The sequence below is a fragment of the Phacochoerus africanus genome, chromosome 11 (assembly GCF_016906955.1).
Source record: "Phacochoerus africanus isolate WHEZ1 chromosome 11, ROS_Pafr_v1, whole genome shotgun sequence".
In the NCBI taxonomy this organism is placed as follows: Eukaryota; Metazoa; Chordata; class Mammalia; order Artiodactyla; family Suidae; genus Phacochoerus; species Phacochoerus africanus.
This window is the reverse complement of record NC_062554.1, coordinates 85,274,057-85,346,145: the sequence shown is the minus strand read 5'-3', so window position 1 is coordinate 85,346,145 and position 72,089 is coordinate 85,274,057. Positions and strand designations below refer to the sequence as shown.

General features: G+C 39.4%; 2 protein-coding genes across 3 annotated transcripts in view; one reads left to right on the top strand and one right to left on the bottom strand.

Moving 5' to 3' along the window:
• Nucleotides 1-6,788, top strand: part of AGR2 (anterior gradient 2, protein disulphide isomerase family member) — an 11,739-nt gene extending 4,951 nt beyond the window's left edge. For both annotated transcript variants that reach the window (XM_047753511.1, XM_047753510.1), the window contains exons 5-8: nt 298-371; nt 2,428-2,491; nt 5,074-5,157; nt 6,489-6,788. In XM_047753511.1, the coding sequence (XP_047609467.1) occupies nt 298-371; nt 2,428-2,491; nt 5,074-5,157; nt 6,489-6,538 (272 nt within the window). In that variant the 3' untranslated portion in view covers nt 6,539-6,788. The remainder of the gene's footprint in view (nt 1-297; nt 372-2,427; nt 2,492-5,073; nt 5,158-6,488) is intronic.
• An 8,504-nt stretch (nt 6,789-15,292) lies between these two features.
• TSPAN13 (tetraspanin 13) lies at nt 15,293-52,609 on the bottom strand. Its single transcript, XM_047752977.1, has 6 exons — nt 52,282-52,609; nt 27,392-27,559; nt 26,617-26,697; nt 25,696-25,809; nt 24,312-24,425; nt 15,293-16,373 (listed from the first exon to the last, which is right to left on the bottom strand). The coding sequence occupies exons 1-6, from the start codon at nt 52,342-52,344 to the stop codon at nt 16,299-16,301; spliced, it is 615 nt and encodes a 204-aa protein (XP_047608933.1). The 5' UTR covers nt 52,345-52,609; the 3' UTR covers nt 15,293-16,298.
• Nucleotides 52,610-72,089: the final 19,480 nt, after the last annotated feature.

Genomic DNA, 72,089 nt, shown 5'->3' with positions numbered 1-72,089 from the left:
ATATATACACACTACTATATATAAAATAGATAACCCACAAGGACTTACTGTATAGCACAGGACTTACTGTATATCTATAACCTATAGTGGAAAAGAATCTGAAAAAGAATATATACATGTATATGTATTTATATATAACTGAATCACTTTGCTGTACACTTGAACTAATACAACATTGGAAGTCAACTATACCTGAATAAAAAAATTAAAAAAGAAATACGGTTCAGCTTATAACAGGGAACAATGGTTTTAACCAGTGATGAGGTAAATGCTTAATAGTTCTTCTTTATATTGTAGCTTTAAAGAAAGCATTTGCTGAAAATAAGGAAATCCAGAAATTGGCAGAGCAGTTCATCCTCCTCAATCTAGTTGTGAGTTTATTCTTCACTGTCACTGCTGCCTCTCTGTCACTTAGTATTTGAAATGGAATGACTCATTTTTCCTGTACATCTTAGCTGTACTGCATTACCTGGGATCTGTTCCAAATAGCTCATCTCATAGATTGAGGGCAAGAAAAGCTTTTCTTTCATTAATAACCTCTCTTGCCTCTCTACATTTTTCTTTAGTCGTTAATCATTTGAAGTTATCTGAGTAACACTCTCCTGTGGCCAGGATCTTCTCTGTTTCTGCAGCAGTTGGAAGGTTTTTGTCATTGACAAATTCCTTGCTTGCAGTCCTGGCTGCTCTCCACCCACTCTTGATCCATGTCCCCTCTCTCCCGGGAAGAGACAACTCTCCACTGTCCAAATCTAATCATTCAACTTGTGCTGAAGCCTTGTTTTCTCCTTAGTTGACCACTACCACCCCTTCTGATGGTCAGACTTTCTGACTATAATTTCTGCTATTCGATATACAAACAGGATCCACTTTCCTTCCAAAAGCAAACCATCAATAAACAGTTCAAAAGATGACTCTCCCCACACTTAAGTCCTCCCTCTCCTCCTGCCAGGGCAAGAGGCTGGCTCTTCAAGGAGCATGCGATTCGACTCCTAGCCTTTCTCATAGCTTCCTGTCCGAGACACCTCTTTCTCCTTCTGCCCCTCAATATTAATAGAGTGACTTTGTCAATCTCAACCTGAAGTACTTCTCTTGCTATATATTATATTCTCTATGGATAATTTTCTCTACACCTGCCTTTCATCATTGCCTTCATTCCCACATCTTCTTCCCCAAACGCGCAGCTTTCAACCTGTGTAAACAACCATATCCCAGATATCTTCTAATTAGCTTAAACTCCACATGTTCAAAGCCAAATTTCTCAGCTTGGTCCAGGCTTGTCAAAAAGCTCGTTTTTTTCTCTATTCCCTATTTCATTAAGACTGTTATTCTAGATGTGACCCTCCTACTCACCTCAGGCAGTCAAGAAGCCCTGTGATTCTAACTTTGCAAGATTCTTGCTATTCGTCACTTCCCTATAAATCAAGGACCACTGTTTCTGGGTACGATTTTCTCACTTTGCCTAGCTTATTGCAGTATTAATAAGTGCCTCTCTGCCTACAAAATAAATTCTATCTCATCTCACATGGTTGTCAGAATAACCACTCTAAAAACCAAATTGGAATCCTGGTACTCCTAACATCCTTCTGGTGGTTCTTATCTATTTATGGACAAACAGAAAGGCCATAGCATGGTGGGCAGGGCCATGAGCGGGCCCCTGAAGTAGCTTCTTTCACCACAACCTCAGGCATCCCTATACTTTAGTTCCATCCAAACACCTTGTTATAGAAAGTGCTAGGCCTTTTCTCTGCCCTTGTGTAACCCTTCCTCCTCCCCTGCCTGGAGTGATCTCCCTTCTGTGTAACTGACTCTTAATCATTTTTTAAAGATTCGTCTTTACCCACCTTAAAAAGTCCTAGGGGAACCTGCATATGGGGTTAAATATCCTGACCTGGGCATCCAGGACACCTGTATATCCTCCATCAGAACATTTCACCCACTGGACCCTCAATATTCCTTCTCCTACTTTCTCTCAAGAGACTGTACTTTCATTAAAGACAAGGGCTATATCTTGCTAAATAGAGAAAGTTCTAATTTAAAAAAAATGACAAATGAAAAGATGAATTCTCAAGATAATCCTGTTTGTATAATTTCTCCAAAAATGACTTCCATTTTTTTCATTAATTTCCTCCTGCCTCATCCAAGACACCTTCCCCAAACACTGTCTGCCTTCCAAAGACTCCCTTATTAAAATTTTCTGCTCCTTGTCACATAGATCAGCTTTTTACCTCATGTTCTGCCTCACATTCTGCTCTATTTTATTCCTTCATGCATGTAATAATGCACCTATGCTACAAACACCCTGTTCAGAGATGCGCCTTATAGTGTCTGAAGGTGCCTAGCCCAGGAATGGACACATTTCTATTTTAACAAGTTTGAAAATAATCAATGACTAAACAAAGAACTGTTTGCTTTTTTTTTTAATCTTAGTATGAAACAACTGACAAACACCTGTCTCCTGATGGCCAGTACGTCCCCAGGATTCTGTTTGTCGGTAAGTAAAAGTGACAATGAGATCAAACACACACTGAACATTACACAAGTGTGGCTCCACTTCTCCCTCTGTCCTCCGCCACCCACACCTGCTGCTCCACCTCAGCCAAGGCCACAAAGCTCCACTGAGAGCTTAACATTACTTTCAGTTTCACAACACATTTCCTTTAGAAAATGAGAGCCTCTACCTATTTCTATACATGACATTTTTTTCTCAGCTGGTAATTTGACCTTCTCATCTTTTGCCACAAGTACCCCTGAAAAGAAAGCACCCTGTTAACTGTCATTTAAATATTTATTTTTAGTCTGGCAAACTTGTGATTTGTGTTGGATTTGTCTGGCACTTTTGATAATTATTTTAAGGCAAGTAATGAATATGGGCTGAAAGAAAAAAAAAAAATCAAAGGAGCCCTGCTCCTTCCTGCCATTGGTACTTTTCAGGTGCCATTCCCTCTCTGGAAAGCTTTTCCTGCTTGCCCCCCAGTACCCCCGTATCACCTGGCCAATCACTCTCATTCACTGACCTGCACAAACTCCCATGATGTTCTCTTATGGCACCATGTTCCCCTCAATGGTCACTCTTTCCTCAGTTATAATTTTGCAGTTATTGGGTGATTGTTTAATAAATACTGACCCCCCCCGCCAAGGTAGCAGAGACTAGATCTATTTCTGCTCACCGTCATCTTTTCAGCATGGCCCCAATAAATATTTATTAAATGACTGAACAAATGAACTGAGTTGGGCTTTGACCAAAGGGAGAGCGATAAAAGGACAATTCATAATTACATTTGCCACGTAGCAGAGTTCAGTCTGCTCAAATGGTTCACCCATGTTAATTCATCCAAGTTCACACTAATGCATAAAACAAAGGAGAGAAAAAGTGAAGGAAAGGAGGAATGCTGAACCAGAGCTCATCTTACAGGTTTTATTTTGTTAGGATCTAGAAAATTTAGAAACTTAAAACTTGAAAGAGCCCTTATCAGTCATCCAGTCACACCTTGTTTGGGTATTCTTTTCACAGCATTCCTGTCTAAGGGCCTTTTAAACTCCATCCAACTTCTTTGGGCGGAAGAACCAAGTCCCAGGCAGCTTGCTCTTCTGGCTCAGTAGTTTCCAAGTGGTCTGCACATTAGAATTTCCTGGAAGATCTTAAAAATCCAGTTCCTCAGACTTCACCTCAAACCAATCAAATCAGAATCTCAGGGGTCAGGATCAGAGGGGTGGGAAGGATGCAGGAGGCAGTCTTTGAAAGTTCTGCATGTGATTCCAGCATGCAGCCAAGCCTGTGAGCAATGGTTGGGAGTTTAAAACTTTTCTTATGTTCACACATTAGGAAGATGAGATCTTGTGCGTGTACCCTCTACACCAAGCAGAAGTACAGTAGGTCTTAAATCTTTCTTGAACAAACCAGCCGCTTTTTTTAAATTTATGTCTGCTGGTCCTAATCCAACATTCTGAAATGACAGGGATTGTCCATCAAGTACCAGTGACAGACTTGGCATCATGCGACCAGGTCTCTTGTGTTCTCTTCATCAAATTCTCAGGACATGGACCACAGGCTCCTTCAGTCATTTCTCATGAGGCAAGGTTGCTAGGGCTGTGTATCCTAATACCTCCTTTCTGAGTGCACCTTATTTATACCTTTTTATCCTCATTAATTGACAATTTAAATATACAACATGGAAAAAAAAAGACTTAAACTCTAGAGGAATATATGTACAAGGGAAGACTCCCGAATCTCTATTTTAAGATGCAGCTAGTTAATGATAAAAGTAAAAAAAAAAGAAAACAACAACAAAAACAAACAAACAGAGAGGAAACTACACACTTATTTTACCTTGACTGGTCTTAAAGGCTTGCATTCTTTCATTCATTTAAAAAAAAAAAAATTGGGAAGCTAGCATTTGACTTGAGTTTCAAATTACCTAGGTTAGTCTTGGTAATGTATTTTGATTACAACATAATCATTTCAAATGTTTAAAATAATTCTTTGGTAAAGAATGCCAACCCTTGGAGTTCCTATCGTGCCACAGTGGAAACGAATCCAACTAGAAACCATGAGGTCACAGGTTCGATCTCCAGCCTCATTCAGTGGGTTAAGGATCTAATGTCATTAGCTGTGGTGTAGGTCACAGATGTGGCTCGGATCCTGCATTGCTGTGGCTGTGGTGTAGGCCAGCAGCTACAGCTCTGATTTGACCCCTAGTCTGGCAACCTCCATATGCAGCAGGTGCAGCCCTAAGAAGCCAAAAAAAAAAAAAAAAGCCAATCTTGTCACCAATGCCCCCCCCCAAACCAAAAACAAATAAAAAAACACCCCTCCAACAATGTATATTAGGCTGTCTTCAGGTTGCTGTAGATAGGCCAGCAGGATTCATAACCTCGTCCACAAAGAGCACGGCATGGCTGTTGAATGGTGTTGGGTACTGGCTACGGAGCCAGGTTGCAGGCTGGATGAAGTAGAAGCCCATCCAGCAGGACGTGTGTTCCTTTCATGGGATGTGGACAAACATGTAGGCTTTGTCATGCAATAGAGGTTACTGTGAAACACAGTACTTCATTCCCTTGGCTTTTTCATTGTAGACCCATCCCTGACAGTTAGAGCTGACATCACTGGAAGATACTCAAATCGTCTCTATGCGTACGAACCTTCCGATACAGCTCTGCGTAAGTGTTGTCTCCTTGGAACATCTGTTGTGCTGGGAAAGAGTCCACGGGGGGGAGGGGGGAAAAAGCTGTTCTCAGAAACTACAGAGAGTCAGTCTGACCCTGACTAGCCTTATGTCCTCGGCAAACCACATTCATTTTGACCTCATTTTTTAAAAATCTCCAGTAAAGATGCATTATTTAGATGAAGTATCTTTTCCTCTAGTAGGATCCAAGGACCATATTACCTGCTTTTCAGGTTTCTCTTGGACACACTTAATTCCTTCTACCAGAGCACCAAGTGCAGTAGTAATCATACCATTAAAATAGTAATAGGAGAAATCTGCATGCTTTGTTAAATGTTTTTTTTCCCCAAATGATGAAAGTGATGCAATTTAGTCTAGCTTGATAAAGTTGAATTCAAGTTCACCTTTAAAGATCAGTAGGAGACATGATTCCAAATAGTTGCCAAGATACCCAATTCCCCTGGGGTTGCCATAAAATGGGGAGAAAAAAAGTTAGAGACTTAAGGCAGATGAAATACCTCAATGGGAAGACTGTACCTAGTTGTGACATCTAATTAACCCTTCTGCGAAGGAAATTAAGTTTTGTCCTAAGAACCAGTTCGCTCAATAACTAGTGGCTACATAGACCTGCACTACATTAGCCACACATAGCTGTTTAATATTCAATGCAATTTATTTGAAATTTAAAAATTCAGGAGTTACTAGGAACCATAAGGTTGCAGGTTCGACCCCTGGCCTTGCTCAGTGGCTTAAGGATCCAGTGTTGCCATGAGCTGTGGTGTACGTGGCAGACACAGCTCAGATCTGGCATTGCTGTGGCTGTGGTGAAGGCCAGTAGCTGTAGCTCCAATTAGACCCCTGGCCTGGGAACCTCCATATGCCGCAGGTGCAGCCCTAAAAAGCAAAAAACGAATAAATAAAAATAAATTAAAAAATTCAGATCCTCAGACATACAAACTCACTTTAAGTATTCACTGAATAGGCACTGAATATTTTTTATCACAGAAATTTCTATTGGGTGGTACTGACCTAGAAGATAGGGTGAGAAGGATTGTGTGGTTGTGTCTGGACAGGAGGAAGGATTGTCCTGGCCCATCAGCACCTAAAGGTGCTGGGAGGACCAGGGGAAGCACATTCCAAATGTACTAGCCATTCCTGAGATAACAATATATAACTACTGCTGTAGCTCTGATTTGACCCTTAGCCTGGGAACTTCCATATGCCACAGGTGCAGCCATAAAAAGCAAAAAAAAAAAAAAAATATATATATATATATATATAGTGTCTAGTAGTGCATTTGACCCTCATAATTTTTGCCCACATTAGTGCTTGACAACATGAAGAAAGCTCTCAAGTTGCTGAAGACTGAATTGTAGAGGGAAAAACAAAACCTGCAAGCTCCTCCCTCTGTGTTAGGCCTTGAGACCTGGAATCACAGAAGTTCTGAGAAGACTGTGGAGAAGGCAGAAGCACTGGTGAACATACTCATTAGTCTTTGGTTTCATGTTACAACAGCTCTTTTTTAAAATTTGGTTTTAAGTATACATGTGTGAACACTACCTAACTGTATACTACCATAGTGAGCCATGATTTTTTACAAAATAAATCCTTTTAGGGGTGTTCAAACTGCGTTTTTTTTTCCCCCCAACCTGGTCTTTCACAGAAAAGCTATTTGGTTCATTCGCCGAATAGGATTTTTAGACACACAAATATTCAAAAAGGGGACAAGACAAACCTAGTTCAAGCAATGACAACCAAAGATAGTCAGTTATCATCTCATCTCACTACAGTTTCTCACCAGGGAACTAAAAGCAGATAAGAGTTTGAACAACAGAAGTATCAAGTGATATCTTCTAGTGTGAAAGAATATCCAGAAGGACATCCCAGGAAAATCAGTACCTAATTGAAGCCCACCCCTCCTCACTCTTGGGAGAAATTCCTAGATACATGCTGGAATTTAACAATTAAATTTTAGTTAGATTTTCCTTTCAGGGAAAGCCTCTGGCAAATAGCTTTCTCCCTCAGAAGACTAATTTTGGGAAAAAGTCATTCAAAGAACATCAGTGAACACACTCCAATGAAATCCTGAGAATTAGGAGTTCCCATTGTGGCTTAATGGGTTAAGGACATGACGTATTCTCTGTGAGGATGTGGATTGGATCTCTGGCCTCACTCAGTGGGTTGAGGATCCAGATTTGCTGCAGGCCATGGCATGGCCACAGATGCAGCTTGGATCTGGTGTTGCTGTGGCTGTGGCGTAGGCGGCAGTTACAGCTCTGAAATGACCTCTAGCCCAGGAACTTCCATATGCCGCAGGTACGGCTGGAAAAAGAAAAAAAAAAAAAAATCCTGAGAATTAGCCTCCTAACATACTTGGTTTCTTCAGGTTTGGGAGTACTGGCCTGGAATAACTTCCTTTGACTTGTTCCCATTTTCGTCACCCGAGGGTGGCTGGCTGGGAGAAGAGCAAAGGGCAGTGATATGTCTCTGGGGTAGAGGTCACTACTTATCTTTGGAAAGTTGAGAGAAGAGATGACAACAGATAGGGGAGCAGCTTCAGCTACTTTTAACTCTTTACTGTGCCTGACAAAAGTTAGAACTGTGTCTTAATTTCTTCACTACCTATTTAAGCTACATGCATTGTTATATATAATGCCTTTATCACCGCACCTCCACTGCCTTCTTCGGCCTCTGAATGGCTGTAGTGGCTTGTGTAATGCTTTGCATACTGAATATCTATTGCTTGTCTGTTATAACTTCTTTGGTTGTTTGTTTGGCTAGGGCCTTTTCTGAAGAGATTCTTTGCCATTATTAACTTTTCCAGTGAATACTGTTTAAAATATTTCTCTCTGACACAGTCAGTACTGTCCAAGAGCTCAGCACTAATAGGTTCGAAGCCTATGCTGTTGATCTAACAACGTACAAATCCTTAGCAAAAATATCACCAGTGGGACTGAGTGCTCTTCTCATAAGTAGGTAACCTACTTGTGCTTAAAAAGGTAAATTATTCCATTTAGAAAGCTAGAGTTTCACTTATATACACAATATGGGAAATGTGTACATACACAGGTTAGAAAAAGAAGCTGTGAACATAAAAATAGTTGTTTTAAGGTTATGGAAATATAACAATGGCTGTTCTTTCTATCAAACCATTTAATGTCACCTCACAATCTTTCCTTTGTGTTTAAATCAATCTTAGTGAAAACCTATCTTGGGAAAGAAGTGGAAGAATGCTTTAACACCAGAGTATTATTTCAAACAGCTGAATAAAAACGATGGTATCCTAGTGGAAATGTAAAATGGTGCAGCTACTATGGAAAAAGTATGACCATTCTTCAAAAAATAAATATGGAATTACCATACAATCTGTTAATTCCACTTCAAAGTACGTACCCCCAAAAGATAGCTGTTGCTCACATTCACAGCAGCGTTGTTCACAATAGCTGAGAAGTGGAAGCAAACCAAACATCCATAGATGGATGAATAGAAAATATATATACAATGGAATATGCAGCCTTTAAAGGAAGGACATTCTGACACAAGCTGTAACATGGATGAACCTTAAGAACATTATTATTAAGTGAAATAAACCGGCCACAAAAGGACAAATATTTGCATGATTTCACTAATATCAGTTATTTAGAGTAGTAAAATTTATAGAAACAAAGTAAGAGGGTGACTGCCAGCAGCTAAAGGGAGGGAGAAATGGGGAGTTATTATTTAATTGATACAGAGTTTCACTTTGGGACAATGAAAAAGTTCTAGAAATGGACAGTGGTGATGGGTGTGCAACAGTGTGAGTATATTAATGACACTGAATTTTACACTTAAGATGGTTAAAATGATAAATTTTATGGTATGTATATTTTACCACTCTAAATCTTTATCATCAGTTTTATCTGATGCCCCACAGCTTGCTGCAGGGTGGGGAGGGGACTAACTTTTTAAAAAAGTAACAAAATCATCTCACAAGGAACTATACTATCTTGTAACAACCTATAATGGAAAAAAATCTGAAGCATATATACACATACAGACACATATATATGTATAACTGAATCACTATGTGGTACACTTGAAACTAACACAACATTGTAAATTAATTATACCTCAATAAAAACAAATAAATAAATAACAAAATTTGGTAAACATCTAGTGAGATACACAAAGAAAAAAGAGAAAATAGGAGTTCCCATCACGGCTCAGTGGTTAACGAATCCGACTAGGAACTAGGTTGTGGGTTCATTTCCTGGCCTTGCATGGTGGGTTAAGGATCCGACGTTGCCGTGAGCTGTGGTGTGGGTTGAAGATGCGGCTCGGATCCCCCATTGCTGTGGCTGTGGCGTAGGCCGGCAGCTATAGCTCCAATTAGACCCCTAGCCTGGGAACTTCCATATGCTGCAGGTGCAGCCCTAGAAAAGAAAAAAAAGACAAACAAAAAAAGAAAAAAAAAAGAGAAAATATATAAATTCCTTATATCAGGAATGGAAGAGAGGAACACAAGTCCTAAGAGACATTGGGTGAATGTGTGACTGTGTAAATATGCCAAATTCATTCAACCACATGCTTAAAATGGGTAATCTGTCAGCCAGTTAAACCTCAATAAGCTATAAAAGAATTTTTTAAATTCATTTGTAAAGGTCACTTATGTAGATGATCAACATCCCTGACTAAAACTTTGTTACCTGTTTAGAACTGCAGTCTTCTTCAAAGGACCATCTATATACAACCAAGCATCTCTGCTTTGGTTTTTTGTTTGTTTGATGCATTTGGTAATCCTAAGTAGCTACTGCAATCATCGGTGAGAATGGGAGCTGGGGGAGAATAGAAAGAGCTTGAAGGCAGCAACAAAGCCTTCCAGTGCCCCACCAATGAAGCAGACTTCAAAGTCCAAATGAAGTCAGCCTATCTTATCCAAAGGCCACCTGTCAAGTTGTGACCTCAATGATCTGGAGAAAGCAAGATGCTGAAAGTAAGCATGAGTTGTTTCACTCTCTAAGAGAGGTCAAAGTCCATTCTTCAACACGCATTTTAACTCACAGGCAACTCCCTCAAGCCCATCTTTAGAAATGAACTCCCAAAGCTGAGGTTCCTAACGGGAGGAGATGAGGAGCAGCCTGGCACGTAGTTGGAGGTTCTGCTTTTCCCCTTTCCCACAGCCTCAAGAAGCATTTCAATGACAACTGTGATCATGACATTCCAGAAAAACTTCAACTTGAGAAGCCCTGGTCTTTTTCTTTTTTCTCTCATTTTCTCTCCCTTTCCCTCTGTGGTCAGGTAGAGGTGTGGGGTGAAGGGCACTGCTGACTACTCCTTTAAAATTTTAGACAACTTTCTTCAAAAACCCACCTTGTAACTGCATCTGGCAGAGAGAGGCTGGTGTAAAACATCACTGCTAGCCCCAGACACACCAGGTACAGAAACACTTTACACGAATCCCTTCACTTATCCAGAAACCTGGGCAACTTGGTCTTTAACTTTATTATCACCTCTAATAAAACAACTGACATGTGAATGATCTTATTTGTACCATCACGATGCCTATAAGTGTTTTTTCCTGGAGTTCCCATCATGGCGCAGCAGAAATGAATCCGACTAGGAACCATAAGGTTGCAGGTTCAATCCCTGGCCTCGCTCAGTGGGTTAAGGATCTGGCATTGCCGTGAACTGTCGCAGCTCGGGTCCTGTGTTGTCGTGGCTGTGATGTAGGCCGGTGGCTACAGCTCCAGATTCGACTCCTAGCCTGGGAACCTCCATATGCCACAGGAGTGGCCCTAAAAAAACAAAAAGACAAAAAAAAAGTATTCTTTCCCTGGAAAATACTATGTGAAAATATGTTTCTAACTTTCTCAGTACCAGCTAGACAATGAAATAATTTCATATATTTAGGTAGTACATTTTCAAAAGGATGAATAACCTAAATAGGGTTAAACAAAGTGGGAGGAGGTTTGGCTGAAGGAGACTAAGAAGTAAAAGCCACTCTGCTGGTTTCTTTCTCCTCTCTCAAAGGGTCCATTCAGCAATGTCTTGCTGAGGTTAAACATGCGTAACTGGTTTTCACACCAAACTCACTGTCACTTAGATACCATAGTAGCTAAGATGAATTTATGCTACATGAGCTCAGATTTCTAGAATTTATAGCCTAACATTTTTTTTCCTTTGTATTAGCATTATAGTTTCCAAAATTTCACCTTTTAACATCAAGGCTGGGTGGGCAAATGTTCTAATAAACATTTCTCTAAATGAAGTCTATAAACAGAGAATAAGAGATGTTTTAGAGTTTTTGTTTTTTAATGAATGCAAGGTTTAGAAGGAAGGAGCTCTTGGATCTTGAGTTTGCCTTCGAGTCATCTGTTGTAATCTGAGGACAGACTCTAATGTGAAGCTCACCCCTCTCTGAGGCCACCAAATGAGTCTGTGGCAACATTTATATGCACACAGGCAGTGGCTCTCCTGCCGTCTTGGGATCAGCCTGCCCTCCCCACAGGCTCACCAGCAGCCATTCAAAGTCCAGAACAGACCTATTCAGAGTTCAGGAGCCCTCAAGACTTATGCTTCCCAGGCTCTGGTTTGTAATTGGGTTGACCTAAGTGAGGGCATTGCAATTAGAGTACAAACCAAGGCTATGGGTTGGTTCTCTCTGCAACAGCCCTCCCCACATGTAGTCATTTGTACCAGGTATTATATTAGGAGATTCCAGAGGCTCATGGAAACTGCAAAACAAAACAAAGCAAACAAGGAAAACTCAAAAGGCCTTAAAGGAAGACCGATTCCACAAATCTCACTTCCTTCATGTGTCACAGTCTCATCTTAAGGTACAAGTGGGAACATTTTTAGAGTTGCCCAGAGCTTGATATGACACTGAAGGAGGCCACCCTAGAATATGCCTCTTGGGTATAAAGATTGTTGTAAACTGATACAATAATCATCAGAGAAACAACAGGTACAGAAGAAGCTCAGAAAACAGAGAAGTTTAGTTTTTACTACAGTAAATTTACATCAATATTGCCATTTGTAAGGGTATCTCCTTCCCTGCACCAGGAAGGGAAGGATGCTTCCAAATCCTAAGAAACCCTAATGAATGGTGTTGGCTTAAAACTGTGTAACATACCTCACCCTTGTTCACTGTGCTTTTCCTGGTAACCTCCCCTAAATGGCCTTCTGACCCTCCCACCCATACCACTCCCGCCTCCCCCCAACCCCCCCCCCTACAACTTTCTTTTGCCTTTAGCTGAAGATGGTATTTAAGATGATGGCTTGAGCCATCTAGAGGAGTTAATCCATTTTTCTGGGTATCCATGTTTATAAATGTCTATTGTTTCTCCTATTATCTGTCATTTATAACATGAGGTCTAATCTAAGAACCCAGAGGAATAGAAGAAAAATTATCTTTCCTCCCCTACAACAGCATGGGAACTGCATCAGGGGGATTTCAGTTTTCTTGAAAGCTGAGCCAGTCTTCCAGAGGCATGTAAGTGACAAACCCCCAAAATGCTCTAAAATTCTATACACCAAACATTTACCCTCTTTCTTGGTCTAAAAGCCACCAAAACAATCACCAATAAAATACCATGTACTACATAAAATATAAGACAAAAAAATCAGGAATTTTTAGCAACAGCAGAGAACTTATAAGCTCACCAATGTATATGGAAAAGTTGCAGGATACAAAATTAATACACAGAAATCTCTTGCATTCCCAAACACTAACAACAAAATATTAGAAAGAGAAATTAGGGAAACAATCTCATTTACCATCACATCAAAAAGAATAAAATACTTAGGAATAAACCAGGCTAAATAGAAAAATGACCTGTATTCTGAAAACTATAAGACACTGATGAAAGAAATCAAAGATGACACAAACAAATGGAAAGATACACCATTTTCTTGTATTGGAAGAATCAATATTATCAAAAGGACTAAACTACCCAAGGCAATCTATAGATTCAACACAATCTGTATCAAATTACCAATGGCATTCTTCACAAAACTAGAACAAAAAAAAATTTTAATATTTTTGGAAACACAAAAGACCTCAAAAAGCCATAGCAATCTTGAGAAAGAAAAACCAAGCTGAAGGAATCAGGCTCCCAGACATCAGACTATACTACAAAGTGCAGTCATCGAAACAGTATGAAACTAGCCAAAAACAGAACTATAGATCAATGGAACAGAATAGAAAGAACAGAAATAAGCCCACACACCTACGGTCAACTAATCTTCGACAAAGGAGGCAAGACTATACAGTGGAGAAAAGACAAGTCTCTTTTCCCAGCAGTGCTGGGAAAACTGAACAGCTACATCAAAGAACAAAATTAGAACATTCTCTGACACCATACACAGAAATCAACTCAAAATGGAGTAATGACCTAAATGTAAGGCTGGATGCTATAGCACTCCTAGAGGAAAACCTAGGCAGAATACTCTTCCACAAAAAATTGCAGCAATATATTTTCGGATCTACCTCCTAGAGTAACAACAAATAAATAAAAACAAAAATAAACAAATGGGACCTACTTAAACCTAAACGCTCTTGCACAGCAAAGGAAACCATTAAAAAAATAAAAAGTCCACAGAATGAAAGAAAATCCTTAAAACAAAGCAATTGACAAAGGATGGATCTCCAAAATATATAAATATCTCATGAAGCTTTCTATCAAAAAACATGCAACCCAATCAAAAAATGGTCAGAAAATCTAAACAGACATTTCTCCAAAGAAGACAGACAGATGGTAGAAAAACACATGAACAGATGTTCAACATCCCTAATTATTAGAGAAAGGAAAATTAAAACTACAACGAGGTATCACCTCACACCAGTCAGAATGGCCATCATCAAAATTCTACAATAAATGCTGGAGAGGGTGTGCAGAAAAGCGAACCTCCACACTGTTCGTGTGAATGTAAAGTGGGCATCCATCTGGAGAAAACCCTTATTTTATTTTTTTTTATTTTTTTTTTTTTTGTCTTTTTGCTATTTCTTTGGGCCGCTCCCGCGGCATATGGAGGTTCCCAGGCCAGGGGTCAAATCAGAGCTGTAGCCACCGGCCTACGCCAGAGCCACAGCAACGCGGGATCCGAGCCGCGTCTGCAACCTACACCACAGCTCAGGGCAACGCCAGATCGTTAACCCACTGAGCAAGGGCAGGGACTGAACCCGCAACCTCATGGTTCCTAGTCGGATTCGTTAACCACTGCGCCACGACGGGAACTCCGAAAATCCTTATTTTAAAAGACACATGCACCCCAGTGTTCACTGCAGCATTCTTTACAATAGCCAGGACATGAAAGCAACCTAAATGTCCATCAGCAGAGGAATAGATTAAGAACATGTGATACATATATACAATGGAGTATTATTCCGCCATAAAAAAGAACAAAACAATGCCATTTGCAGCAACATGGACAGACCGAGAGATTATCATACTATGTGAAGTCAGAGGAATACAAATACCATATGATATCACTTATATGTGGAATCTAATAAAAGATGACATGAAAGGACTTATAGAACAGAAACAAGCTCAGAGACTCTGAAATCAAACTTAGATTTACCATAGGGGAAACTATTCAGGGGTCAAGGTGGGGGACAAATTAAGAGGATGGGAAAAACACACACTACTGCATATAAAAATAGACAATTAACAAGGACCTACTGTATCACACAGCAAAATCTACTCAATAGCATGTAATAACCAAATGGGAAAGAATGGATTTATGTATGTAGAACTGATTCATTTTACTGTACACCTGAAACAACATTATAAATCAAACTATACTCCAATAATTTTTTTAAAAGCAGATAAATAAAAGCCTAAATTGAAACCTAAAAAAAGAACTTACATATTATTCCCAAATAAATATGAACGACTTCTCTTTTAAAAAAGTTTTCTCTATGGAGTAAATATCAGACACTGAAACACACCAAGAAAAGATTCTGAGGATGACTATGACTACAAGTAGATGTCAGTGCTGGAAGTTAATTCCACGACTGGATTACCCACTAAAATAGCAATACTCAGCTCTGGGTCAAAGAGAACCCAATTCAAAAAGAAGAACTCCACTTCACTGAATTCATTTATCAATTCTTCCACTACTTTGTTTTAATTCAAACATTCATACACAAATAAAGGTTTCCATATTTTAATTTTTAACATAATATACAGAACCACAATACTATTTCAATTCAAATAATGGGCAATCATATTCAAATAGTCTTTGATTTGACAAGCTGCTGTTACAATACTGAGAAATTTCATGAAAAGGATATTTAACAATTTCTGAGATAATGAAGTATCTTTCTGCTACATGGGCCAATGCATTAATAGTAACCCGTTTAAAAATGCAGCCTTTTGGACTATAAATTATTATAAAAGAACATCAAGATTATATAGATATACTTCCTGAATTTCTCAAATTCATTCCATTTTGAAGGCTGAAGGCAAATGTTACACATTACAACATCCATGAGGCCTTTTCTCCTTTGCACTTACCTGTAAAAATCAGCAACTAAACCACACTTTCCTGTAGACATAGCTATTTCTAGAATACATGAGTATAACCAGAAAAACTACTAGAACTAAATCATCACTTTTACATTAACACTTTTCACCACAATGACATCTCTCCTAAAGAGACCAAAAAAAAAAAAAAAAAATTGGGGGAATTGAGGTTTCCCTTACTGAACTTAATATAACAGAATCATACTTTCCAGCTTTAATACACTTCAGCTCTTTTTCCAGTAGGAACTATCGACACAGCACAATGCCACATACAATTAATCATTCCAGTGAGATGTACATTTAGATTCACAATATAATCAACACAATAGTGCCATACAAAGTTTCTCTGCAGGTAAAAACGCTAAGAAAGGCAACAGTGGACAGTGCCAGACACTGTTAATATAGGAGATTACAGGTACCACTGAGGTACAGAGGAGACCACAAGTTTCAGATTTTTCTCAGCAATGGACAAATGATAAACATTTAGAGAAACATAAAGTAAAAATATATAATTCCACTGTCAATAACATAGTTTTTCAGATACTGTTTCCTTTAACAGGCAAATTAGCTTAACGTAAAGTTAGAGGAAGTGTACAAGATGAGAATATGAAACATTGTTCTTGTTTTCTCATCAAAGGAATGCGCTAGGATTAGCACGAGGATCTTTCTGGTTCCTGTATCTGTAGGTCAGCCAAACACCCAGGATCTGGAATGGAGGAAAGAAAAGAAGAAAGAGAAAGTAACTGTTGTGTATTTATTCTATTTATCAGTAAAATCATCTGGACCCTCTGAAGAACTTTGTATGATGGGTTCAGAGAGGAAGAGGTTTCTTTTCCTTTTTAAAATGCAGCAAGTAAGCCAAATTAGAGGCTCTAAGAAAAATGCCTATGAACGTGGTGGTAGGCTGAGGAATGGCCCTCCGAGTTTGTCTACATCATCATCCCCAAGACCTGCAATGACGTCACCTTACATGGTAAAAGGGACTTGGCAGACACCACTGAGTTAAAGATTATCTGGGTGGGCCCTCTGATGTAATCACAAGGCCCTTAGAAGAGGGAAGCAGGAAGGACAAAAATAAGATATAGACAAAGGGCAATGTGATGGTGGAAGCAATGGGAAGCAGAATCAGGGAAGATGCTATGCTGGTGGCTTTAAAGACAGAGAAAGTCAAGTCAAGGTCGAACCAAGGAGCACAGGCAGCCTCAAGAAGGTAAAACAGGCAGGAAAACAGGTTTCCCCTAGAGCCCCCAGAAGGAGTCTCCATTTTGAGCTTCTGACCTCCAGGAGTGTAAGATGATAAATTTGTGTTGCTTTAAGCTACTACATCTGTGATTATTTTTTAGAGCGGCAATAGGAAACCAATAAACACTGAATCGTCTTAATAGCTAAAATATCACACATTTTGATAATCCAGAAGCAAACTTGTGTTCAGCAAAAATTAAGAAATAACAAAAATCCTGTAATAAATACATTTTCCAAAACAGATCATAAAAAAAATTATCATTCCCACCTTTCAAAGGGTGGGGGGGACATATACTTTTAGAAAAGTAACAAGTTGTGGAGCTCCTGCTGTGGCACAGCAGAAATGAACCCAACTAGTATCCATGAGAATGCAAGTTCGATCCCCGGCTTCGCTCATTGGGTTAAGGATCCTGCATTGCTGTGAGCTGCCATGTAGGTTGCAGATCTCCTGTTGCTGTGGCTGCTGTATAGGCCCACAGCTGTATTGACCCCTATCCTGGGAACTTCCATATGCTACACGTATAGCATCAATAAAGAAAAAAAAAGTTGTCATTATGCCACTTTCCATACCATATTCACTGAAGAGTTAACCAACATAACTTACTATTTTTTAATTAAGAAATGTGTATAGCACAGGGAACTTTACTCAGTATTCTATGATAACCTATATGGGAAAAGAATCTGAAAAAGAATGGCTATGTGTATATTTGTAAGTGAATCACTTTGTGGTACAGCAGAAATTATCACAACACTGTAAATCAACTATACTTCAATTAAACTTTTAAAAATGAGGGAAAAAAGAGGAGTTCCCGTCGTGGCGCAGTGGTTAACGAATCCGACTAGGAACCATGAGGTTGCGGGTTCGGTCCCTGCCCTTGCTCAGTGGGTTAACTAACGATCCGGCATTGCCGTGAGCTGTGGTATATGTTGCAGACGCGGCTCGGATCCTGCATTGCTGTGGCTCTGGCGTAGGCCGGTGGCTACAGCTCCGATTCAACCCCTAGCCTGGGAACCTCCATATGCCGCGGGAGCGGCCCAAGAAATAGCAACAACAACAGCAATAACAACAACAACAACAAAAAGACAAAAAAAAAATGAGGGAAAAAAGAAATGAATTCATTTTGGTTCTGCTACCTCAAAGTTGATTTATTTTTTAAAAATTCTTAGACTTAAAAAGATATAAAATTCTAGTAGAACAAAATAAACTTCGAATTATATTTTCCATTTCAGATCTCTGCCAACTTTTGCTCTAAATTATGTCCATTTGACTTCATAACTACTCATTAGCCCTGTAAACTACTTCTAGAAAATTATGGTCAATCCAAAATTTCCTACACTGACCACAGTAATAATTTCTGAGTTACCATAAAATTCATGACTGGGGGGAGTTCCCGTCGTGGTGCAGTGATTAACGAATCCGACTAGGAACCATGAGGTTGTGGGTTCGGTCCCCGCCCTTGCTCAGTGGGTTAACGATTTGGCATTGCCGTGAGCTGTGGTGTAGGTTGCAGATGCAGCTCGGATCCCGCATTGCTGTGGCTCTGGCGTAGGCGGGTGGCTACAGCTCCAATTAAACCCCTAGCCTGGGAACCTCCATATGCCGCGGGAGCGGCCCAAGAAATAGCAAAAAGACAAAAACAAAAAATTCATGACTGGCAATGTTTATAGTTACAACATGTAAGGGTTGATGCAACTATGGTTTGGTGTGTGAGCAGAAGCAAGGAAAGATAAGTATAATTTAAGGAAATGGAAAGTCTGGTTTGGAGTCTGTAGGACAGGGAGGAAAGAAGGAATTTACTTAAATATACAAAGAAAACTTTGTGTCTGGATCTCATCTTCCCAAATTCATACAATCCAACCAAAAGACCTATATGATAAGATCTGTCATTTTCCTCATTTTACCAGTGAGGGAACAGAGGCATTTAGAGGTTAAATAACTGGGTAATGGTCACACAGTCATGAGTGCTAGAACCGGGGTTCAAACCTGAGCTCCATGCTCTTAAGCACATTTGTTGTTTCATGCATGACAATCTGATGCATTATAGAACATTCTCAGGCTAACAACATCCCACCTAACATTTCAGCCATGCTAATTGTCACAATACTGACGTACTTACAAAGGTCATCAAGCAGCTACTTCTCTGACACCCCTCAACCTGCCCGAGCATCATTTCCCTGACCCTATCTTAGACACACTGGCACACAGGGAGCTTCCAGATAGAATTGCTGAGCTCCTTAAATATCTTTATTATCACCCCCAGGATACGTACAGCTAGCATAGGATACAATCCTTAGGGCAAATAAAGCAAGCACGTAAATTAAATAATCCTAATCTGGAGCCACATTTTGCCAGAATGTAGTTCCTCTAATTCACCTATGACAAAATGCAACGACCTCTTCCTGTGCCCCATGGGTGAACCACTATCTCCTCAAACCCAAAGAGAGCATGGAAAGGAGATCACATGCAAAATGCAAAAACCAACAAAACAAAAAAGATCAAAGTTAGATGATTATTGCATTTTAAGCTAAAGATGTTTATGATGTTAATTTTTTCAAAGATAACACTGACTAGACCTGATCATGAACTTGGCTGATCTAGAACCTACAACCCAGTACGCCTTGTCACCAAAGCACAGTTCTATGAAATGTCTATGTAGAGTGTGCAATAAGCCTGCCCTTTGTTTTTTGGGGTTTTTTTGCTTTTTAGGGCTACACCCGAGGCATATGGAAGTTCCCAGGCTAGGGGTCTAATTGGAGCTATAGCTGCCAGCCTACACCAGAGCCACAGCAACACCAGATCGAAGCTGTGTCTGCAACCTACACCACTGCTCATGGCAACACTGGATCCTTAACCCACTGATCAATGCCAGGGATCGAACCCACAACATCATGGTTCCTAGTTGGATTCGTTTCCACTGCGCCACCACGGAAACTCCTAAGTCTGCCCTTCGTTATTGTTATATTTACTAAATATAGAAAAGCAGAAAGGAATATGCCAAAATACTAATGCTCGTTTATTTCTGAGTAGATAATTTTAGATATATTTAATCTTTCAGCTTCATAACTTTCTGCATTTTTTAAAATTTTTACAAAACATATGTACTAACTTGTAACTTAAATTTTAAATCAATGTTTCATTGATGGTTTAAATCTATTTTCATCAATTATAGTTTAAAGGAAATCTTTCTATTTCACCTGTGACAGGAAACCATCAGCTAGTCAGCCTCGTTTCTTCTAACTTTGAGAATTCTATGAAATACTGAATAAAATAAAAACTTAAAGAGTGATAGTACCTATAAAATAGTCACTATCCAAAAAAATCAAGTTGGACAAATTATTATTATTAAAATCTCTAGCTAGGAGTTCCTGCTGTGGTGCAATGGGATTGGTAGCATTTCTATAGTGCTGGGATGCAGGTTCAATCCCTGGCCCAGTACAGCAGGTTAAGGATCCGTCACTGCTGCAGTTGCAGCAAGTGTAGGTTGCAACTGTGGCTCAGATCTGATCCCTGGCCTGGGAACTCCATATGCTACAGGGTGGCCAAAAAAGAAAAAAATAACAATCTCTAGCTAGGTTTCAAAAGTATGTAAAACACAGCAGGATTCCATGGAAGAACACCTCAAAAATCTAAGACACATGAGTTTATATTCTTAAATAATTGATATTTTTAAAACTAATGGGGGCTGGGAGCGATGAATAGGCAGAGCACAGAGGATTTTTAGGACAGTGAACATACTCTGTATGATTCCATTATTATGGATCCATTTGTCTGAGCCGACACATTGTACAACAGCAAAAATGAACCCCAATGTAGGTTATGGACTTTGAGTGCTTATGATTTGTCAATGGAGGTTCATTTGTTGTGACAAATGTACCACTATGGTGAGTAATGGTGATGATGGCGGAAGCTATGCATGTGTGGGGTAAGAGGGAGACGTGGGAAATCTCTCTACCTTCCTCTCAATTTTGCTGTGAATTTAAAACTGCTCTCAAAAGAAAGAAAAGTTCCTCAAAAAATATTCATAGCTGAAGATGGTGTGATCTGATGAGAATAAAGAGGAGCTGCTCAAAAGAACTAAATTCTCAAAATACATCCCAGATATAAAAAAGAAACCACGTGGCAAAATTCTGATAACTGTTGACTCAGGCCACTGGAGGTTATGGAGATTGCTCATTCTGGTTTTTCCCCAGCTATATATTTAAGTTCTCATGACAAAAACCTATGTTTTCTTTCAATGGAGAGAAAGGAAAAAAAATCAACAGAAGTGCTTCCAAGCTGTACATAAATTTTCTTGAATCAGTGACAGCTCTTTCCTAAGAAAAAGTGAAATGAAAAAATGTTCAGGGTAGAAGATATGTCAGGGAAAGCTTCTTTTAAAAAGTGAATACTGTGCTTGGTCTTTATCTCCACTTGGATAATACAACCAAGTGTGGATTTTTCATTCTTGAAAAAAGAAACTAAATTAGAACAAAATATATACTACATACTCATATGTATATATAATGCACTATCTATAATACATTTTATACATATATAAATATACATATACATATATACAAATATACATACACAAATATACATATACATATATAAATATATACATATAAACAAATTTAACACATGTACTATATACACATATGTATATACTATATACACAAATGCAATACGTCACACGATCTAAATAAGATCTAACGTGTTAACATGGTGATTATAGTTGATAATACTGCATTGTACAAATTGAAATTTGCTAAGAGAGAACTTAAATGTTCTCACACACACACAGAAAATATATATATATGTGTGTGTATGAAATGGTGGATGTGTTAATTACCTTGATAGGAGGAATTCTTTCACAATGTAAACCTACACCAAATCAACATGATTTACACTTTAAATGTCTTACAATTTTATTTGTGAATTATACCTCAATAAAACTGAAAAATATGTATTTACTCTACTTTATTTTTAATCATACAGAGAGAAATATATTTCTAGGCCCAAGATGAATCTGCTCTTATCCAGATGCCACATCAACAGACACACACTTGGTAACTTGTGTGTCCCTATAGAAGCTCCACTTGACCAGAAGTGCAGTATATTCAGTCAGCCAATCCCCAAAGACCAAGTCACGTCTGGGCCTCCTCACCCCAAACAAGACTATGTGGCCCCAGCCAATCAGACTTTTTCTTTTTCCCTTCCTTACTCTTTGTCCTATAAAGGCTTCTTGCCTTAGGCTTTATTTTGCAGTTCCCCTGAAGGGGGCTGCCCTCTTCAAGAAGTGTTAGTTTGTATATATCACCTCAATTGTCTTCTTTAACATAATAATCAAAATGAGAAAGGCCCTTCTAACCATAAAAATTAACTGGATAAACCACAGAAGAAAAAAGCAATAAACTATATGAAAAAAGTAAAATCTTCTATAAATGTTACTTAAAACTTATACAGAAGTTCAGTAAGGGAATTCCCTTTGTGGCTCAGCAGTCAACAAGCCCAACTAGAATCCATGAGGATGTGGGTTCGATGCCTGGCCTCACTCAGTGGGTTAAGGATCCAGTGTTGCAGTGAGCAGTGGTATAGGTCGCAGACACGACTTGGATCCCACGTTGCTGTGGCTGTGGCATAAGCTGGCACCTACAGCTCCGATTCAACTCCTAGCCTGGGAACTTCCGTATGCCGAGGGTATGGCCCTAAAAAGCAAAAAAAATAAAAAATAAAAAAAGAAGTTCAGTAAATGTCAAAGAAATTGAAAGCAGAACCAAGAAGCCAAGTAGAGGGAGGGATGAAAGGAAGACAGAGACAAGCAGGGAGAGGAGGAACTAAAAGGGGTGTGGTAACATTCTTGTGCCCTGGGGTTTCCAAGACTTTCTTACAATAACATACCATATATTTCTATAGTTCATGCACAGTTTTACTTAAGAGCATTATTCTATACACGCTATTCCTGTTATCTGTTTTAAAGAGGAGTACGACATGGGCAACTAACATGACAATAATAGGGGGGCATCATCTCTTTTTAAAGCGGCACAATATGGTGACTTGCACATTAATAATTTACTCATGTCTACAAAATGACAGCTAACACATATTCAGCACGTGTCTTATGTCAGGTATTATTCTAAATATTAGAACTTTTACATGTAATAACTCCTTTAAGCATCAAAACAACTCTGTGAAATAGAAGATTTCCTAGGAGCCTGTTTTTAAAGGATGAGGAAACAGAAGCACAGAGAGATTAAGCAACTTGACCAAGGTCTCACAATTAATAAGCAGTTTCCAACTCAGACAGTGCAGTTTTCAACTATTTGCTCTTATCTAATAGACCATCATTTAACAAGCTCATTATTGAAGAACTCATGCTGACCCCAAAGTTTGCTGTTATAAACCATAAACATTCTTGTGTATTCATTTTTCATAGTTATATAATTATCTCCCTGAAACAAATCACTATAAGAATTTATGAGTTAAAAATTTTTCATTTTGATACACATTTCCAGTTTAGACACATCAAAAATATCCAGAGCTATTAATAAGGCCAATGAGGGAGGAATTAGCATTCCTCAAAAATTATCAAAATAACGTGTGTGGTTTTGCTTAAGACATATATATAAATGTATTCATCAACAAATATATTAATACTGTATAAACATGTAATACAGAAAATAAATAACCATGGTTACCCACCAGTTTTAGAAGACCAGGAACAAAGGGGAGTAGGGAATGGTGCTAGAAACATTTTTCAAAGCATGCTTTTATATAAATGTATGTGAATTATACATTAATATACACATTAAACACTGCGAATATCCTACCTATTCCAAAATTACTTTTTACATTATCATTTATCATACAACTCTAGAGAAGGTAGAGACCCTTGAGATAATCCAGTCTAACCTCCTCGTTCCATTTGTTCATTTACTCTTACACAATTTAATGACCAAGCATTTACCCTGTATAAAGTTAATGCTAGATCTGTGAGGTCTTCTGATTCTAATACTAGTTTTTCATGAAAACCTCCATTCAAACATTCCCAAAGTTAAGTGCCATGCTAATAAGGTAAAATGCTAACCTCTGGAGTTCCTGTCGTGGTGCAGTGGTTAACAAATCCGACTAGGAACCATGAGGTTGCGGGTTCGGTCCCTGGCCTTGCTCAGTGGGTTAAACGATCCAGCGTTGCCATGAGCTGTGGTGTAGGTTGCAGACGCGGCTCGGATCCCGTGTTGCTGTGGCTCTGGCACAGGCTGGCGGCTACAGCTCCGATTCGACCCCTAGCCTGGGAATCTCCATATGTCACGGGAGCGGCCCAAGAAATGGCAAAAAGACAAAAAAAAAATGCTAACCTCTCATGCCCAAAACAGGAATCCCTAGGCAAAGGAGGGAAGCTTTTGAGTTATTTGCACATACCTCTGTAAAACTGAAGAAGAGGCCAATGCCACCAACAAATTGCAAAACCTCTCCAGCATATTTTCCTATTATCGGAGCACATGGTGAGCACGAGTGTCTGCTTTTCATACAGCTCTGTAGCAATATTTGAAAAAAAGAACTTTTATTTCAAAGTACACATATAATAAACAGATTTTTTTTTTAAAGCATCCACCTAAAAATTAGTGTCTGAAATATCAAATCCTATCTGGGGCCTTGGTTCTATAGTAGTGTCCAGAATTCTAAGGTGGCTCCCAAGATGCCCACTTCCCCATGTCCACGCCCTGAATAATTACCCCTTGAGTGTGGGTGGGATTTGTAAATGTGATGGATCATCGCCTCTATGTTTATGCTGCCTTATGTAAGACACTGTCTGAATAGAATGGAGATAGATTCTCACGCTGGCTTTGATGCTGCCATGCTTGTGATGGCTGTGTAGTTAAGACATTAGGGAAGCCTTTAGGAGCTGAGAGACAACCAGCAAGAAAATGGGACATCAGTCCTACAACCACTAGAAGCTGAATTCTTCCAACAATAGCTTGGAAGACCCCAAAGCTCAGAGGAGACTGCATCCCTAGCCCACATTTGACTTCTTTCTGGTGAGATTTGGAGCAGAGGACCCTGCTAAACCATACACAGTCCCCTGACTTGAGAAAACTGAGATAAGAACTGGGTGTTGTTTTACCCACTAATATTGTGATAACATATTACATAACAATATAAAACTAATAATTCCACAAAAGAGGCCTCATTGAGGGGCTATCTAATTCACGGCTCAGAGACCGGATAATTATGAGTTTTCCCCAAATAAAAACACATGTAACCTTCCCAGCAGCCAAGCTCTAAGTCTACTCTCACACAAGATTGGGTTGGAATTGGGAGGCCAGGGGTCTGGCCTGGGACAACCAGATGGCTCTAGGCAGTCCATCACTAGCTCAGCCCCCAGAGAGAAAGGGCATGAAGTTGTGACGGGGAAGAAGGAGGAGAGGAAAGACGGTGGTTCCATGTGTCCTCCACCCTCGGGATGTTTAGCTGGTTGAGAGTTATTTACATGCCTCCTCTGCATCTCTAGGGCTGATCTGCAGGTATTTCTCTTTCACAACTTGTTCTAGGAGGAGCTGAATGAGAAGGAATTAGGAGTGAAGAGCCAAAAGCATCTGTGTCTGGAAGGGCCCTGAATATTCACTACTCTCAGGAGTGAATATTTGAGAATCAACAAATTATAGTGTATATGGAACATAATGCCAGCATATGTAAGACATTTTAAAGTACAATTCAGTATCAGAAAGTCCATCTCTTCTATGTTAAACACTATTTATCAGTATGCAATAATCTCCAAAAACAGTATTTTATACTTTGTACTTACAGCCAGACAGGTGTCATTTGGGTTTAACCTTCGGAACCCACAGCAGTTTAAATTTCTCTGGATGTCATTTCGAGCACTTGCTGTATTGTTCCAACCAACTTCCAGAAGCTGACTCTAGAAAATGCATTTAGTACATATGTTAATATGTGTCATACCTGCACAGACTGTATGAAGCTAGATACTACAACTTTTTTTGTTTGGTTGATTTTGGTCATGGCGTGCAGCAGCCTTATGTGGGATCTCAGTTTGCAGATCAGAGACTAAACCCATGCCATAGTGGTGAAAGCACCAATTCCTAGCCACTAGACCACCAGGGAATTCCCAGAGACTACAACTTTTAATACTGAGTGTACCTAAAATAAATACTCTTTATAAAACCATCAAAACTTTTCAAAGGGTTATGCCTCAATCTGCAACAAAAAGAAAGCACTATTTCTATCCCAAGGAAAAAAGGCCTTAATACTTACATATGATTTAAAGGAAGCACTTAGTTCAAGAGCCTAATTCTCAGTGTAACAAGGCAAATTTTCCATTGCCCCAAAACAGAGACCCATATTCTTCTATGAATTAGAGTCTGAAAAGAGTAATTGCTAGAATGAAATCGCAAACCTTCTGAAGCAAATGTTTCATTGCATAAATGGTAGGAAAAGACTAGATGAACATCTTTTTAAAAGATGAATAGCACTTTTTACCCAGTGTGTGCAAAATCCTATTTAAAGGATGCAAAAAATAGCATCACTTGGTGTCTCAGGACTGTAGTCAGCTCCACAGAAGCAATCAGGAACTAAAGACTTTAGCAATGTGGAGTGAAAAGGCATTTTGAGCAGGAAGAAATTACTTTATATTGCAATCATTCCTCCCCCTTTTTTCCAACACATACTGTGTGGCATAATAAAATAAAAAGAAAGAATCTTTGCTTACCTGTTGCCCCTGGTTCAGGGCTAAACAAGCACATGATACAGAAAACTGAAAAATAAATACAAGTAAGAGAATAATCATGTACTGGGAATCAAAGTTAAGGGTATTTCTGGAAACACTTAAAATAACATAAAGAAGAGCTACTGACAATTTCATAATGCACTAGAAGGAATTCACCCAGAAAATAGGACAAATGGCACTTAGAGAAAGTTCAAAAGAAAATACATACTTTTATTTTGATAATACACTGTAGATATAAATTTATATAGAAAAATACTAACTAATAATAACAACTATTTAAAAGCTGATCTATGATATACTAGAATTTCATTTAAAGTAAAAATTCTTACACAGATAAACGGGAAGTAAGTATAGATAAATGTACGCAAGCTTTCTTAATATTAAGCCTTAAAAAAAAATCATTGTGAAATTCTCAACCAAATATCAATGACTTGGAAATGGCCTAGAGGTCACTGAATCAGTTCAAGGTAACTCTGAATCTGCAGCACAGCAAGAGGATTATACTGCTTGCAGAACACATTCTTCACAAATGTGAAAAGGAGAGAGACTATGTAAATAGACAGTAACTTTACCATAGAGATGTTCCTAATATTGGTTGAACAAATACATATACTGCTTGCCAAGAGTTGCTATCTGGAAATTAAATGCCTAATAATAATTTAAAATTTCTTATAGTTATCAAGAGTACTCAGTAAACTAAGAACAAACACGACTAGACTAAAAAAAAAAAAAAAATCCCACTTATTAAAAAGGATACAAAGAAAAGCAATACTTGATGGTGTTTTACAGCTCCGATCAGCCCCACTAATGCGATCAGGAACAAGAAGATTCCCACTGCGATGACCACGCCGACCACTCGGAGACTGGAAATCAGCCCAAAGCCAATGCCCCAGGCAGCAATTCCAATTAGCAACAAACTAACCAACTGCAAAACAACCACAAAGGGTGGGGAGGGGCAGGGAGAAGAGGGGAAAAACCTTAATTTACCTATTAATATCAAAAACATTTTTCAGACACCTGCTTTATAGAATCTTACAAATGATTGGTAATACTCAACACTGGAACACATAACACAATTTCATTAGAGAGACCTGGTTGAACAAGTTATATTAATCCCTGGCCATGCTTTTTAAAAAACTAATAATAGTCTATAAAATTATATGGAGCTTACAGGTCATGTGGTTTACCAAGCCCAAATAATTACTACTTAAACCTTTGAAATAATAGTATATGTGAGACTCTGTCCAACATATCGGTTTCTTCGCGTAGAATCACTTCTTTCCTTCAAAGCCCATGACTGTCACCTTCTCTGTGGTGCCTACCTAGTCTCCAGCAAACTAACTCATCTCTCCATTTTCTGGGCAATCTCTGTTCTTTGAATATGTTTCTATTGTTCTTCTCATTACGTTAACACTGTTTTGAAGCCTGTTTCTCCTAGGATTCTGTGAGCAACTTAAGAGTAAAGACCCCTTCTTTTCACCCTTCTGTACCCCCAGAATCTATCACAGAACCTGGCCCTTGGGAACCATCAAAAATTTCCCACAGCAGTGCTGCTGAAATGATCACTCTAGGTATCATTACCTACCTACTAGAATGCAAATAGAGAGATTATTAAAACTTTTAGGATGAAAAGAGTGTAAGAGATTTTAACTATGTAGACGAAAAATGGCATTTTCAGCAAAAAGAAATTATTTTATATTCCAATCATTTAATTTACACTCTTATAAAACAAAACTGGAGTTCCCGTCGTGGTGCAGTGGTTAACAAATCCAACTAGGAACCATGAGGTTGCGGGTTTGATCCCTGGCCTTGCTCAGTGGGTTAAGGATCCAGCGTTGCCATGAGCTGTGGTATAGGTCGCAGACGTGGCTCGGATCCCGCGTTGCTGTGGCTCTGGCATAGGCTGGTGGCTACAGCTCTGTTTAGACCCCTAGCCTAGGAACCTCCATATGCCACAGGAGCGGCCCTAGAAAAGGCAAAAAGACAAAAAAAACTTAAAAATTTAAAAAATAAATAAATAAATAAAACAAAACTAAGTGAAGAAGTCAAATTCATGCTTCAATTGGTCGTTACCTGTAAAACTCCAGGTTACAACTACTTCTTTAAAATAGCACTTAAATTGCAGGCCACATAAAGATTATAATTAACTGATAGAAGATAGAATTTAAACAGGTATGTGGCAGGGGTTGGGGTGAAGAATGTGGAACAGAAAAGAGAGTGCATCTTCAAGTCACTCGAGAGCCAACCATTTCCTGGAGCAAGTTGAATATCTTATAGGGAAGAATCGTAGTATATAAAGTGTACTTCCTAGTACCACTTCAAAGCCTAATAAATTCTGAAGTGTGAAATTAATCTTCACTCATTCAAATGGACCTGTACTTAAATGTGTAATTTTTATACATGTAGTCACAGTTGATCAGACACAAATTTAAAATGAATTGGTATTCTGAAATTTCTTACACATGTAGATATATAAGTAAAATGGCTAAACACTAACAGATACAGCAGCTGTTTGTGTTTTCCTATCCTTTTACTACAAAGCAGCAAAACTTGAGAATGAAAGAAATGATCCATAGTATGACAGGACCAAGCTATGCAATTATTCAGACTCAGTGTTCTCCACCTCGTTGGTACACACTTTTGTTTTCAGAGGGAGAAGAAGAGGAAAAACTTCTCACAAATATTGCCACCCAGACATGAGTTCTTCTCATTTCCTCAACTGTCTCTTTTCAGCAGGTCCTTTTCTATCTTTCTCATTATCATCTCACAGTCTTCTCACAACTTCAAACTATCTTGGATTAAGAAAAAGTCCTCTGTCCTTCACAAGGGAGCTTATTTCTGGCTTCGCTGTACCCAAATATAACACAATTCCTCTCATGAGGTGTAAAAGGTGGGAGCTCAAAGGAGGTGTGAAGGAGAGGGAAAAGGTGCGTGGAGAAGGTAATGCTGAGCATCCTTAACCGCACTGTGGGGCCAAACACCAAAGATGGTCCACATTTTCAACACGGCAGAGTAACCTGCTCCATCAGTCAGGGTTCTCCAGAGAAAGAGAACCAATAGGATATACAGTAAAAGAGAATGAGAAAGAGATTTACTTTAAGCAACTGGCTTATGTAATCGTAGGGGCTACCAAGTCCAAAATAGGTAGGGCAAAATGACAGGTTGGAAATTCTGGCAGAATTTCCATGATGCAGTCCTGAAACAGAATTCCTTCTTTCTTAGGAAGCCTAATCTTTGTTCTGAATGCTTTCATATTTCATATTGTAGATAAGGCCCACAATTACTTCAGGTCAATTCAGTGTAAATGTTAGTTACATCTAAAAAACACCTTCACGGCAACATCTAAGCTAATGTTTGAACAAACATATTAGCATCAGAGCCCAGTCAAGTTGGCAGCTAATATTAACCAACACTTGCGAACTTCAGATCCTGGGTGTGACGCCTACTTCCTAATTTACTTAAATTCAGGTACAGGACATTTACTTTGTATTTCTTTTCTTTTTTCTTTTCTTTTTTTCCTTTTTAAGGCCTCACCCATGACATATGGACATTCCCAGAAATAGGGGTCAAATTGAAGCTGCAGCTGCCAGCCTACACCACAGACACAGCAACGCAGGATCCGAGCTGCACCTGCGACCTATGCCTCAGCTTGTGGCAACACCAGATCCTTAACCCTCTGAGTGTGGCCAGGGATCGAACCTGAATCCTCACAGAGAGTCCTTAACCTGATGAACCACAATGGGAACTTCTACTCTGTATTTCTTTTTTTTTTCTTTTTTCTTTCTTTTTTTTTTTTTTGTCTTTTTGCTATTTCTTTGGGCCGCTCCCGTGGCATATGGAGGTTCCCAGGCTAGGGGCCAAATCGGAGCTGTAGCCGCCAGCCTACGCCAGAGCCACAGCAACTAGGGATCCGAGCCACGTCTGCAACCTACGCCACAGCTCACGGCAACACCGGATCATTAACCCACTGAGCAAGGGCAGGGACCGAACCCACAACCTCATGGTTCCTAGTCGGATTCGTTAACCACTGCGCCACAACGGGAACTCCTACTCTGTATTTCTTTACTTAGTGTTAGGGTGAAAAAGATCAGAATGATGAATAATATGATATATAAAATTCTTCTAAGCCATAGTTTTAAAGAATCCTTTTGGGAATCATACCCACTCTTTAACAATATTAAGGAAATTCTTACCACAAAATATTCATCAACAAATAGCTGGTGCCCACTATACACCAGAAGCCAGAGACAAGATATTCCTACTAAAATAAAGCTTGGCAAACTTTCTCTGGAAAGGGCTCAATCAATAGTTACCATTTGGCTTTATGGAACACATGCACTCTGCCACAACTATTCAATTATAACACAAAAGCAGCAACAGATAATACATAAATGAATAAGCAGGGCCGTGTCCCAATATTACTTCATTTACAGATAATGAAATTTAAATTCATGTAATTTTCCTGTGGAACAAAACATCCTTCCCTTGATCTTTTTTCAACCACTTAAAAATGTGAGAGCATTCTTAGTTGTCCAGTTATACAATAACAGGCAGTGGGGTGGATATGGCCCATGGGCTGTAACTCGCTGACCTTTGTTCTAGAACTCAGGGTAGAAGAGAATGAAACATTACAATAGGACAAATCATTGCTACATTAGAGATTTTCACCAAGTAGGGCAGAGAAGAGAATGATTATAAAAAAAAAAAAAAATCCAAATATTTGCAGCAACATGGGTGGACCCAGAGATTATCATACTAAGTGAAGTAAGTTAGAGGAAAATAGATATCATATTATATCACTTAAATGTGGAATCTAAAAAAAAAAAAAATGATTCAAATTAACTTACAAAACAGAAGTAGACTCACAGACAGAGAAAACAAACTTATGGTTACTAAAGGAGATAAGGGGGGGGATAAATTAGGAGTTTGGGATTAATATATACACACTACTATATATAAAATAACCAATACATATATACATGTGTGGGTGTGTAATATGTGTAACTGAATCACTTTGCTGTACACCTGGACCTAACACAAGATGGTAAATCAACTAAACTTCAATTTAAAAAAAAAAAAATATGGATAAACAGACTAAATCAAAGACTGCAAAGAAACCATAAAAGAGCAAATAGCAGATTGAAAAATCGACCCTAACTGCTTTTTACCATATATAGTACAAGAATGAGTATTTTATCAGATGGCAGAAGATATGACTAAATGAAGTGTCTAAAAAGGACAAGGTCATCCTGGATTATTATCAAGTGGTCTCTAAATGTCATCGCAAGCATCGTTTTAAGAAAGAGGCAGCAGAAGATCAGAGAGATAGAGAGGAGACAATGTAAAACCTAAGCAGAGGTTGATGTGACCACAAGCCAAGGAACACTGGCAGCCACCACAAGATAGAAGAGGCAAAGGGGCAAGGAACAGGTTCTTCCCTGAGGCCTTCAGAGAGAGTGCAACCCTGTCAGCAACTTGATTTAGAAATTGTGGTCTCCTGAACTGTTAGAATAAATTCCTGTTGTTTGTCAGCCAGTGTATTTGTGATAAATTTTTTACAGCAGCCTGCATAGCACACCCCAAACAATTCACACATCTGGAGCTGAACAAGTCAGGAACATCTGTTACAGAAAGCTGCCTGATATTTAACTACCGATGTACTCCTACTATGTACCTGGAGTGAGGTACTGCCTGTCAGCAGACTCTCTACTGGCTCCCAAACCAAATCTTTTTTTTTTTTTTTTTAAGGGCCACACCCACGACAATACGTAAGTTCCCAGGATAGGGGTCAAATTGGAGCTGCAGCTGTAAGCCTATGCGACAGCCACAGCAACACCAGATTTGAGCCACATCTGTGACCTACACTGCAGCTGGTGGCAACACCAGATCCTTAACCCACTGAGTGAGGCCAGGGATTGAACCCTCATCCTCATGGATACTAGTCGGATTCTTAACCCATTGGGCCACAACAGAAACTGCCCCAATTCCTTTATTTACAACAGTAGCCTTTCAGCAAAATGAGAAAACTCTCTCAGCTACCCAGTTTACAGACTTGCTGATAATGACAATCTGTTCCCTTTTGAAAAATAAGGTCTACAAGTAAAAGGGGCGGAGCACTTTATCACTTCTATAAGGAGTTCTGGATCTTAGATGAGGCACTGTTTTGTTATTGAAAACATTATCTAGCACATTCACGAATCCCCCACTCTGATTTTTTTTCTAGGTAGGGGACAAAAAAAGGCAACATTTCTACATCTTTCTCTATCAAGAGTATTCGTCACCAAGTTCAATCATTTTGTCTCTAATACAATTTTACTCTATCTCCACTACTAGTACTAGAACCTCTCCAAAAACACTAGAGAGGCTCTATCAGTTTCCTATTGTTGACCACAGCAATGAAATGCTAGAGGTCAGAAGTCCAACACAGGTCTAAGATAAGCTAGTGGTGTCACTAAGACTTCATTCCTTCTGGACGCTCTAGGGAAGAATCCATTTCTTTGCCTTTTCCACCTTCTAGAAGTCACTTACACTCTTTGACCTGCATAGCCCCTTCCTTCATCTTCACAACCAGCATTGCTCTATCTCCAAATTTCTCAGACTGCAACCTGCTTCCCTAAGTATATCACTTTCTCTGAGTATAAGTCACCTACATGCCTCTTCTAAGAACCTTTGTAATTACATGAGGCTCCCCCAGGTAATCTAGAATTATCTCCCCAACTCAAGATGCTTAATTTAATCACATCTTCAAAGTCCCTTCTGCTATGTAAGGTCACATATTCACAGGTTCTAAGGATTAGGATGTACACCTTTGAGGAGTGAGTACTTTTCGTCATACCATAGTGTTCTGGGAACGTGGGCAGCTGAGTTACCACAGAATCCTTCCTGTTACACATACTTTAAACTACTGAGAAAGATTTAACATTTTTTTTAAATACAGAGCTGAGCACAGAAAAACGAAGGGAAACTCCTATAGGCCAGAAAAGAAAGCAGAAATGAAAGTCAAAATGGCAAGCATACAAATGGTGCTGTGGGGCCATGAGGATGGGAACAAATTCCCAGATCAAAACAGTCCCTAATGGGGAGGGACTTGGGTTTTAAACCAGAAAGAAGTGAGAAGTGGAACTAAGACCCTGGCATATCTAAACCTCCAGAAAGATGTATTTTCAGTGTAAAAGGTCATAGAAAACAACACTACACCCAGGAAGACAGCAAAGACGTCTTTAGTCTCTTTAAAATCTACAAGAAAAAGAAACCCCAAGCCTATGTTTGGAGTCTAAACGTACACTACCCAGGCATTCTGGAATCTCCAAGCCCAGCATTTCAAATAAAAGATGATCTCAAGCAGTGATGGCATATAGGGAAGGAAAGGCAAGGAAGCAAACTCAAAATGACTCAGGAGGGATCCTTGTGAAGCCCAGCCCTCACACCATTCCCAAAGAAAAAAAATACAAACTTTGTTATTCAAAAATCACAGAACACCCAAGAAAAAAATCTACATGAGAGAGATGTAACAGACACAGGAAAAGGATTAGAGTGCCCAAGAACTTGAAGTAACAGGCCTAACTCAATGAGACTAGAATTACTGTGCTTAAAGGGACTGAAAAGATCAGAGAATAAAAACCAAATGGGTAAAACAAAACCCTATTGTAAAATACAGACATGAAAAAGAGCCAAACACAACAAATCCAAAGAAAGCAGAAAGAAGTGAAATATATAATAGGAAGAATAAATAAACCTTCATTAAAAATAAAAAATTGACAGGTCCTTCAGCAAAATCATTTCTAAGAAAAAGAGCAAGAGTAAATGCCCCCAAATTTCCTTAACTAATAAGAACAGTTATCAAAAACCCCAAACGGGATTTCCCAGGCAGTGCATCAGGTTAAGGATCCAGCATGGGCACTGCAGCAGCTCGGGTTGTTTTTGTAGTGCAGGTTCAATCCCTGACCCAGGAACTTCTGCATGCCATGGGCACGACGAAAAAAAAAAACCTCAAATCAATATGGGAAGAGAATCTGAAAAAAAATGGATGTATGTATACGTACAACTGAATCACTTTATTGCATGGCAGATATCAACTATACTTCAGGAATACTTTTAAAAATGAAAAAAAAAAAAAACCTACAAAAAAAATCATTCTAAATGATAAAACCAGAAAAACCTTTCCTTCGAAATTCAGGAATAAGACAAGGGTGCCATCTCTCACCACCTGTATTGAGCACTGGAGTGGGGGTCTTAAATCATTGCATAAAACTGAACATGGAACAAAGATGAGGGGAAAACAGTGGTCATCACTCAAATGAAGAGGATTCTCTACACAGGAAATCCAAGAGACTGTGAATATTATTAAATTTGTAAAAACCAGAAAAGTTGCTAGAAATTAGATCAATGTACAAAAATCAACAGCATGCTGATGCAACCCCTATTTTTTTTAATTTTTTTTAATTTTATTTTATTTTATTTTATTTATTTATTTATTTATTTTGTCTTTTTGCTATTTCTTGGGCCGCTCCCGCGGCATATGGAGGTTCCCAGGCTAGGGGTCGAATCGGAGCTGTAGCCGCCGGCCTACGCCAGAGCCACAGCAAAGCGGGATCCGAGCCGCATCTCCGACCTACACCACAGCTCATGGCAACGCCGGATCGTTAACCCACTGAGCAAGGGCAGGGACCCAACTCGCAACCTCATGGTTCCTAGTCGGATTCGTTAACTCCTGCGCCACGACGGGAACTCCCCCTATTTTTTAATGTATTTCTTTAAAGGCCATTTGTAATAGAGCCCCCCCCCCCAAATACAAGGTACATATAGATAAATCTAATAGAAGTATTACAAGAAATCCATGGAGAAAACTGAAATGATTTCAAAAACATAAAAAAGGAGTTCCCGTCGTGGCGCAGTGGTAAACGAATCCGACTAGGAACCATGAGGTTGCGGGTTCGGTCCTTGCCCTTGCTCAGTGGGTTAAGGATCCGGAGTTGCCGTGAGCTGTGGTGTAGGTTGCAGATGCAGCTCGGATCCCGCGTTGCTGTGGCTCTGGCGTAGGCCGGCGGCTACAGCTCTGATTCGACCCCTAGCCTGGGACCCTCCATATGCCTCCGGAGCGGCCCAAGAAATAGCAAAAAGACAAAAAAAAACATAAAAAATATATACACCTAAATTAAATGATGAGCTATATCATGTTCATGCTGGGAATATACATTAGAATGAAATACCAATTCACCTCCAATCTAGCCTACAAATTCAATGTATTCCTAGTCAAAGTCTCCGTAGGATTTTGAGTGAAAATTTATACAATGATCCATTAAGTTATATGGAAGAATAAATGTCATCAAAAAGCTAGGAACATTTTTAAGATAAAGAAGAAAAGCCTGTGTCTGCCGCACTTATTCTCAGCCCAGCGATGCTGTTACCAGCTGCCATACATAAGGAATACTCCATCCGGTGTTGTCACTGCTGTGCTGCAGGTTTGATCCCAGGCCCAGGAATTTCTTTACAGCACAGGTGCAGCCAAAAAGAGAAAGATGCTCCTAGTGGCAAATCAACTTTCGTCAGTGATTATATTTAAATGTCCCAAGTTCTGTCTTTGTTATTGTTTTTCACTATATTCTGCAAAGCCTGAGCCTGACTACATCTTTCAGGTATTTTATTTTTTTTAATTAGTAAAATTAAATATATAAACAATACTGAAAGAACTAAAGAAGTTAAAAATAATCCAAACATCATAATTTATTGTAATGCTTTGGTAATCAAAACCAAGTAACTAAACAAGCCAACACTGTAGGCTTGAAGAGACATGGAATCCTAAATTAGTAGGGAAAGAATAGTCTTTAAATTAATAGCTCTTTCATTGTGAAGAATAATATTTTCACATTTTGAAAAACAATAGTAGTAATCCTTACCCTACCCCATAGATTTAAAACCTAAACAAAAAAGGCAAAACTTAAACTTTGGGGATAAAAAAATACCAAAAAATGTTTTGACTTCATGGTTAAAGAAAAATTTCTCAAACGAGCCCCCCAAAGGGCATGCATAATACGAATATGGTATTTACTATATGCAAGGAAATGTCCGAAGTGTTTTACATTTATTAACTTACTCTTCACAACAACCCTAAGAAGTAGGTAGTACTGTTGCCTCCATTTTCTAGACAGGGAAGTTGTGCACAGAAATGTTAAACTTTTCCAAAGTTTCACAGTAAGGAAACAATAGAACTGGGATATGAATCCAGGCTGGCTGCAGAGTCCATATTCTTGCCCACCACATTACATTTCACATTAAGACTGTTAAATTCTATATAATAAAAAAACAGCAGACATGTAGGATATGCCTAGGGGAAGATAGCTATAGGTGCTGGAAACATATACAAATCAATTTAAAAGGACAAAAAAGCACACTTAAAAGTGGTCAAAGGTGGAGTCCCTGGAGGCTCAGCAGGTTTAGGATCCAGTGTTGTCACTGCTACGGCTTGGGCTGCTGCTGTGACACAGGTTCGATCCCTGGCCCCAGAACTTCTGCATGCCTTGGATGAGGCCAAAAAAAAAAAGTCAAAGGGAATGAAAGGTAGTTCACAAAGAAGAATCCAAAAGGCCAATAAACACATAAAATTTGTTAAATCTCCTTACACATCAGAAAAACAAAAATTAGAACAATGAGGTATTCATTAGTGAACTTCATAGCAAATCTCACATTCACTAGATTGGCAAAAATTAAGCCACTTTACAGAACAATTTGGCAGCACCTAAAAAAGAGATATGCATCTCTTACTAAACCAGCAATTCTGCTTCTAGGTTAATGTCTGAGAAAAATACCCATGTCCCCAACCAGACATACATATATCAGGATTTTGCTGCAGCCTTTTTTGTAATAGTAAAAAATAAAACAGAAAACAATTTCAAATACCATGACTGGGGAATTCACAAATTCTGGTAGGGACCACACAGTAGACTACAAGTGATCTATTACTATTAAATCTATAAATTCCAAACACAAAAATGAAACAAACTATATAAATACTGATAAAATAAACCATTTACTTGAATTTGCAAACACAAAAACACTATATATTCTTTGTGGTTGATTAACAGATCAAATTGGCATATATATATAGATGCCAGATAACAGATTATATATATAGATATAGATACAGATATATAGATATATATGCCTGGAAATGACATATGTTGATTTTAGGACAGTGAGTACTTTGGGGTGGGGGTGAGGAAAGGTGATGGAGAGTGGCCTTTAGCTGTACTATGCCTTTTAACCTCTTAAAGAGGGAGACACATGGCAAAACACTAGCATTTATGAAGTCAGACTGTTGCACTCACAAGAGTATACCATAATGTTTTCTCTGCATATTAAACATTTCATAGTTAAAAGTAGCCTGAAGGAGTTTCCTGGTGGCTCAACAGGTTAAGACTCCAGCATTGCCACCGCTGTGGCCCAGTTCCATGCCGGGCCCCAGAAATTCCACATGCCATGGATACAGCCAAAAAAAAAGTAGCCTGAAAATTTAATAGTCCCTTTCTTACCAGACCACCAATACTAAATTCTTCTGCCCTGCTTTCCTCCGTAAATTGGTTTAACTTTCCTCATTCAGCCTTTGTTCCAACTAGTCCCCAAACACAACCACTCATATTAAGATATTCTCATTTGTCTCTGAAATATTTCACATTAGTTCCCATCTGGGCATCTCCAGGTACTGTCCACATTCTCTTCAATAATTTCTAATTCCCATTTAGGAAAATGGAAGGCTTTCAAAGGAAGGTGTAATAAACCTGAAGGCAGGAGGCAATAATCTGTTGAATAACCATGATGTGTTGATAACAGAAAGCAAAGTTCTAGATCTGTCACACTGGATCAGACTCCATGTAAACAATGACCCACCCTCTTGTCATCCCCTTCTGGTAGCCAACTCCTACATGCACACACACAAATACACATTCTCATCTGTAACATGGAACAGAAGAGGATTTAACTGTCCACTCCAAAACAAATTTTCCACTTATTACCATAACAGGGAAACTGTCAAAGCATGAATGTATTTAAGTGACTCAATTTTCTGATAACCCCCAAAAATAGGTTTAGGTATTTTTAACAAAAAAAGAAAACAACATAAATGATTTCTTGTGTGTGACTGCTATTTCTAACACACTGTATCAAAAATCCCCCTATTACTCATAATTAACTTTCAATTAGAAATAACACCTAAAGGTTCATGACATGCCTCCACTGAGATATGATTATCAGTGTTTCTTAACTTACTAAGAAGGAACATTTGAACGATAATAATAAAGCAATTTATTTCTGAGTAGTGGTAATTGCATGTTATGATGTTTGTAATCTTGAAGAGAATGGTCTTCCAAAACCAGTGATATAAAAATTATTGAGTCCCATAGAATTAATTCTAACTGTATAATTAAAAATCCTGTTTGTCACTAGAACTTGGTAGACAAAGGAGCCTCAAGAATCTTTTGTTTAATAACAACAGTTTCCTTATGAGACCAATTGTGATAGAAAGTAAATTTAGACCTATGACAAATAGTTTCCTTCCTTTGGGAGGCAGAACGCTGATAAAAACAAAGTATGGATCTGTTAACTTGTTGATAGCGATGTTTATTATGAGAAGGAAGCTCTGACCTTTCCTGTTTTCTCTTTAAAACAAAGAAAAGTGACCATAGAAAAAGAGCTTTCAAAAGAGAGAGGACAAAAGTTAAATGAAAAGGCACACCAAAGCAAGATTAGAAAAGCGTCTGCAACTGGCAGGTTTCCCCAGGCAAATCCTTAATAAAGGAGGTGGTTACAAAACAACTGCTGTGCACACGGATGGATGCTGATGGAGAGCGCCTGTAGCACCAAGCTACTGACCAGTAGTCTTGACCTCACCCTTTCACTTTATAGGTGATAAATCAGAGTAGCAAAATGACATGCCCAATGACAGAGGCAGAAGTGTGGCAAACTTTCTGTCTGGTGCATTTCTTTCTCCCTGCAGGACGATCTCGCCATGCCTAGCACCACAGTTAAGTAATTTTTAACAATGAGAGGCAATATTATAATGCATAAGAAATTACAGTTCCTGCTTTGTAGTCAGATTGACGGAAGTTTGACTTGCAATTCTGTAACTTAAGCCCTAGGAAACCTGGCGGTTACATAGTCATGTATAAATAAGGCCCTCACTCACATGACCTTCCTGTTAGTCAACTACAAAATCTGTATTTATTCATTTTGTGCTTTTTCCTTTTACCCAGCCTAGAAAACTTGTCACACACCTACATTCATACACAAGCACATAGGGCATTGCCTGGAGTGGGGGAGCAAGAAATGTTTCTCAGGATGAAGTCTTTATCTTTGAGATAATTCTAGCAAATAAAATTGTTCAATAAACATTATTTATGCACTTCCTGGATTGATACATACAATGCCAAAAAATATGCTTCTGCATGATGTTCTTTTTTTTTTTTTTTAGGGTCACACCCATGGCATATGAAGTTCCCAGGCTAAGGGTCACCACAGCCACAGCAAAAATGGGATCCAAGCCACATCTGTGACCTACACCACACTCTTGTAATGCCAGATCCTTAGCCCACTGAGCAAGGCCATGGATCAAACCCCGTGTCTTCATGGATACTAGTCAGGGTCATTACTGCAGAGCCACACTGGGAACTCCCATGATGTTCTTTATAATCCAGCCTAAGTAGGTGTTGAAGCATTAAATCACTACAGTAAGCCTTTCAAATGATGGAGGAGTTGCTAGAACATTCTAGATTTAGGAATAGAAAAACACGACAAATTCCTGCTCAGAGAAAGAATGATCTCCGTAGGGGACACATGGTGTTTTTATAAGCCAGCACATACATTTCTTTCTTTTTTTTTTGTCTTTTTGCTATTTATTGGTCCGCTCCCGTGGCATATGGAGGTTCCCAGGCTAGGAGTCGAATGGAGCTGCAGCTGCCGGCCTACGCCAGAGCCACAGCAACGTGGGATCCGAGCCGCGTCTGCAACCTACACCACAGCTCACAGCAACGCTGGATCGTTAACCCACTGAGCAAGGGCAAGGACCGAACCCTCAACCTCGTGGTTCCTAGTCAGATTCGTTAACCACTGTGCCACGACAGGAACTCCCATACATTTCGTATAAAACTGTTATTATAATGTCTCACTGGCCCCTTCTAAACACTATTAGCAGCAATCACAGTTGCTCATCCTCTTATCCACAGTCATTGGTCCATGGATTGGGTCCATAAACCAAGAGAGTCAAATTGTAGGAATATTAAAAGAAAAAAGGGGGGAGGGGTTCCTCTGGTACAGCAAGCTATAAGGACAATTAAAACTGATTCTGGAAGTTCTTTGGTGGCTCAGTGGATTAAGGATCCAGCATTGTCCCTGCCATGGTATGGATTCAATCCCTGGCCCAGGAACTTCTGCATGCCAAGGGTGCAGCCAAAAAAAGAGAGAAACTGATTCTGCTAGTGACCATTTTGCACATGCAAAGTTCCAGCCTCAAAAAGAATCTACCCAGAGGTAAGCTGGGCTGAGAAGTGGGTAGAAGGAACAAGAGAGTTCTGACCTTTTCTGAGCCCCTTGATCCAGCCATATTTTGTCATTCAATTACCGGCTCTCCCAATTACATCCTTTTAAGAGTTTGTGCTATTGCACCAACATGTTCTTTTAAGTTCATTTATAACTTAGAAAGAATTCTGGTTAATACAAGCTTCACCTTGCAAGTCTTTATCATCAATTTTTAAATACTTGCAAATTAGCAGGGACTCCACCTTCACCACTGTGACCACCTTCCCCATCTAGACTAACTCTCAATCCAGCACCTTGTCAAAAACAAACACAAACAAACAAACAAACAAACAAAAACAACCACTCCCTTTTAGCCTACAAGACCTCCTTCAACCTTTTTACTCTAAGGACAAAACAAACAGGAATCCATGAGCCAGAGAAATATCCTAGGCCATCTGTCTCCTGCGAAGACCCTTCTACCAAACTCGCCTCACCTTTACTGCTGAGAAGTCTGTGATTGCCTGCAGATTGGGAACAGAGGTTGTGTGGCAAGAGGGAGGAATTACAAAGGAGAATAAGAACTTTGGCAGGGGGTGGGGGTGTGGGGGGGGTGATGATATGTTCAAGGGCTTGAATGTGATAAGGGTTCACAGGTGTCAAAATTTTATTAAATTTACATTTTAAATATGTGCAGCTTATTGTATGTCATGAATATCTCAATAAAACTGTTCCAAAACACACATACAGAGTTTTACAAGGAAAAGCATTTTATTACAGCAACAGCTTTCCTTCAGCCTGGAACAAATCAAAATGCCTAGAGCTGCAGATGTAATTGGATGACAAGGAAGTCACAGAAAACAGACGGAAACTGGGACCTTGGAAACATGCTTGAATTGTGCACCAGCTCTAGACTACCTACTTGTAGATGCTACATGAAAATATAACACTTACTATTTTTGAGCAGCAGTAGCTTGGTTTCTTTTACCTGCATCTGGACTCTTTTCGTCACATGGTGGTCTTTGATGGTCTTTTATTTTAAGTCAGTGAAATCAGGTCATTTCCAGGCTGGCTATCGTTTGTTTCTAATCTAAGAATAAAGTCCAAATCCCAGGCTGCCAAATCCAAGAATGTGAAGGGCCTGTATTACCTCTGGAGGTAATTCATTAGCCACTATTCCCAACTCCAGTCATACTTTGAATTCTTCTAATGAGTCCTCTACGCTTTGAGTGCTATACAATCAAAGCACATGTTGATCTGATTTTCCTGGCACCTGGCTAAGTACCTGGAGCAGAAGTACTCAAAATACACTGCTGAATGAAAGAGCTCATGATTTGACTCGTCATGCTTTAGGTATAAGCAAAAGCTTATTTAGGGGAAAGAAATCCAGCCTAAGGGGGTTCCAGATCATTCTTTGTCTATACAACCAGAAACAAGATGCAAAGACAGACTTGAATCATTTCTAGAAAAGCTACATTTTTCTGAGCATCCAAATTCTACCAGGGTAAGTGAACTGCTCTGAGGATGAAAGAAGAATGCAAAACCTTTGAAAAAGCTGGATTCGATTTTGTAGTTAAATTATTCGTGGCTCAGTAGTAAGGAACCCAACTAGGATCCATGAGGATATGGTTTGATCCCTGGCCTCGTTCAGTGGGTTAAGGATCCGGCGTTGCTGTGACCTGTGGTATAGGTCGCAGATGCGGCTCAGATCCTGCGTTGCTGTGGCTGTGGCTGTGGTGTAGGCCAGCAGCTACAGTTCTGATTTAACCCCTAGCCTGGGAATCTCCATATGCAGCGGGTGGGGCCCTAAAAAGCAGAAGAGGAAAAAAAAAAGTTTTGTCCCACTAAAGCAGGAGAAAAGTTGTAATAATAGCGGAGGATTAGAAACTTAAAACACAGTAATAAGACTTAAAAGGACTATACCATCAAAATATATCACAGCCTTCAGAGATACCTAAAAACAAAGACCCCACATTATCTTCCCTTTCCATGCTTCAACAGTCATGATGAGGAATTACACTTGAACACTGAACTCTCCCTCTGAACTTCTTCTATGGAAAACTGAAGAACAATTCAGGAATAATCAAGCATTTCACTAATGCCAAACATCTGGATGGAAATTTGAAAATTCTATAAATAATCTAGATATTGCTAAATATCCAGACATTTAGTCTTGAAGCCAAGACCTCAGTTCTTTGTTTCATTTTCATTCCTCAAATGACACAAGGAAGGCTAAGGCGCTTTTATCACATATTTTTCTTCTCTATATTCTCCTTGGTGCCCAGCAAATTGCTTTATACCTACAAGACACAAAACACACAGTATATAATACCTGCTGGGAAGAAATTATATAGAGAAAATCAGAAGGGTTTGGGACTTGCCATTTTCTAAAGGTAACTAGTTTGAGATGACATTCCCAGCTACCAACAAAGTGTCAACCCCACCCTACCCCCTCCTTCTTTGCAGCAATTCTGGGAGACAAGAAGTGGCATAATGGGCACAAGAGCCCTGCACTGATTCCTTCATTCAATGAACTACAGATCAACCATATACCAAGGCTGTGCTGGGCATTTAGGAAGGCAAAAATTGACTGGGACATGGTCCTTTTTGCTTAGGGACATAAAGTCAATCATATGACAAAATAAAAGGGTAATTGCTTTTTCCAATGACTTCTTCATGGATCAATTCCAGAATCACATCTCAGTCCTCATCTTATTTAGCAGCATTTGACACAGATGTTCAATTCTGCCTCCTTAAAATGAGGTACCTTTGGCTTTTAAGACACAAACCTCTACCAGGTTTTCCTCCTACGTGACCAGCCATTCCCTCTCGGGCTGCTCTGCTATCTCTTCATTGTCTCCCAAAACAGCTATCATAAGCATGTCCTTGGTTCACTTCACAAACCACTGCCCTTCTCCAGCCATCCTCACTAACTTGCTCATTTCATCCAGCAGCAATTCTACATATATCTCTACATCGATGGCTCCCTGAACCTAAAACCTCCAGCTATTCCCTCCCATTGCTATTCTGCCTGCAATCTGACATCTTCACTTGGGTATCCGATCAGCATCACATCAAATACTGAACCCCTTATTTTCCTCCTGAAGCCCGCTCCATCCCCAGTCTTCCCCCATTCCTATTAATAGCAGATCCAGCCAGCCAGCGGCTGAGGCTATAATCACAAATAATTTATTACAGGTCTCTCTCACATCTCATGCTCATCCATCAGGAAATTATATTGGCACCACCATCAAAACACTGAGAAAATCTATTTCTCTTACTTCCCCTGCTATCATATTGGTCTAAACAGCCATCATCTTTGCATAAATTACTGCAATAGCCTTACATGTGATCTCAATGCTTCTACTGTTGCCATCTATAATCTATCCTCGATGCAGGAGCCAGACAAATTTCTAAGTATCAGGCCCAAAGCCACCAATGGCTCCCCATTTCCCTTGGCGTAAAAGCTCAAGTCCTGACGGCGCTCTCAAGGTCCTTCAATCTGGGCCCCAGAAACTCTCTGACTCATTTCCAACCACTCCACCCCTTGCTCACTCTGTTGTCCCTTGCACAGACCAGGAACACTCCTTCAGGATCTTTTCAATGGCTACTGCCTTGACCGGAAACACTTTCCCTAGATGTCTGTCCTGCCTCTCCTTCAAGCTTCTGCTCCACGATCATCTTCCCAAGCAGGCTAATCCGGACCACCATATATAGAAATATGCCCCGATCCTCCCCTCCCCACTGCTCTTCATCCTTCTTACTCCATTTTTCTCCACAGCATTTTACCTTCTAACATGATTTACTTATTTGCTTACCATCTATCCTCCCCCAAAATGTACGATCAATGAAGGCAGGATATGTTGGTTGGTTTTGCTCATTGCTACTTATGCTCAATTAATATTATTGGAATGAATAAAACAAATATTATTTGGGTTCATCTTATAATACATTCATATTAGACTAATAATATTAGTCTAATAATATAAAGAATCCTAGCCAACTATGATTGTAGTACAATTTTATGGGAAATTGATCTATTCACGGGAAAACCTAGACATATAGAAAAGACTGGCCAACAGTAGGAGAAAAAAAGAATATTTCAAGAAACAGATTCTACAGTAGATGGAAGTAATTCCTATTTATTATTTTTAAAATAATGCTAACTTCCATGTTTTAAAAACATTTGGCTATCATCTAGATCTCATTTTGATCAAATTGTCATGTTTATGCAAGTTTTCATTAGGTACATTTTACTTCTGGTGAAAAGGGAGCAGCCAATTCTGCAAATTCAATAAGTATTTAAAGAGTATAAGCACTGTGCTTTAAAAAAAAAATGCTACTAACTAAAGGATACAACAAAGAGAAAGCTATGATCTCTGCTAACAAAAGGTGAATGGTCTAGCTGGAGAAAGCAAACACAATCTATCTACAATATGAAGCACTGGTATGGTTAATGGCAAAGGCAGAGTAAAATAAAATCTTACACAACACTGGTTCTCAACCCTGACAAGTAATTTAGAATTATCTAGGAAGCAAAAGGGATTTTTGTTTTGTTTTGCTTTATTTTAAAATCATATGCCTCCCCCCTCCGTGAATCCTGATTGAATTCATCTACAGTGACACTCAAGCATTAAGATTCCCAAGAGAAAATTTAAGGAAATAATTCCTTATGATTAAAGAAACAGGAGGTTTTATCTGAGGAACTTTGCAAAGACCAAGCAAGGTATTCTAAGTTAGGAGGCCAAGAGCAGAAGATCTGCAAAGACAGGCAACAAAGGGCAAAGTGTCTTGGGAATCCTCTGGGGCTGAAATATGTAGAGAGATGCAATGGGAGGAGCAGATGGTGAAAGATCTTGGCTGACATGCTAAGGAATTTGGGTTTATGCTCTGAGAGTTTTCATCCATTATTACATACAAATGGGTCTGAACTATTCATTTCATAGTGATAAGAAAATGTGGAGGATCAACTCAGGTGAAATGTGATAAGGAAAAGGAACTAAAACTAGCCCGTCCACTAGTAATTCTGTGTAGTTTAAGTGACGGTGGCCTACTTTTAAATAATCTAAAACTGTATGTAGGAGTTTCTGTCGTGACTCAGTGGTTAACAAATCCGACTAGGAACCATGAGATTGCAGGTTCGATCCCTGGCCTTGCTCAGTGGGTTAAGGATCTGGCATTGCCGTGAGCAATGGTGTAGGTTGCAGATGCGGCTCGGATCTGGCATTGCTGTGGCTCCAGCATAGGCTGGTGGCTACAGTTCTGATTAGACCCCTAGCCTGGGAACCTCCATATGCCGTGGGAGCGGCCCAAGAAATGGCAGAAAGACAAAAAAATAATAAAAATAAATAAATAAAATAAAACTGTATGTAAATTCAACCTGCTAAGACATTCGAATCTCACTTTTCAAATATAGGCTGAAATATAATTATTCCCAAAATAAATTTTCTTTGTAAAAGCCTCTTAATTATGCTGTTAAACTTTGTGAAAGTCAATAACCTCATTTCAAGTGAGAAATGACATAAATGGCACATTTTTGTTACTCTGTTTTAAATTCAAAAGTTGGAAAATTTCACAAATATATTTGGCACAAAGGCCTACTATAAATATCAGCTCAACAGCATCATGTGAAAATTCCAGGTTCTGTAAATAGAGAATCATTTTTAAATTCAAAATGCAGGAGTTTCCATCGCGGCGCAGTGGTTAACGAATCCGACTAGGAACCATGAGGTTGCGGGTTCGGTCCCTGCCCTTGTTCAGTGGGTTAAGGATCTGGCGTTGCTGTGAGCTGTGGTGTAGGTTGCAGATGCGGCTCGGATCCCGCGTTGCTGTGGCTCTGGTGTAGGCTGGCAGCTACAGTTCCTATTCAACCCCTTGCCTGGGAACCTCCATATGCCGAGGGAGTGGCACAAGAAATGGCAAAAAGACAAAAAATAAATAAATAAATAAATAAATAAATAAAGGCAGCAAGAGAAAAAAATAAATAAATAAATTCAAAATGCAACTAAATATTCAGCAGCCACTTAAATATTTTAAATTCACTGAGTAGTCTGAACAAAAGCTGAGAGAAATAACATAAACCTGACCACACATTAAAATATTAAATAAGGAGTTCCCATCGTGGCTCAGTGGGAACCACAACTAATATCCATGAGGACGAGGGCTCAATCCCTGGCCTCGCTCAGTGGGTTAAGGATCTGGCGTTGCCATGAGCTGTGGTGTGTAGGTCAAAGCCTCGGCTCAGATCCCACGTTGCTACGGTTGTGGTGTAGGCCAGGGGCTACAGCTCAGATTTGACCCCTAGACTGGGAACCTCCATATGCTGTAGGTGCAGCCCCCCCCCCAAAAAAAAGACAAAAACAATAAAATAAAATATTAAATAAGAATAGTTTGAAAAATGATGAATGAGAATTTTGAAAAATGGTAAATACAGTACTTTGAAAGCAGTAACAGTTAAGTAATTTTTCTTTGGCTGAATTACTACTGTTTTTTATTTATTGTGGAGTGGAAACTTAACAAAATTATAGTTTTCCAGCACTATACTGACCTGAATTGTACTCCAAAAAATGTACAGGTAAATCACTCCAAATTTATACTCACAAATTTATACTCACAGCTCAGTCACTTTTTTCTTACAACTGAAAGATTAACATTACTATTTCGAGGGTATGAACTCTTACCTCCTTAGGGCCTGCTTAGGTTAACACCAGCCTGGAAGCATTCAAAATTCCAATAGCTTGAAAACTTTTTCATTTAACCAACAGGTTTGTAATTCAGAAATGTAAAACAATTCAACTTTTTCAACAAAGCTGTAACAACTTATTTTTTTTTCTATAACGGATGCAAAGCATTTATCTGCATTCTCTCATTTTATTCTAACAACCCCTTGAGAGAAGAAGGAAAAATATCATCACCAGTTTACACATTAAAACAAACAAACAAACAAACAAACAAAAAACCTGAAGCTCAGATGGAGACATTTGCCCAAGGTTAAATTCCAAGCAAATTGTAAAACTGGTATTCAAACTTAGGTTTTCTTTCTGAATTCAATTCTTTTTCTCTCTATAGACTATATAGACACATTTTCTAATATTTTTTTTAATCTATTTTATGACAATTTCAATTTCAGAGATACCTAAAAAGCAAATAAATATACGCCTTAGAAGAAATGTAAATGAGCATAAAAATTTTTTTTTTTTGACCGTGCCCATGGCATGTGGAAGTTTCCAGGCCAGGGATCAAACCTGCACCACAGCAGTGACAATGCTGGATCCTTAGTCTCTAGGCCACAATCAGTATAATTTGTGATGCATGGAGTTTTTTTCTCAAAGCAACCAAAGGTACAGAAAACAATAATGCCAAAAAAAAAGGAAACATACCTAGATTTTCAAAGAATTATAGAATAAGAAATAAAACTTCTGATATTACCCCTCTCATTTTTAGACCACAAGTTATTTTTTGTTCCTTAGATTCTTAATTAAAACTATTCATACACACATATATAAAAATAGCTGTGCAATTCCCAGAAGTTCTTTTCTTCTCTGCTTAAAAAGCACAAAATATACTTTAAATCTTCAAAATATTTACATATTTTAATAAAACATTTATTTCATACTTCCTAAAATCCCCCACAAATCACTAGGAATGACTTTTTAAGCTATTTTTCACTTTTTGTCAAAATCTTTTCAAAATTATTTTAAAATAAACTATTAAAAATAAAATCGACCATTTTCCTCAAGCAGTTTTCACTTGTATTTATATCCTGAACAGTGTCAAAAAGACCTGAGCTACTTCTACCTTTCCCCCATTCAATCATACCTTCTCCAACCCACAGAGTTGGAGAAGGTGCCTAAATGTAATGGCACTTAAAGTCAGTCCTTCCCTTGTATAGCATTAATTTTCCCACTCCCTAAATCCCAACCAGATCCTGTCTTCAGAGTAGGTATTTACCTTCACATGTGTTTATCATTTCCCACAGTTCTCAGCAGAATGCACACAGTAGGCAAGTGTTCACTGACTGAATTAAGCTCTTGAGATCATATATAGAGAAGATGGCGAATGAAAAAGAGGCTTCATAAGGCATTTTGATTTTGGTTTTTTTTTTTTCCTTTTAGGGCCACACCCATGGCATACGGAAGTTCCCAGGCTAGGGGTCAAATCGGAGCTGTAGCTGCCGGCCTATGCCACAGCCACAGCTATGCAGGATCCGAGCCGCGTCTGCACAACTCATGGCAATGAGATAACCCGCTGAGTGAGGCCAGGGATCAAACCCATGTCCTCATGAATACTAGTCAGGTTTGTTAGCCATGATGGGAATTCCAGGCATATTGATTTTAAAGCCCAGTTTGGTTCATGGCTATATGAACCATACACATACAAGTATGTGTCAAGTGAAGAGACATAATGTAGGAAGTTGTAGAGCAAGTCATTCTCTTTCTTCTAACACCATGAAGGGACATGGAGAGACCATAGCTTCTCCCTCTCCTTCCTTATCTATAAACTGTTGATATTCACTGCACTAATTTAGAGTTGTTCAGAACTAGGGATTCTATTAATTAAAACAACCAACACACAAACAACAACAAAATTCAGCCACCCCTTTGGCTAGTGATCAAAAGTCCATGACAAGTTTGAGGGATGTTCCATCCACTCTATTTTAATGACATGCTTTCTAGAATCGTCACAAATTCTGTTCTTATCTCAAGATCATTAGCAGGCCACCTGAGCATGTAGACAGTTAGGCTGGTCAAATCCTAAATGCCTCAAGAAAACACTTCAACACGAGAGCGATAACCAGGCAATGGCCTTTACACCTGCCACTCCCATATGCAATTCTAGTTATGATATCAGATCCAATCCCATGCCTTTGAGCATATTTCAGAGGCAGTGACCCAGGTGGGATTGGAACCTCTAAAGGGTCTTCCTATTCAGACTTAAAAAAGAAATGTCTCCCAAGTGTTTAACCTGCCCCCAACCACTTCACATCTTAAAATGCTGAGGTGAGACCAGGGAAGATACAGAATCTAAATAATAGTAATGGCACATTTTCACCATCCATTTAAGACCTGGTTCAACACTGACGTTTCATTCATTTCCAGTTTAAACTAGTTAAGTCATTTAAGCTTGTTCACAATGTATAAGCAGTAGACACGAATTCATTTTAACATAGTTCCTTTTTCCAAAAAGCCTAAGATTTAAAAGGGCTAATCATCTGTATAGTCCCATGAATTTCCAATTAAGTTTTACCACATAGCTATTTAAATCAATACATTATGAAGGTCAGTAATTTAGGATATAAAAGTCTCAGTATGTTCCTTCAAAATCACCTTTCTCCTTGCTTTCCTGAAACACGTAAATACAACTAAAAATGACATATCCTGAAAGCAAAAGAACTAGATTTAAAAATAACTTGCCTTTGGACACATTCATCTATGTAGATCCCCCTCAGTCAAATAAGTACGCAAAGGAGACATTCTACTGTGTGTCAGCAGATACTACAAGGTAAAATGTCGAGCAAACAGGTGACTAAATCATGTGGGGTGGGGGTGGCGGCAGAAGTCAGAGCATAAAATTGGGAATGTGAAGTTCTAAGCAGGCCATTCATGCTAACAGAAGAAAATGCCTGGAGAATTGGTCACCAGTTACTTAATAAATCATCAAGGTGATAGGCATGCTTCAAGTGAGACAAAGGTGGATTCTGATCTGAAACTCGACATGGATCTCTAATTACATGAAGATGAATCACCAAGAATTCTAGAATTTTTCTCAAGTCTATCATTAGTGACATGTTGATTAGATTCCTATGAACGAGCCAGAAAAACATACTTTATTCCGGTTTAGGTCTTGTTTTCAAAGCTTTGCAATTATGTTCACATACAAAGGAACAGTAATTGTAAAATGACCCGGCCTCTCTCTCCTGTTGCTGACCACAAGGCAGGCTCCCCAATTCAAGGATGTAACCTAAGCTTGCACAGATGGCCTAGCTCTTTGCTAATGCAGAGGAGCTGGGTTTGTTTTCAGGGTGGGTGCTGCAAAACGCCAGGTGTATTTATAGAAGGGGGCAAGACTGACGGAGAGATGATGACAGAAGCTAAGTTTCTTGCACCTGGTAAAGAAGCCTGTGGAAAGATCTGGATCCTACCGCCTGGGTTCCGCTCCTGACTCCCCAACTACCAGCTACGTAAACTTACTAAAACCCTTTTTGGTCTATTACCTTATTACAAAATTTAGACAAAACCCTTGCCTCGAATGACTTTAGAAAAAGTAACGAAATTATGCGTATAACCTGGGACGTGACAGGCAATCCATAAACGTCAACCTACTCTCCCATCCTCCCGTTCACCCAGAATTGCCCCTCAAAAAATCACAAAGGTAGACTGCAGGGTTAAAACTAAAAAGCCCAAGCTGATTGGCAGGGAAGGAAACTTGGGTGGAGGCTCGCTTATTTACTGGAGAATTTCGCTTAAAATGGAGTTTGGATATGATAAAAAGGGAAACGCATGGAAAAATCATCAGGTATGAGCACAACTCCCCTTCGCCCCACCCCCACCCCCGCGCCCGCTATTCTCCAAAAAAGACATTCCTTTATGTAAGCACGAAACAAACTTCGGAAGCTGCGGATATCCTGAGAACCTACTGGGTGGCCCCAATTAAAATCACAGGCGCACATACAGCTTAAAACGAAAACCATCCATATGACCGCCTTGTCAGTTTCAGATCAAGATATTTTTCCAAAACTGTCCTCAAATCCGAGGCGGCTCCCCCGCCTCCGAATGCGCCTCAGATGGCTTTGGAAAGCCAAAAGCGAGTTGCAGAAGGGATACGTATGGGAAAGAGGGGAGGTCTGGTCAAAAGACTGAAAAACAAGGCGGTGGGCGAGGGGGTTGGGGAAGAGCAATGTGGCTGAGACGCGGCCAGTGAGCCAGAAAGACGGCGGCTTCACAATGAGAGGAAGAGACTGCGACAATCGCCGGCTCCCGGTCCCTGGCAGGGAGTGATGGCGAGGCCGAGGGCGCTCAGAGCGTGGGAAGACGGGAAGGGGGTGCAGGATGAAGTGAGAGAGTCGTTGGCCAGACAGGGAAGCCAAAGACCCCACAAGCAGGTGCCAAACCCCCAGGCAAGGAGGTATGGGCTTGGAATACTCACCGTGTAGAGTAGGTTCAGCGCACACAGGCAGTTCTTGGAACAAGCGAAGCCCCCGCAAACCATCTTGTAGCCTGTGGTTCCCGGCAGGCTCCTCTACAGGTAAAATCTGGCTCCGGCTGAGCCTCCGGAAAACCTCTTTGTCCTTGCCTTTGGGGCCTGGCCGAGGCGAGGCAGCAGCGGGGACACTGGTGGGGAGCCCGGGGCTTGGGTTGGGGTTGCAGTGTGCTACGCGCCCGCGGCGACTCCGACCCGCTCGGAGACCTGCGGCCGCAGCAGCTGGAGCCGGAGCCCGAGCCTCGCCCAGCACCCCCGCCTCGCCCCGCGCACTGATTGGCCGCCGGCGGGGAACAAAGGTAGAAATATGCAAATAAATGCGCTCAGCTAGCTTGGATCCGGGAGGGGCGGAGCGGCCCCTGGGAGAGAGGGAAGGGGCGGAGGCGGTGGGGGAGGGTGCCCGAGGCTAGAATGTGTGACTGCGACCTTGCTTGTTTCCTGGGGAGCAGGTGAGGAGAAATGGGCGGCGCTCCACCGAAATCCACGCTGGCAAGGAGAAAGATGACAGCACCTCTCGGTTCTTGGCCCCAGCGGGTGACGTGGCACCATTTTGAACGAGATCTTAAAATTAAGCACCTGACCTTGTGAAGGAAGGAAGGAAGCAAGCAAGCAATAAATGAATACATGTGAAAGATTTAAAAGAGAGAATAAGTGAGAAAAATTAAATTATATAGTCTCCACCTCAGTCAATTCATTAGCACTTTGAATGTCTACTGTAGAAATGTGTCATGTAGCCTCAGATTCCTCATCTGTAAATCGGAATATTAATGGTATGTCAACCCCTTTTTGCACAGCAGCTGGCACAGAGTAAGGACTTGGTAAATATCGTCAAGTATTAACATATCTAACAGTTTTTGAGTACCTACTGTGTTCCAGGCACTAAGCTAAGCCAATAAATATTTCATGGTGCCCACTACAAAAAAAAAAAAAAAGTTCTTACAGAGAATTTTCAAATACTTATAAGAAACCTAAAGGTTCATGCTAAGTAAATTATATCATAGCAAATGAAACATTGTAAATAAAACAATGCAGCTAATTAAAATAACTTATCTTCTTAGAATTGTCTGCTCCCTTTCTTTACCTCCCCAGACCCAACCACACCAGGAAAGCCACATTCTAGAGCTTTTGTACCCCATGTTAGTTATCTTTTTGTATACAACCAAAATGAGTTCTAATTTTTTTTTTTAACTGGATGACCCTCAAACCCAAATAATACTTTGGCAGTCAGCTTTCCATTTTAGAAGCCAGAGGCTTACTAAAGAAGAAAAATTAAATAAATAACAAAATCCTACTGTATAGCACAGGGAACTATATTCAGTACCCTGTAATAAACCACAGTGGAAAAGAATATTAAAAAGAACCATTTTGCTGTACACCAGAAACAAATACGATGTTGGTAAATCAACTATACTTTTAAAAAAGAAGAATTATTGGGGAGATCTCTTTTTCCTCTTCTCATTCCTGGATGTCACCAACACTGCTACCACTTCAGCATTACTCAACCAACTATGACGATTCTCTCTGCTTTCTTCATAATACCGTCTACTCTCCCTGTGGGTTAAATCTCTTTTTCTTGTAGAAATGTCCCCTATCCATCAGAGACCCAACAGGAAGGAGATGCTCATTCAAATGATTGAGAAGAGTTTAATAGACTATTTTGAAAATGTGGACAAGGTTAAAGAAAGCCAACAAAGGGTGGTGAAGCAGCTCAGAGCTAGCAAGAGCAGGCAAGTATAATTCCCTTAGGTCTGAGGGGCTCGTTTAAGGGAGCAGTTACAGAAACCAGGCAAGAGCTGCAGTTGTAGGAGGGCTGGCTAATAGAACTTGTGGCCTATAAGAGAAAAAGACAACAGAACGACTGAAAAGTGGAAAAGAAAACAAGTGAATATAGTGGGGTTTCTGCTTAGAATTTGGATGGATAAATTTGACAAAGATCATTTGCTCCCACCCTAACACTAGTGAGTTAGAAAAGCTATAAAATTGTTGGGGGTTTTTTAAAAACCTATCAAAAAACAAAAGAACAAACAGAAAAAAAAAAAAAAACCTTCACAGAGAAAACAGTGGGGAAGCGGGTGAGGATGTGGACAAAGTGGGGAAAGAGGATCAGTTCTTTGGTGATGGATGATCACTTTGTAGTGTATATAGGTGTAGAATTATAATGTCGTATACCAAAAACTTATGCAATGTTACGTATTAATTTTACCTCAATTTAAAAAAAAAAAAACTCCAATGGAAGTTAGAAACCAAAAATATCTAAAAGAACTAAAACCCAGGAAGCAATAAGACATTCCTGTGAAGAAAAGGCCCACCATGCCTTAATCTCTTATGGATTATCTATAGAAAGAAGACTGCAGTAGAGAGGGATAAAGAGAAACTGGCTTATCATGTAACCATCTTTAAAGGTGTATGAACTATTGTGATCATTTATAATCCAAGGATCCCAAGCCACAGAGTGAGTGTACAATTGCTTGCCAGCTCTAACCCCTGGACCTTCACTTAATCCTTCCCAAAGATCTTAAGCTTTAAAGGCTGCAGTCAGACAAGAGTGTTCCCTCTCCAATTATCTCAGGATCCACAACTGTCCTCAGGTATGATAGTGGGTGAAAGCTGAAATTAAGACAGGGAAGATGAGAAAGATCCATACAAAGAAATCTGGATCTTTACTCAATCCCAGGCAGTGGCTGCCAAAGGCTAAGGAAGTACCAGAAGAGAGAAATCTCTGTATCATATACTTCAAGAGCCCTTCAAGTTTGGACTAAAACATCAGGAAAGGGAGAAAACTCACAAGGATGTGATCGAAAGACAAGGACATGACTGAAGAGCAAAGAATAATCTCTAGCAAAAAGTAAGAGCCAGGTATAAAACACAGAGCTCTCCTGAGGCTCAGAATGCTAGTGGCTAGGCTGTAAAATACAAAGAGATCTCTATGAGACATCTTCCCTATAGGAGGAAAATATTGATTGTTCCCTGAAAAATAGTTGAAGCCAATGCTGAATTGAATCTAACTAAACTTGTAACAAATCCTGACCTAGATCAAGTACAGTGAAGACCGACTTAGGCACGCAGAGAAGCAGCCTGGAAGAATAAAAGATGTTCCATTTTTAGGGAGTCAACATTATTTAATTCATTCTCAGTGTTCTTTTATACACAGTACCTGACACACAATCAAAAATTATGAAAGACTTAGCTAATCAAAAATATTTAACCTATGGTTAAAAGAAGAAATGGTCAGTAGAATCAGAATCAGGGATCATCAAAATGTTAGAATTATCAGACAGGTTCTAAAAACTCAACATGATAAATGTATAAAAGAGTTAGTGGAAAACATACACGAGCATATGGAGAATTTCAGCAGAAAGATTAAGGTTATTGGGGGGAAATGAAAATGAAATAAAAAGTAAATCAGAGATTTTGGACAGTGTGATTTCAGCAGATTGGACGAAACAGAAGAAAAAGTGAACTTGAAGATAAGTCAATAGAAATTATGCAAACTAAAAAAGATGAAAAGTGGAAAAATGAATCAGAGCATTTGATGCCTGTGAGACAAAAATCTAGTACCATATGTGTGTGACTATAGTTCCAGAAGAGAAAGAAAAGGGGGAAAAGAAATACATAAAAAGATAATAATGGTCAAGAGTTTTCCAAAGTTAGTAGGAGATATCGACCCACAGATCCAAGAAAGTTCATCTCCACCATTCTCTACTAGTCAAGAGAAGCCATGTCTGACAAATTTCAAAGTGAGGGGAACGCAGACCCATCTCTGGATGGAATGGTTGCAAGGCCACACTGCAGGAAAGCACGTAGGGTGGGAGATAACTGTAGCCTATATTTGAAAAATAAAATCTGCCACAGGTAATGCCCTTTTTCCAAAGTATTCCTGTGTACCACCCCTTTATTGACAAAACACTGTTTTGGTGTGAGAAAAAAAATAGGACCTTGGACTGTAGTTCTCAGAGAATTATATTGGAGACTAAGCTAAGAGGCTATGTATTTTGTCAAGTGGAAGGGGACGTATTATTTTTCTAAGAAATTTGTCTTGGTCCAAAATCAATAGAATGGATCACTGAAATTTATTTTTAGAAAATTGAATCTCCTAGAAAAATATTTTTCAAGTGTTAAAACAGGAAAAACAAAGACAAACTGAATCTAATTGGTTTTACGTATTTCTTAGTCCTTAAATAAATCTTTAATATGAGATGAGTTTCTAACAGTTTAGTAGAATGCTATATTCCTTTCTCTTATTCTTTGTTTTAAATGTTTTTCATTTGGGGAGTTCCTGTCGTGGCTCAGCAGGAAACCAATCTGACTAGTATCCTTGAGGTTGCCTGTTGGATCCCTGGCCTAGCTCAGTGGGTTGGGAATCTGGTATTGCCATGAGTGTGGTATAGGTCGCAGACGTGGCTCAGATCTGGCATTGCTATGGCTGTGGCAAAGGCCAGCAGATGCAGCTCCAATTTAACCCCTAGCCTGGGAACCTCCACATGCTGTGGGTATGGCCCTAAAAAGACAAAAATAAATAAATAAATAAACGTGTTTTGTTTTGGTTTTGAGCCAGGGAAAACAGAATTCTTATGTATTAGTCTATTTGCACTGAGAAGCAAACACTAAGACACTAATAAGAGATTTATTAGAAGAAACATCTATGAAGGAAACTAGGGAAGGAGCTATAGGAGGCCGGAGAGATAAAAAAACACAATTCAGATCAGACATATGAAGGAGAAAGGAAGGAAAGAAGGCCTTAGACTGCAGTGCAGTTCTTAAAACTTTTGGCAGGAGTTCTCATAATAGCTCAGCGGGTTACTTGACATAGTCTCCATGAAGATGCAGGTTCCATCCCTGGCCTCACTTAGTGGGTTAAGGATCCTGTGTTGCCATCAGCTGTGGCATAGGTCGGACCCTATGTTGCCATAGCTTTGGTAGGGGCTTCATCTGCTTCTCTGATTCAACTTCTAGCCTAAGAACTTCCATATGCCACAGGTTCAGCCATTTAACAACAACAACAACAACAACAAAACCTTTCGCAAGGCCAGCAGGCAGTCTTCAAGTCAAAGTCGGGGTTTTGGAGCCATCCGGCACATCCCCTGCGATGAGCCTGCCTTAGAGTCCCTGCCACAGTCATTGGCTGGAAATGTCAGCACAAATGCTGTGATGCATTTCAGATTATAGCACTGGAGCTGGCTTCAATTATGCTCCCCACAATAAATCCGAGAGGTGAGTTTTATTGAAAAATAATTCTGACCACCTTTTCCCCTTCTAGCCTAAAAACATTTTTCTAGTTACATTTCAAACCATCTTTCAGTTTTTTCAGTTCTTCATCACTTTGCCAGGGAAGGAAATTCTCTAACTTCATCTGGATAATCCATTTCAGGTTGTAACAATCCGTATTTAAAAACTCTTTCTTAGGGGGGTTGGGGAGGGATGTATTGGGAGTTTGGGATCAGCAGATGCAAACTATTACATATAGAATGGATAAATAACAAGGCCCTACTGTATAGCACAGGGTATTATATTCAATATCCTGTGATAAACCATAATGGAAAAGAATATCAAAAAGAACGTATGTATATGCATAATTGAATCACTTTGCTGTACAGTAGAAATTAACACAACACTCTAAATCAAATATAGTTCAATAAGATAAATTTTTATGTTTTTTGTTTTTTGTGTCTTTTTGCGTTTTCTAGGGCTGCTCTCGTGGCATATGGAGGTCCCCAGGCTAGGGGTTGAATCGGAGCTGTAGCCACCAGACTATGCCAGAGCCACAGGAACTCAGGATCCGAGCCGCGTCTGCAACCTACACCACAGCTCACAGCAACGCCAGATCCTTAACCCACTGAGCAAGGCCAGGGATCGAACCTGCAACCTCATGGTTCCTAGTCAAATTCGTTAACCACTGTGCCATGACGGGAACTCCCTAAAATAAATTTTTAAAAAGCTTTCTGTGTGGCTTAGGTTTAGCACCTTAGTTCAAGGTCAACGTTTCTTTTTTCATAATTTAACACCAAGACTTGATTGTGTTCAGCAAATCCTAAGCAAAATTACTCCTAAACTATTGTATCAAATGTTTAACTCTACTACAAAGACTTTCTAGATTTCTCAGAAATATAAACATGAAATTAGATAAACATAAAACTGCTCACAATTTATAGTCACGTAAAGTATCAGTAATACAGCAAGCTTTAAACCGCTTCCACTACAGTACACCTTGCTCTCTCTAAATGCCAGTATGTTTTCTTAGTCAATAAAGTATTGGTAAATAAAGTGCCAATTTTTTTAATGTCTATCAGCAATTTTGCTAGAATTTGCCAGTTATTTCTAAAGACAGAGTTTTTTATTACAATGTTTTTGTCCATTATTCCTCTGATATTCTTCTGTCTCCAGGAGAAATAAAGGCAAGAACTGTAGAAACTTTCCTTTGTAATGACTGTCAGTTTTTTGGATTGAATGAAGCTTGAGAAGGGAGTTTCCTGGCCAAGAAAGAAACAAAGGAGCTGATCAATGGCTGACCATCTCCTTCCAAGTCTATCTCTTGCTCTGTTTTCTCTGTTACCCTTTTTGATGTTTTGTCAAACTTTAGCAAGTAAATGCAACACATTCATACATTCATCCCTCCTACAATGATACTCAGACTCCCTTTTGCTATGCAGGATGTTTTGCAATTCATGCTAAAGCACATCAAATCATACTTCATTTTCAGGAAATGTTTTCCTTCCAACCACAAATGAAACTTGAAGTTTTTCTTGTTTTTACCAGCTTCTTTATTTTCCCCTTCATCCAATGCCAACAGGACTAAAACATATGCACATATATGATTATCTTGTCATATGATGTGACACTAAAATCTCAATTCTATGTTTCTGTAAGTGACTGTTCTAGGTGGCATATTCAGTAATTACAAAACTAGATACAATTCCAGAGGCTAATGAGCAAATCCAGCTCGATGGCCAGACAAATCCAACCTGACCACTGTTCGGTTGACTTTAATGAGGTGGGACAATGAGCTTTCCTGATGGGATGATCCAATTTCTCTTTGCCTCTTTTGTTTCCACACCCCCCTTCCAATTTTTCTTTATTCATTATATTAACAACGTACCAGTGAGATTACCATTTAGAGGAAATTGATGATATTTATAATGCCCCATCATACCTAAAAAATCTTTCTGGAAATCTACCCTATTTCAATTCTGAGGCCTGAATCTGTTTTGTTTTGAATACTATAGATCAATATGTGTTGTATTTATTTAGTCCAATGTTTACTTCAGTAAATACTTTATTTTTTATTTGAAATCTAATAACCCTGCCTTAATTAATACAAATATATCAGAATGAACAGGAAACGATGCAATTAAAGTGGTCAACAGAGTGTATTTAAATAAGCTATCATTCAAAATTATAATTCAAAAAGATACCAGCACCTGTAAGTTCACAGCAGCACTATTTAACACAGCCAAGACATGGAAACAACCTAAACGTTCATCAACAGATGCGTGGATAAAGATGACGTGGTACATAGTCAGCCATAAAAGGAATGAAATAACGCCATTTACAACAACATGAATGGACCTAGAGATTATCATACTGAGTCAAATAAGTCAGAGAAAGACAGATACCATATGATATTACTTATATGTGGAATATAAAATGACAGAAATGAACTATCTATGGAACAGAAAAAAACATATGGACATCAAGATCAGTAGGTTCCAAGGGGAGTCAGGGAAGGAAGGCTTGGGAGTTTGGGGTTAGCAGATGCAAACTATTATACATAGAATGGATAAGCAACTAGGTCCTACTGTACAGCACAGGGAACTATATTCTATATTGTACTATGAACCATAATGAAAGAGAATATGAAAAAGAATACATATAGATATAAAACTGAATCACTTGATGTAGAGAAATTAACAGAACATTGTAAATCAACTACACTTCAATAAAATAAATTTTTAAAAAATAAATAAGCTTTCATTATATTTAAGAAAATGGAAGGAAACCTAACCTAGCATATATAAGGATAACTGAATGTTCTTAAATGTTACAAAAATGTATCTTTCTGGAAAAAGTTAAAAAAGTATCTTTCTGCCTCTTACATATAAACAGTTTATGAATTCTAAATGTAAGTTGATATAGTCTAATGCAGCTTCTGGCACTCTGGAAATCATCCAAGCTGGAAATAACTCAGATGTCCATCAATACCAGAAATGGATAACTAAATCATGGTACACTCACTTGGTGGAAACCTATCCCAAACCAAAAAGGAACCAAATACAGCTACCTTGACAGTATGGATGTGTCTTACAAACATGGAGTTGAGTAAAGGAAACCCAAATACAAGGATGTAGATTTTATGATTCCATTTATATAAAACTCAAAAACATAAATTCGATGACAGTATTTAGAGGTGAACATTAAAGAGAAAACTAGAAATAAAATCAAAGGGTTGATAAAAATAAAGCCCAGGAGAGTTGTGCCTTTGGGAAAGTGCATGTGGAAATAGTAATTGAGAAAGGAGAGGGGACCCCTGCAATGCTGATGGTGTTCCTGGGTGATATCTTTGTGATTAAACTGTGAAAGAGTTGACAGAAGGGAGAGAAATACTTAGAGCCTAAAGTAGCAGTAATCTGTTATGTTATATAAACAACGTTTTTATAGAAAAAATAGTAAAGCCATCTGTGTATTTTTCAAACTTCGCTCCTTGCACAATTTTTTTTAAAAACAATAACTTTTTAGGGAGTGCAGCTCATAAGTTGACTTCTGTCATTTCAACTCAAGGCATATTAGCTGTCACCTTCATAAAATGCCAACTGTGTATTTATGATATTTTTGGTGATCTACCAGGTACAATTTAGGGCAAAGAGACATTATTTTTGGAAATAAAAATGTGTCTAAGTTAAGTCATACTCTATTTACACAAGTTCAAACATACTGGAATACATTGTCTAGCACTTTACTCAAATAAAGGAGTGTGGTAAATATTTTGAGACTTTCTGGTCAGAATTTTTTTTTTTTTCTCTTTTTAGGGCTGTACTCACAGCATATGGAAGTTCCCAGGCTAGGGGTCAAATAGGAGCTGTAGCTGCTGGCCTATACCACAGCCACAGCCATGCCATATCTGAGTTGTATCCATGACCTATACCACAGCTCACTGCAAAACAAGATCCTTAACGCACTGAGTGAGGCCACGGATCAAACCTGTGTCCTCATGGACACTAGTCAGATTCGTTTCCACTGAGCCACAATGGGAACTTCAGAAAATATTTGTATTCTCTCTCATTTTATTGAAGTTGCTCAATATATTGAACTATAGGTTGGAAATTATTTCTCCTCAGATGTTTGAGCGTCTTCCTCTATTAATTTTTTTTTAATGATTTTTTTCCCCCTGTTTATGGCTGCACCTGAAGCATATGGAATTTCCCAGACTAGGAGTCAAATCAGAGCTGCAGCTGCAGGCGTATGGATCTGAGCCACATCTGTAACCTACACTGCAGCTTACTGCAATGCCAGATCATTAACCCACTGAGCAAGGCCAGGGATCAAACCCACATCCTCATGGATACTATTCAGATTCATTTCCATTGCACCACAATGGGAACTATGCTTATTATCCATTTCTGCATAACTTATTATCCCTATATTTAGTAGCTTAAAACAATAACCATTTTATTATAACAATAAGCATTTTATTATATCTCACAATTCAAGAATTTGAGCAGGGCTTGACTAGCCAATTCTTCTGCTCCATATAACACTGACAGGGCCATGTGGCGACATTCAGGTGGCAATAAAGTTTGTCTGCAGAGTCCACCCTCACAGGCTGGGCTTCAGCTGAGACGTTCTCCTTCTTCATGTAGTCTGAGGGACTATCCATGTGGTCTCTGTGTGAATTTACCACATAATGGCACCGTGATCTAAGAGACAAGGTGGAAGCTTACAAGCCTCTTAAAGACAGGCCTCAGAACTGGCACAATATCCCTTCTTGTTCTTTATGGGCAGAGTAGTAACTGGCCAGGCCAGACTCAAGGGGAGGGAAAATAGATCCAGTTTCTTGATAGGAGTGTGGAAAAATTTTGTGGAGTCATCTTTATTATACTACAGAGATTTTATTTCAGTTATTTATTGCTAACGAACACCCCCTTCCAAAAAAATAAAAAATAAAAGAGAGAGAGAGGCTTAAAACAATAATTTGTTCTTATCTCTCATGGTTCTGTGGGTTTCCTACACTTGGTTTGGCATTTCTCACTCAAAGTTTCTCATTCTGTTGCAGTCAGATGGAGGCTAATGTGAGTCGTCTGAAGGCTCGAATTGGCTGGACGTAGAAGATGGCTTCCTCACCAAATGCTTGGAGCCTACACTGGTATGGCTGAGATGGGGGGGCAGGTGCGAGCCGTCTCACATGACTAGCATGAGCTTCCTCACAGCATGGCAATCTCAGGGTAATTGGACTTCATATACAATGTATTGCTTCCCCCTAGAAAACAGGTTTCAAGAGATGCAGAAAGAAGCTACGAGAATTCTTAGGATTTAGCTTCAGAATTCATCTCCATCACTTCTATCATGCTTGATAAAAACCAAATAATATGGCCAACCCAGACTTAAGGGAGGAGATTATACAAGGGCATGAATACCAGGAGGTATTGGGGGTGTCGGTGATATTAGTGGCTACACGCTAACAATTTTTTTTTCTATTTTAGGGCCACACCCACAGCATATGGAAGTTCCCAGGCTAGGGGTCAAATAGGATTGTAGCCACGGGCCTACACCACAGCCACAGCAACAAGTGATCTGAGCTGCATCTGTGACCTATACCAAAGCTCACAGCAACACTGGATCCTTAACCCACTGGGCAGGGCCAGTGATTGAACCCACATCCTCAGGGATCCTAGTCAGGTTTGTTAACTGCTGAGCCACAAAGGGAACTCCACACATTAACAAATTTATTTCATTTATGCTCTTCACTTCAAGGTATTTCATAATCAAATACTTTTTTTTTTTTTTTTTGGTTTTTAAAGGGCTACACCTTCAGCATATGCAGGTTCCCAGGCTAGGGGTCGAATCAGAGCTCTAGCTGCCAGCCTACACCAGAGCCACAGCAACATCAGCTCAAAGCCACATCTGCGACCTACACCTCAGCTCACGGCAATGCCGGATCCTTAACCCATTGAGAGAAGACAGGGATTGAACCTGCAATCTCATGGATACTAGTCGGATTCATTTCCACTGTGCCACAATAGGAACTCCTGTCATAATCTTAAATACTCTTGAATCAACAGCACTCAATAAGTTTGCATCGATGTCCATATGTAGCGAAATATTTCAAGTTCTATGAAATTATATTTGATATGAGAAAATGTCCATTTCGATTAGATATGCTTGAGACAGAACCCATTTAAAATTTTACATATGCAATGATCAAAAGAATTTTCCACAAACTTCCCTCTGATTCTTCAAATCACTACTTTTCTCCTCCATATTCTTTTTGTATAGGTTCCGCAGGATATATTCATACCACATCCTGATTCTGGCATGCACCTTTGTGTTTCATGGGTTGGATTAACATGGCAGCAATGTGTTTTCCTGGAAGCCATTCCTACATGGGGCTGGCTAAACTATACATGGAATATATACAGAATAACTATATATGGAAGTGACTGCAGGCTACATAACTATCTCACACTAAACCCAAACTAAATATATCCCCAACTCAACTTCCCCTAACTGTGTTCAAATATGTGGACAGCCTCTATAAAGCCACCTGACAGGAGGGAGAAGTGTGACAGAGGGGAGGTTGGGGTAGATAAGAGTCAGCTTATTACGGCTAAAATATCTTATGTTTGAACATTTTACAGGAAAATTAGAATATTGGAACACATTGCTAGAATTCCTTCCCAAAGCTTTTGTAAAGACATTTTATATTTTCCTCCTCCCTCCCTTCACCTCCAGTCTCCCCATCACTTGAGAGTAGTAGCTTTCCTCTGACTTGTTGCTGTAGCCTCTATAATTTGCCTCCTTACCTCAGATTTTGGCCTGCTTCAATATATTCTCTATCCTGTAACCAGAGTAATCACTCCAAAACATAAATGTGACCTGTTCGTCATTCTAGCTTAAAATTCTCAAAATGTTTTTTTGCCATTTGTCAGATTCCTTAACGTTGTTTATAAGACTGTCATCCTAATTCTTCGTACTGGCCTTTTAAGCATTCTTTAATCCAATCACACAGAACTATTTTAATTCCCTGGTATTCTTTTCACTCTGGGCTTTCTTATTTTCTAGGTCTGGCTTACACACTGTGTCTGATAGACTATGCTGCAACAAAAATTTGACCCTGAAATTTCATAATTCTTGCAAAACTTTATTCCTCACTTGTGCAACAATGAAAGTCAAAACATCTGGCCTCCATGTGGTGACCCAGCAACCTAAGCAGCTTCTCTCCTATCACACCAAGGTGAGGGCGTGCAGAGCATACGCCTGCTTCTGAAGCCCTCAGTCCTAAGGGGTCCACCTTCTGCTCATAGGCCCTGGACCAGAATCAATCAAACGGTTGTGATAATTGATGAGCATCATTAACCAGGTGACATTACCCACCTTAACTACTCCCATCACACTGTCTATCAACCCCACTGTCAATCACCTTTATCACACTTTTGCCCAGGTCTTTTCACTTATCTCTCAACCCATTATTAATATATAATAACATCTTTGAGAGCAAGAACCATGTTAGCATGGTCTAACATTTTGTTCTCTCCTAGTACACAGCAAATTCTAGGTATTCAATGAATGTTTATTGAGTGGATACATAAGTGCATTGACACAACCCAATGTTTATTCCAAGGCTCCTGGCCCCAGTTTTGCATAACCACTTGAATAAATTATCAACTGTAAGACTTATTTATTTATTTATTAAATTTTATTTTAGTTGATTTACAATGTTCTGTCAATTTCTGCTGTACAGCAAAGTGACCCAGTCATACATATAAATATATAATTTTTCTCATATTACATTCTATCATGTTCTATCACAAGTGATTGGATGTAGTTCCCCGTGCTGTAGAGTAGGACCTCACTGCTTATCCAAGACTCATTTATATATATTCCTTCACTTGTTTTTCCATTATCTACCAATGAGATAATTATGTTTTCTTATGCTATTAATTCCATTTTAAAGATCACAAGTTGAGGTTTAGAGATCATAAGGAATTTGTTATCGTCCATACAGCAGAATTACTTGGTACTAATTCCATGTCCCATTCCATATCTAGGTACAAAAGGGTTCACTTTTTTGAGCAGGCCTAAGTTACTCAAACCTTGCAAAGAAAGGCCAGTCTTTAGGACTGCCCTCTGAATACCTTACCTGATAAGTGCTTTGTATGCCTGAGGCCTTAGGCTGTGTGTTTCTGTGCTGAATGACTGTTTCACTCTGGCAGGGGCTGGGGGCACCAGAACCTGCGTGTGGTCACTCACTCAGGGTCCCTTGCCTTTCTGACTGACCCCCAATAGAAACCATCAAGGCCAAGGGTAGGGTCCATGGTTTGCAACATTTTGCATATGTTGTCACATATCACTTCTGGGAGAAGTAAGCATGTCCTTGTGTGACTCCCTGTGAGGGAACACCTGGAAACTTGCACCTGATTCCTCCCGGCCCTCTGCTGATTTGAATCTCTGTCCTTTCAGTGTAATAGCCATGCACACAGCAGCATTTCCAAGTCCTTCTAGTGACTCAATGAGACAGGGTGGATTCAGGGTCCCCTGGCATAACATCTAATACATCATGCTACCTGTCTTGACAAATTCTAAAGGATGTTCTTTGTAAACTTAGGTTTTCAGCTGGAAAAGAAATTCTTTTTATAGTGAACCTCTGTATAATAAAATATCCCCGTGCTCTTTTCTGGACATACATAGTTTGAGATTTGAGGGCTTTTTGTTTATTTTATGGGTGCACCCACAACATATGGAAACTCCCAGACCAGGGATTGAATCCGAGTTGCAGCTGCAGCAACTGCACCAGGCCAGAGATCAAATGCACCCTTCTGAGTGACCAGAGCCTCTGCAGTGGGATTCCTAACCCACTAAGCCACAGCAATAACTCTGAGATTTGAAGTCTGTTAAAGGAACTCACCAAATAGTCTACAAGAGAGTTTTAAATCATTCTTAGGTTTCTTGGCAAGCATGAAGTAAATATCCATTTTTAGCCAATTATATTAAGATGAAATACAGTAAGTCAGTTTATGCTATTGAAAGTAAAACTGATTATTGCCTCATCTTTTTAGAAAATCATACGAAATATGACTATTATATTTATTCAGAGAAGTGGTTTTGACATGTGACATGATATAAATACCACTTATTTGGGAGTCTATAAATCTTGTTTAGCTGTGGATTAGGCCTTGGATAAGTGTGACCCTCAGTTTATTTACCCATAAACTGCAACAGTACTGCTTTTCTAATACCTCATTATATCAGATAGTGAGAAGGAAAAGAGATAAAACAAATGAAAAAAAATCTGGCAATATTAAGGCAGTAAGTGAATGTAAAACATTATTATATGTTCTCAACTTAGTGACAGCAATGCAATATTCTCAGTGTAGTTTTTATGGTCTTAAGAAACCACTTTAAGTGGATTCTTTTATAGAATTTACTTGAATTCTTAACTATGAGACTCATACTTAAAAGCTTAATGATTTTACTCACAAAATAACGTATGCTTATGTTGTTAACCTATAGGCACAGTGGCAGGGCTGGGTAAGGAAAAACATGTTTTATAGATTAATTTATAGCTCTAAATAAGAATAAGATTGTACTATAAAGAGAAAACATTTCAATAAGCCAACAGCCAACCCCTACCAATATAAATGCTACTTTATAAATATGAGATAAAAGCACTTAAGCTTATAACAGTGCTCTAATAATGCCAGATATAATGCAATAACGTGACATAATAATTCAGTCAGGACAAGCTAGGTTATGATATGTTCACGTTAACCATGAAATCTCATGGAGTAACACAATTGGAGTTTATTTCTTGCTTATGCTGTTTCATCAGGCAACAGAGTCATTTGCTCTATGCTGTCAGTCAGTTCCAGATGATGGAAACTCCACCATCTAGTGATATGAAAATCTCAATATAAGACTTTTAAGGTTATCATATCTCAGGAAGAAGAAGGGAGCATTGTGAATTTGCACCTGTTCTTAAATGTCCTGGTCACTTTTTCCAGCTGCCTTTCCGAAGTAATTACTGCAAGAGACTGTGAAATTGTCCAGAGAATGAAATACAGTCAGTACTGTTCACCTCTATCACATAGAGCTGTGTCACATTGAGACAGGCTGGGACCTGGGGCCTGGGACTCTTATCCTGCAGTGTTTGCACCTGGATAATTGTCTTCTCAAGTAACAAAATACAAAGGAACTATAACGGACAAAAATAGCTGCATGGGTGCACAGATAGGACAAATTATGTACAACAAAATACAAAAAGACCAAAAACCCAACTGCCGCTTCTGAGGAGCTGGGAGCAAGGGTATTACATGTGTATCCTGCATATGGCACCACCAAGGGGGTCGGGAGACCACCTAAGCCACCCCTTCAGCACCACCCTTGGGCCCACCCCTACCCTCACCCTATATAAGGAACCAGCTGGACCACCCCGCCCCTCATCAGCAAGTGAGCAAGTTGCATTAAAAATTATTTTGATTCCACATTATAGCCAGTTAATAGAAGTCAAAGAATAGAAAAAAAGAGAGAAAGAAAAAGTAAACAGAGTGAAGGAAAGGAAAAATGCAAGCATGATATATACTTATGAGGGCAAGGTCATATTTCTTCTATTTTCTGTTAAATAACCAGAACTTGGCACAGAGCCTAATACAAAGTGGAAGCTCAAAAATACTTGCTTAATGAGGTATAGGAGGAAGGACAGCTGGATGAGCACAGAAAATAGAAAAAGACAGTCAAAGAATAACCACCAATGGGAAGGAAACAAACAGCATATTCCTAAAATTGGAGGGGATGTGGGGAGAGAAAGAACAGATAGAGAGACAGAAAGTAAAGAGAGAGACCAGGAGCATCTGAACTATTGGCCTGGTGACAGCTCTATAGCACAGAGAAAGACTTCAGCCATCTATTATCTTTAATGTCTGAAATGCTAATTCATGGGTTAAAGACTTCCCACTACTTGTTATTTATCTGTAACTTTTTAGCAGAGGCTCTGAAAGGCCAGGCCATGAAACTCCCCAGGTGAGAAATGACACTTTTTGTGGCACTGACAGTGACTAAAGAACCAGTGTGACCAAGGTGAAGCCCTGTCAAGGTCTGAGGCCATCTATCTTTTCTTTAGAATTCGTAAAAGATACACTGGCATCTGACAGCTTTGCATTTGAAAAGAGATGTCACACAGTATTGCAATAACATTGTTCTTTCCCACATGACTTTTTTGTTTGGTAACTTCATCCAGCGTAATCCATTCTCTATTAGTGGTCGACTATGTATTATTCAGAAGATCCTAAACCTTCAAGTGGTTCCATAGATGGTGTTTCCCCTTTGGATCTTTTTCATTGTGAAATTCTGTTGTTCTTTTTTGACCCCAGGAGATTTCATCTAGGCAAGAGGGAAAAGCAAGCATGAGGCCACAGAGTCATATAGAAAAAACAAAGAGTCTGTAATAAAGGAAAATCAATGATTAGTTAAGTGATGTTGAAACTGAGCCCCACTGAAACCAGGTAGATTTGCTGAGTTTATGATTAATTTACCCAAAACTTTGTTCCCTTTCTTGTCCCATCCTGGTTCCCCACAAGATTGGAGAATATTGAAGAAAGCGGAAAGAGGGGTTTGAAACTGAGCAGGACCCTGAGGGGCCATGCTGGGTACAAAAACCCCTCCTTCCCCATTTCTTCTTTGTAGAAAGAGGCTTTAGTCCCCTAGGCCTTTCCTGAGTTCCACAGGCCACACTCAAACAGTTACTAATTAGGGAAGTGAGGGAATGCAGAAACAAAGGAAAAGCAATTAAACAAAAAAGTAATGACAATAGATAAGCTATAAAACAGAATCCTTGTTACCCCTCAAGGAATATACATAACATGTTTGAGTTGTTCTGCAGGATCTAAGACCCATTCAGGAGGAAGATGGTGATCACAGATCTGAGCACAACAAGCATGTAGATCCCAAGCTTCTTGGAACCAGAAGGTTGACTAAGTTTCTAGAAACATCACCCTGTTACTCCACCACCAACCAATCAGAAGAAAGTCACACACCCTACAGCTCTCACCCCAAAAGTTGCCTTTAAACTCCCTCTCTGAAAGCCATCAGGGAGTTTGGGTCTTTGGAAGAAGAGCTGTCCATACTCCTTGCTTGGCACTTGCAAATAAATACTGTATTTTCCTTTACTGCAACCTAGTGTCAATAAATCATTTTTGCTGCCCAGCAGGTGAGTGGATCCAAGTGTGGTTCACTAACAGGGTCAGCACAAAGATTCACAAGAGCAAGAAAAAATGTGAAGAGAAAGCAAAAAGCAACAATGTAATTTTAGCTTTTTCCTCATCTTAGCCAGGAATCCTTACTATTGGTTGCTCCTTGAAATCATCTAAGTTGTTTTTTTGGCTTTTGGGGGTTTTTTTGCTGCATCTGTGGCATATGGAAATTCCTGGGCCAGGATCAAATCTGAGCTGCAGCTGTGAACTATGCTATAGCTGCAACACTGGATCCTTAACCCACCATGCCTAGCTGAGATCTAACCTATGTCCCTGCCACAAAGACAATGTCAAATCTTTAATCCTCTGTGCCACAATAAGAATTCCTGAGAAAGTTTTTTTAAAATACTGATTTTTTTTTTGCCTCACTTCCACATATTTTCATGCAATGCTTCAGAGGGTCCTAGACACCTCATATTAAACACACACACACACACACACACACACGCAGAAATCTTTTAGGTGTGCATACACACCCCTTTTAGAGCGATTTTAATAAAAATCCAGATTGAGCACCTCTTTCCCAGAGCATCTGCAAGTTTCCTATTTTATTAAATACTATTTACATGACCAAATCACTCATCTGACTTACACACATGAAATTTCCTGTGTTGTCTTGACTTTTATATCGATCTCCCCAAAGTCAATTCCATTCTTCTTCAATATTCACTCTCTCCTTCTAAATACCTTCCATGACTCTAAATAAACTTCATCACCATTGGCTCACGTGCAAAACCTCCTGGTACATCCATGTACCTCACACAATTCTCATATATAGTCATCAAGTTCTGCTGATTTTAATTTTAGGAAATTTGTCCACTTGTCTGTACTTCCACTGCCTTTGCAATGCCACAACCTCCCCTCCTCCAACACACACACACGCGCGTATGCGCGCGCGCACACACACACACACACACACACACACACAATCATGCACCTAGATTATTAGGATGGATCCTGAGACAGCTTCCTTTCTTGTACTCTTGTTCTCATACAATTCATACTCCACATAAACGTTTATTATACACTCTTGCTGAAATGCTTTCAAAGTTTTTCTTTTTTATTTTTTTGTCTTTTGTCTTTTTGTTGTTGTTGTTGTTGTTGTTGTTGTTGTTGTTGTTATTTCTTGGGCTGCTCCCGCGGCATATGGAGGTTGCCAGGCTAGGGGTTGAATCGGAGCTGTAGCCACCGGCCTATGCCAGAGCCACAGCAACGCGGGATCCGAGCCGCGTCTGCAACCTACACCACAGCTCGCGGCAACGCTGGATCGTTAACCCACTGAGCAAGGGCAGGGACCGAACCCGCAACCTCATGGTTCCTAGTTGGATTCGTCAACCACTGCGCCACGACGGGAACTCCCAAAGTTTTTCTTAGAATTTTGTGGCTATGTAGTTTGGGTGGGGAAAATGGAGAGATATTGATTAAAGGGTACAAACTTTTAGTTATAAGCTTGACAAGTTCTAGGGGTCTAATGTATAGCTTGCTGATTGTAGCTATAGTATATATTTGAAAGTTGCTAAGAGTATATAACTCAAATATTCTCACTATAAACAAAAATGGCAATTATGTGACAGGATGAAGGTATCAGCTAACATGATGGTTGTAATCATTTTGCAATAAATAAATGTGTCAAATTAAGACTCTCTGTAATTTAAACTTACACAATGTTATACATCAATTATATCTCAATAAACCCAGGATAGGGGAGTGGATCTTTATTTTGCTCTAAGGATAAAATCCAATTTTTCCCCCCACCTTTTAGGGCCACAGCAAATGGAAGTTCCCAGGCTAGGGGTCAAATCAGAGCTGCAGTGTCAGCCTACACCACAGCCATAATAACGTGAGACCTGAGCCACATCTGTGACCTACACCATAGCTCAGAGCATCAAGATTATAAGAAACTTTAGATAGAAGCCCAACTGGGTAGGTGTAGCACTGAGGTATCCTAGCAATTTGCCATTTTGCCCTTTCTATGTTTGATAGATTGTCCTCCTCAATAAAAGCATGCACTTGTGTGCCCAAGGGGTCTTTGTGGGCTGCTATTAACAGTACCAAAGCAGAGATCTGGCATGCAGGATGTGATGTGGATCATGGTGGAGGACTTCTTTTTTTTTTTTTTGCTTATTAGGGCTGCACCCAAGGCACATGGAAATTCCCAGGCTAGGGGTCAAATCAGAGCTACAGCTGCCAGCCTATGCCACAGCCACAGCAATGCAGGATCCCAGCTGCATCTGCGACTTACACCACAGCTCACAGCAACACTGGATCCTTAACCCACTGAGCAAGGCCAGGGATTGAACC

Excerpts from the sequence above, each read along its gene's own strand:
- TSPAN13 (XM_047752977.1), bottom strand. The coding sequence starts at position 52,344 with ATGGTTTGCGGGGGCTTCGCTTGTTCCAAGAACTGCCTGTGTGCGCTG. Across the intron at positions 27,560-52,281 it reads CGCTGAACCTACTCTACACG|TTGGTTAGTTTGTTGCTAAT; the intron begins GTGAGTATTCCA and ends GTTGTTTTGCAG. Across the intron at positions 25,810-26,616 it reads CCCTGAACCAGGGGCAACAG|AGTCAGCTTCTGGAAGTTGG; the intron begins GTAAGCAAAGAT and ends TGCATTTTCTAG.